The sequence below is a fragment of the Prionailurus viverrinus genome, chromosome B2, assembly GCF_022837055.1.
Source record: "Prionailurus viverrinus isolate Anna chromosome B2, UM_Priviv_1.0, whole genome shotgun sequence".
Lineage (NCBI taxonomy): Eukaryota > Metazoa > Chordata > Mammalia > Carnivora > Felidae > Prionailurus > Prionailurus viverrinus.
Window position 1 is genome coordinate 14539365 of NC_062565.1, and position 71150 is coordinate 14610514.

The 71150-nt window shown below is 48.1% G+C and overlaps 1 protein-coding gene and 1 long non-coding RNA gene across 4 annotated transcripts; both read right to left on the bottom strand.

Annotated features, from left to right (window-relative positions):
* Window positions 1-14188: 14188 nt before the first annotated feature.
* LOC125166220 (uncharacterized) lies at window positions 14189-25677 on the bottom strand. The gene is made up of 3 exons (XR_007152399.1): window positions 25144-25677; window positions 18544-18623; window positions 14189-14545 (listed from the first exon to the last, which is right to left on the bottom strand). It is a non-coding gene; the product is annotated as an uncharacterized LOC125166220 (long non-coding RNA).
* A 7569-nt stretch (window positions 25678-33246) lies between these two features.
* On the bottom strand, window positions 33247-55904 carry CD83 (CD83 molecule). 3 transcript variants are annotated; one of them, XM_047860036.1, is made up of 5 exons: window positions 55775-55904; window positions 53996-54111; window positions 40310-40523; window positions 37545-37651; window positions 33247-35985 (listed from the first exon to the last, which is right to left on the bottom strand). In XM_047860036.1, exons 3-5 carry the CDS (start codon window positions 40491-40493, stop codon window positions 35857-35859), a joined length of 420 nt encoding a protein of 139 aa, XP_047715992.1. In that variant the 5' UTR covers window positions 40494-40523; window positions 53996-54111; window positions 55775-55904; the 3' UTR covers window positions 33247-35856. The 3 variants fall into 3 exon arrangements, with proteins under 3 accessions (XP_047715992.1, XP_047715991.1, XP_047715990.1); XM_047860035.1 differs by lacking the exon at window positions 55775-55904 and adding an exon at window positions 54218-54350 and having other exon boundaries at window positions 33247-35982; XM_047860034.1 differs by lacking the exon at window positions 55775-55904 and adding an exon at window positions 54218-54350.
* Window positions 55905-71150: the final 15246 nt, after the last annotated feature.

Consider the following 71150-nt stretch of genomic DNA (forward strand, 5'->3'; position numbering starts at 1 on the left):
ACCACGAGATCATAATCTGAGCCGAAGTCGGACGCTTAACTGACATAGCTCCCCAGGTGCCCTATATGAGTTTTTTAAATAGGAACAAAAGACATCAGATACTCTCTAATGCATAAAATGCTCTATATTATCAGATGCAATTGAAGAAACAAAGGTTTTAATAAAGCCTGAACTGCAGATGCGGTCAAAAAATATTTAAGATGTTTCCAGGGTCACCATCAAATGCATATCATCTTGGGGAGCCTGGGTGGCTCAGTCGGTTGGGCGTCCGACTTCGGCTCAGGTCACGATCTCACAGTTTGTGAGTTTGAACCCCGCGTCGGGCTCTGTGCTGACGGCTCAGAGCCTGGAGCCTGCTTCCGATTCTGTGTCTCCCTCTCTCTCTGTCCCTGCCCTGCTCATGCTCTCTCTCTCTCCTTCAAAAATAAAAAATAAACATTAAAAAAATTAAAACTAGGGGCGCCTGGGTGGCGCAGTCGGTTAAGCGTCCGACTTCAGCCAGGTCACGATCTCGCGGTCCGTGAGTTCGAGCCCCGCGTCGGGCTCTGGGCAGATGGCTCAGAGCCTGGAGCCTGTTTCGGAATCTGTGTCTCCCTCTCTCTCTGCCCCTCGCCCGTTCATGCTCTGTCTCTCTCTGTCCCAAAAATAAATAAACGTTGAAAAAAAAAAAGTTTAAAAAAAAAGAAATAAATAAATTAATTAATTAAAAATAAAACAAATGCATATAATCTTCTTTTTTAACACTTCAGTTGTAAGTTCTTCTTGGAGAGCTTCTGAGAGACATTCACTTCCTTCTGACTTGATCATTTAGTACATTTGGCGGCTTAAGTTTTGGTGTCTCACGTGTTTCCGGTGGAGATGTGCGTTAGCATGGCTTGTTTAATATAATTTGTTGTTCGGGCTCCAGCATTCATGGCATTATCTGCCTCAAGGTGCAAAGAGGGGCTGAGTGAATAGCTGTTTTTGTTGTTCTCTTCTTTCTTTTTTTAATTTTTAAATCAACAAGGGTTTTCTGCATCTTGCGAAATGTAATCAGTGCTGATAGAGTTTACACACTGCAACACAAGAATGGTGCTTCTTCGAATCTCTCCAAACAGTCCCCAGGCCTCCCATTACTATCATAAAAGTGAGAGAGGAAAAATCCCAGCGTAATAAATGCCATTTCCAAAGAAGCTTCTATTTGGTAAAGCAATGCTCTCGTCCCAGTTGCGGAGACCAAAGGAATGAAACGTAGTGAGTCTGACCACAGCACGTCTATCTGTATTCTGCATGTCCCACGGACACCTGCGATTAAAGTGCCCAAAGCCGAGCTCATCGCCGTCCCCCCACCGGTGCCTTCCTCTCCCACTGTCTCCCATCTCAGCAATTGCCACCACCCAGCTGTGTGGTCCCCACATCCAACCATGGAGCCAATCAGCAACCCCATCAATTTTTATCTTCGGAGTCGCTCTCCCCTCTGCTCTCACGGCCAGCGTCACATTTTGCCTCCAGTGGGCCCTGGGGACTTTTGTCTTCCTGCACTCCTGCCACAAACTACATACTAAAAATTATGCCTTATCACTTGGTTGACGTAAAGATAGATATAATCCAAGTTGAATTTACTGTGCATTCATCATGAGTGTATTCATTTTTAAATTCTGAGCTTAAGGTAAACAAAGTAAACATCCTCACAGGCCGCTAACGCGTGCTGTGGGCCCCAGGCACTGCGCCCGCTGCGGCCACCGGCTGCACCTGCTCATGGCCTTGGCCTTCACCTGCGCAACTCCGATTGTCGGTCGCCTGGTCCTCTGCCCACCTACTCTCGGCAGTCCGTTCTCCAGCTGCAGCCAGAGGACCTCGATAGTCAAACTTACGTGCGATTCCTCAAGGCTCTGCATTGCTTTAAAATTTTTTTCAATGTTTTTCATTTCACTTAGTGAGATATAATTGTCATATAATGTAGTATGAGATATTCGCTGCAGCGACCGGACACGTGCTATCAAAAGGTGGCCATAATAAGGGTAGTTGACACACCCATCACCTCCCATAGTTACAGGTGTGTGTGTGTGTATGTGTGCGCGCGCGCGCGCGCACGCGCGCGCACGCAGGCACGTGCGGGCGGCGAAAACTTTCCAGACTTGCCCTCTCGGCAACTTTCGAGTATACGATTCACTGTTGTCAACTATAGTCACCACCCCGTATGTACATTACGTCCCTTATTCGGCTTCAAACTCATAAGCTTGTTCCCTTTGACCACCTTCACCCACTTCCCTCCCCCAAGTGCCACCCACGTCCGCCCCTGCCCCCGGTAACCACCCGTCTGTCCTCTGTGTCCGTGAGCTTGGTTTGTTTAGAGTCCGCATAGAAATGGAGTCATACAACATTGATTTTCTCTGTCTGACTTACTTCCCTTAACCTAACGTCCTCAAGGCTCATCCACGTTGCAAAAGGCAAGACTTCCTTCTCTTTTAAGGCTAAATAACAGTCACGCCTTTTTTTATGATTCGAGTACGGTGGACGCACAGGTTACATTTGTTTCAAGTGTACAACTTAGTGATTCGACGACTCTAGATATGCTTTGCTCGTCGCAAGGGGCTACGATCTGTCACCATGCAATGTCACCATTGACTATATTCCCTATGCTGTAGCTTTTACTGCCGTGATTTGTTCATTCCGTGGCTGGAAGCTGATGTCTCCCACTCCCCGTCACCCATTTGCCTATGGCACCTGGCAGTTCTCTGTATTTATAGGTCTGATTCGGCTTTTGGTTTGTTTGCTTGTTAATTTGTTTGATTTTTAGATTCTTTCTGGAGGTGAAGTCATACGGTATTTATCTTTCTCAGTCTGACTTGTTTCACTTTGCACAATGCCCTCTAGTTCCATTCACATTGTCACAAATGGGAAGATCTCATCATTTTTAATGGCTGAATAATATTCAATCATGTATATATACCACATCTTCTTTATCCATTCATCTATCACTGGACACATGGGTTGCTTCCATACCTTGGGCTTCTGTAAATAATGCTGCAGTAAACATACGGATGTATATATATTTTCAAATTAGTGTTTTGATTCCTTTGGGTAAGTACCCAGTATTGGAATTATTGGAGCATACAGTATTTCCATTTTTAAGTTTACCAATTTTTTTTAATGTTTATTTATTTTTGAGAGAAAGAGACAGAGACAGAGAGAGTGAGGCACAGAATCCGAAGCAGGCTCCAGGATCTGAGCTGTCAGCACAGAACTCGACACGGGGATCGAACCCACAAACCGTGAGATCATGACCTGAGCAGAAGCTGGAGGCTTAACCGACTGAGCCACCCAGGCACCCCCTCTATTTTTAAGTTTTTGTTGAGCTGTATTAGCTCTTTGTATATTTTTGATATTAACACCTTATCACATGTATCATTTGCAAAAGTCTTCTCCCATTCAGTAGGTTTTTTTGTTTTGTTAATAGTTTCCTTTGCTGTGCGAAAGCCACTTCGGATTAATACTGATTTTATTTCAGTAGTATACTAAAACTTTGCTCCTACCCTGGTAGAAGCCGATTCTGTCGTCTTTGGTTTATTTGGGGATGTCTTAATTTCTCTGTTATTTCTGAAGGATAATGTTGCCCGATGTAGATTTCCTGGCTGACAATTTTTGTTTCTCACCGTTTTGAACATGGCATCTCATTGCCTTCCGGCTTCCGTGGTTTCCGATGAGAAGTAAGCTTTGCATCTTCCCGAGGACCCCTTTCACACCGTGATCTCTCGCTGCTTCCAAGGCTCCCTCTTCGTCTATGTCTTTCACCCAATGACAGTGATGTAGCAATGACAGTGCAGTAGGGTGGAAAAGTCAGTGCCTTTGGCATAAGGCGAACCTGGGTTTCAATCCCACATGCATCAATCTCTAGCTGGTTTTCTCATGTCTGATAGGAATATAATAATATCTAACATTAGGACTATTGCAAAAATAAAGTTAAATAATGTAAACCAGTCATGGAAAGCAAGGGATACATCGTTGCTCAATTTTTACAGACTCTGGACATGGTTCTGCCCAGAGTAGGCTTCTATCTTATTGCCAAGTGACTGGCCGCCATTGTTGCTATCATTTTATTGGTCCTGTGCCATTTCCCCTCCCCAAGGGCTTACGTCTACAGTCGGGAAACACCATTCGTCTATATCCCAGGTTTTTTTCGGTGGTCCACCCCAACCAGTGTTATTTCCCTGAAAATATCATCGAGGAAAACTTAACAGAAGAACATAATGTTGTCATCTCGAGGCCCTCTCTGAGATGCAACTGGTGCCCACAGCTTCCCTTAAATAATGCATGATGGTAATAAACTGGCTTCATCGTTGGTTCGTTTTGGTTCTGTGGTCATATTTTTGTGTCGTGCATCAGCCGAGCCTCCTCAGGGATCTGTTGGCTTCATTCGCTGCCGTACTTAGACTGGTAGACAGGAGGCGCTCAAGTATCCGTTGATGAGTGAAGGGCGGAATGAATACACTTCCTTTAAGTGGCTTTTTCCATTTTTTTCTAACTCATTCGTATTTTCGGTGGCGATTCCCTTTCCAATTTTGAGTAGCCACTTAATGGATTCGTTCGCTCTTGTGCACGTTTCCTTGTTTTCTCTTTCCCACCTGAATGCCGTCCATCATCCGGCTTTGATCGCAGTGACTCGGGGTTCCAACAAAGACAGATGTTTTCAGCACCTGTTCTTTTTTTTTTTTTTTTTTTAATTTTTTTTTTCAACGTTTATTTATTTTTGGGACAGAGAGAGACAGAGCATGAACGGGGGAGGGGCAGAGAGAGAGGGAGACACAGAATCGGAAACAGGCTCCAGGCTCCGAGCCATCAGCCCAGAGCCTGACGCGGGGCTCGAACTCACGGACCGCAAGATCGTGACCTGGCTGAAGTCGGACGCTTAACCGACTGCGCCACCCAGGCGCCCCAACAGCACCTGTTCTTTTAAAAGCACGTTTAAATTATTTCCCTCCTCTTGGGTCTAAAATCGATCCCGCTCTAGGAAGCCGAGGAGAACACATCCTGTGTCACCTGACAGTTTTTGCAGGATGAGTGTCAGCATAGTGTGACCAAAGGCCCAGACTGAATGATACCCACAGTTTGTTTGGTCTACAGATCCGGGCTGGTCCATGAGCTAACTGTCACCGCCTTCAACAAGCACAGAAAGCGAGAACAAGCACTTAGAGACTTTTATGTGAAATTCGACATTGCCACAACATCCAAGTGTCTGATTTTATGTTTTATAAAAGTAGCAGTCCCTGACATATTGGAAATAAAAAGCCCCGGCCCTTCACCATAAACAGTGTGAGAAGCCCCAGCCTGAGTTCTCAGCTGGATCACACGTAGAGGTGGTTCAATCTGTCTGTACAACAGGCTGTGAGCTTGAGGCCTGTCCACATCACATGACTTTCTGGAAAGACTGGAAACCTGGGGTAACGATTCCTGACGGGTGGGAGTCATAAGCCCTTGTATATGTTTCCGTAGGAAAAAAAAATCTGTTTATGGACTAAAGGGACATTATCCTGAACTTCTGCACTATAATGAAGTTTCAAAATCGGTTTATGTCCTTTTTTTTTAAATTTTTTAATATTTATTTATTATTGAGAGAGAGAGAGAGTGCGCGAACAGGCAAGGCGCAGAGAGAGAGGGAGACACAGAACCCAAAGCAGGCTCCAGGCTCTGAGCTGTCAGCGCGGAGCCCGACGCGGGGCTCGAACCCACGAACTGTGAGATCATGACCTGAGCTGAAGACGGAGGCTCAACCGACGGAGCCACCCAGGCGCCCCTGATTTATCTTCTGCCTTTGCAACACACAAATGTGGCTGCTTGGCAAGAGAAACCCCATTCACTGGTAGAAAGAGGCATCTGTGCCAAAGGAGGGGATAATGAGGGGGAGGCTGTATCAAGTCAGAATATACCTCATTGACACTAAAGCTGATTGATGATCGGGGAGCTTTCTGCATCCAGAGGAGAACAAAAGAGAAACGAGATAGACAAATGGCACCAGGACGTGCGAGAAACTGTAGGTGTGACACAGATGTGTGTTCTCCTGCAAAGGGAAGATTAGGGTCTTTAAAGACTGACAGCTGTTGTCAGTGCAGTTGACATAAATTTTGCTAATGTTAATGGAAATGTACGAGCACGATTCACCAAAGCCATTTACAGCTGTTGAGCTGGAGTGAGACAGAAAGCGATCGCAGGAAGAACCCGAGAGGGTTGGTACTCTTGAGTGGGAGCAAACGCGAATTTTCAGACTGTTCTACACGCAGAGTTGTCCCCCTAGTGTGTCCATTTTTATCTTTCTTCAGAGCTAGTCCTTCAGATCTTAAAAAGCCTACAGCAAATTCTGTGGTTCCGGAAAGCCTCTCGAACTCTCCGCTGTCTCCACGTTGAGACTGTGCGTCTCATGTTCACAGGCTCTCGTTTCTAGCAATTTCGTGTTTTAGGAAATGATGTTCCTTCGTGCTTCCTCATGGTGCTGGGATTAGACACTCTCATCCGGGTTGAGTCACACCGGTGAGAAAATATTCTGGAATGCCAAGACATTGCTGTCAGCTGTGGAGTGACAAGGCCAAGGGCACGTGAAGTCTCTACAGATAATGGATCGAATATGAAAACCACCAGGGCCAACCTTGAAGGGCGTGGGGTGAGACTTGTGACATCTCTGTGCTCCCACGGCCAGCGTTTGCAAACAAGCCTAAGAGTTGATAGTGGGAGGGAGGTGCCTCCAGAGCTGGGATACCTCCCGGTGTGGAGGGGACACCTGGATGGCCTTCCACCCGGGGAATTTCCTCAAGTAACTAAGCAACACGGACTGGTCCTGAAGGCTGCATGAGGCAGTAGGGACAGTCAGAAATAATGGTCGGGGCCCTTAGAAGCATTCTGAAAAGGCAACAGAGGGCTTTTGAACAAGGATGGAAGGTAGGAAGGCAGCAATGGAGAGAACTCTGGAAGAACAAAGATAAATCAGGGAGGTCCGGGGGGCTCGGTCGGTTGGGCATCCAACTTCGGCTCAGGTCATGATCTTACCATTCCTGAGTTCGAGCCCCACGTCGGGCTCTGTACTGATGGCTCGGAGTCTAGAGCCTGCTTCGGATTCTGTGTCTCCCTCTCTCTCTGCCCCATCCCCACTCACGCTCTGTCTCTCTCTGTCTCAAAAGTAAGTAAACTTTTTTTTTTCAAAAGACAAATTATATGTTATGGAAGAGATGAAGGGAGAAATCCTGGGCTGCCATCTTGCATGGAAGGACTTCGGGTGAGGCAGGGAAAGAGTAAGAAAAGAGGAAAGCCTCTCCCTAGCTAGGATGCTAATTTCTGTTTGCCTGCTGGGCTCTGGGAGCGGAATGGCCGTGATGCCGTAGAATAGTGTTTTCACCAGGGTTTTGTCCACTCTGGATTATCCAAGCTCCGTGTTTCACTTCCTGTTTGGGGCTGGCCCTCTCGCTGTGTGTCAACATCGCTGCCCAAGATGATCATGAAAAATAGGAGACCGTGGCAGCTCACAGAAGAGCAGCTTTTAGTAGGGTCTTGCTTGGACAAGGCTGAAGCTTCCGTGCTGGCTCAGCGGCGTGTGACCCTTGCTTCGTCAGGCCCGCACTCCACGTCCCCCCGCCCGACTTCAAATCTGTCGTTTCACAGTGACAATGATTTTTGACTCCAGAGTCCCATATAGACAAGCCACTGGGATCCTTTGGCTCTAAGCCCACTCCTTGGGCCCTAACTAGCTCAGCCACTCATGGCAAAAGAAAAAAAAAAAAAAAAAAAAAACCTCTGAAGTTTTCTGCCAACTTTTGTCACTACATCTGAGACACCTCTGCTCCTCCCTCAGGGGACTTGTCCCTGCTCCAGACACTTCTTCACTGGAGCCTCTTCGATATTGCTCTCCATGGCCCTTTCCCAGCGGGACCCTCTGAATCTCCCCCTTATTCTTTGTGTCAAGTATGCCGTGACTTCTTCAAAAGTTCCAGAGTCACTTTTTTTTAAGTTTACTTATTTATTTTGAGAGAGACAGAGAGAGAGAGAGAAAGAGAGAGAGAGAGAATCCCAAGCAGGCTGCTCGCCGTCAGCACAGAGCCCGACACGGGGCTTGAACTCACGAACCATGACGTCATGACCTGAGCCAAAACCAAGCATCGGACCCTTAAACGACAGAGCCACCCAGGTGCCCCAGAAGTTCCAGAGTCACTTTTTATGACAAGTCCTTCCTACGGGCTTCTCCATTTGCTCCATAAGCATTGATTCAGCACCTACAGTATGTCAGAGCTTTAGCCGGGGGTCAAGCTCTGGTTTCTCTCCTGTGCCATATTTTTTAGTATGCTAATATGCCAAAGCTCTGACGCCACAGCCTAAGCTGGAGCCCGAGCCCCCAGGGCTTCGATGGAACCAAGAAAACCACAGAAGGAAGGTTAAGGGTTGTGTAAGCTGCAAGGGCTACCATGACAAAATACCACGGACTCTGTGGTTTAAACAACCACAAACAGAGACTTATTTCCTTGCAGATCCAGAGGTGACAAGTTCAAGGTCAAGGTGTCAGCAAAGTTTCTTTCTCCTGGGACCTCTCTCCTTGGCTCATAGATGTCCGCCTCTGTCTGTGTCCTCACATGGTCTTTTCTCTGTGCACAAGCGCCCCTGGTCGTCACCTCTCTTCTTATAAGGACATGGACCTATTGGATCATGCTACCACCCCTGTGACCTCGATTAGCCTTAATGATCTCCCTAGTTTGTGTCTCCAAATACAGCCACATTGGGTGCTAAGGCTTCAACCTAGGAGCTTGCTGCGGAACAGGGGGAGGGGAGCACACAGTTCCGTCCATATAACACATTTTCTGCAAGCAGTAGAAACTCAACTCTCATGTTGGGTTGTCCGGAGGAAGGGCGTCTCCCCTGTTCGTTCAGGAGCTCAACAGTGACCCAGGCTCAACGGCAACCATAGAAGGTATGTTCAGTTATGTGCACAGATTCAAAGACAATGACTCTCAAGTCCAAACACTGGTTGAAGATTCCGTGGGTCTGTTCTGCCCAAGTTAATTACTCTCTGTAAGAAGCCCCGAGAGCACCTACTCAACCACGCTGCGTTGTTGCAGGGGTGTGCGAGGGTGCTCACAGGGTCCGCATCATCGGAAATGACGTGGACGTTGCTTCCCTCATTTATTTATTCAGAGCACCGGTAACAAATAGCTGCGTAGCATTGCCCAGACCTTGAGTTAGAAGTTTTCAAGGCCACCAAGATGAATCAGGAACCAGAATGCCTCCACCTTGTTTTACGAATCTCAGGGCAAGGGTAGCCACTTCTACACATGCCAAGGAGAGAACTGTGAAAATCCAGATGGTCCCGAAGACATAAGTCAACAAGAAACAAATAAACATTGCCACTCTTTAGAATCAGCTTGTACCCATCAACTGCACAATTACTTCAAGATTCACACTTGAGGGGGCATCGGAAAAGGGATTTCTGCTCCTTGTCACTGTTCCATGTTGGGTTCGGTTTGCCTCCTGCTTTTCTTAACGTATCACAGCTGCCACCAAGCAGCTCTCTGTCCTCTCCTCACTAAGGTTTATCCACTTTCTTTTCTTTTCTTTTTTTTTTTTAAATATTATTAGGCTACTTTGATAAGGAAGTTTTAGGCCCATTCTGGCCACTAAAGAAATGCGGTAACCCTAGAGTCAGAAGCCTCGAGAAGGGACAGAATTAGTCCTCACAAAAGCTCAGTGAATTGAAGGGAACACTTAGTGACCCCGCCGTCACCAGCGTGGGGGACTTTTTTATTTTTTTGGTTTTTAATTTGTTTAAAGTTTATTTTTGAGACAGAGAGACAGAGTTTGAGAGGGAGAGGGACAGAGAGAGATGGAGACACAGAATCCGAAGCAGGTTCCAGGCTCCGAGCTGTCAGCACAGAGCCCGACGCGGGGCTCCAACCCACAAACTGTGAGATCATGACCTGAGCCCAAGTCGGATGCTTAACCGACCGAGCCACCCAGGTGCCCTGGGAATTTTTTAAATAAATAACAACGATTTGTGCAATTTGCTTAGCAAGCAAACACACAATCACCAAGCCGAGGCACTGTAGGTGTGCGGCAGGTATCCTGCTGCCTCTGAGTAGAAGTTTCCAGTAATTCCTCAAGACCAGAAGTGGCAATAGGACAAACAGTGTCGATACCACAGGAGTTTACAGGGAAGGGTCCAGAACGATGTCTTGAGGACTGAGCTGTTTGGGAGAGCTGCAGGGCACACATACGCTTGTCCTTCGGTGGATTGGGTATGATATAAACACAAACTTTGTTTTGCTCGAAAGGGGTGTGGGAGATCACCTCCTAAATTCTGGTTGACCAGAAAGAATAAGTAGCTCCTCGATGCAATGGCCAAAATGACTGCCAAAAGCCTCACAAGGAAAAACAACTCTTAGAAGCAAAAAAGAAGGTCAAGAAGCTAGAGAATGGAGAACACGTGACACGGGGAAGAAAGGCACGCAGCCCTTGGCACCACATCCGGCCCGAGAAACTTACTCCGCCCATGTTCTGGAAGAAGCCAACGTCTAAATGAATAGGTAGAAAAGGTTTAATCCATCGTGTCAGGACCAGCCTCTTGCCACGGAAGGCGAACCTGGAGCTTCAAAAGGAGGCAGCATAAGCATTTTACAATTCACGGGCAAATAACACTTCGTGCTGTCCTTGGGACAAAGAGACTCATCATGGTGGCTGATTATCTCCCCACTGAGGGTCCGGGGGCAGCAGCTATGGGTATGCCTGGAACAGCCAATGGGAAGTAAAGGAAACATAACGGGCACCTTTTCAGCATTCCCCAGGTGTCCTGAGAGTTACCCAGTGTATCTGACTCAGGTGTGAACAGACAGCATCCACATGAGAGAGACAAGCTGAGTTTGGGCCAAAGGTAGTGTTTTTAAGCTCTTCTTCCATTGAACCCATGACTGGAAGTAAAGGAGCCTTTAGGAAGTAGGCAGTGGAAGGCTACTGTCCAGGATATCCCCAGTTTTTCATCTGGGAGTGAGCACCGTTTTCGCGTTGGGCGGGACACTATTTCGCTTCGTAGGCCAACATGGCAGCCCAGTTTGCTGCCCATCAAACACCAGTTCACACCCTGCGGTCACACTGGCAACCAACACATGTTGCAACATAATTCCAACTGCCCTCCCGGGGGGCATTATCTGGTTGAGTAGTACTCGATTCTCCCAAGGGACTTAATTTAGTCTTCTGGATCATAGCCTGTTATACTAAAATCGTGGGTCTTGGAAATGATAACGTTTATCCCGTAAATGTTGGACTCACATACTTAGCAAGATGTGATGATGTGTTCGAGGTAACTTTGAAGGATATTCAAGTGTGGAAAAGAGAAGAACTCAAGCATGCACTACGTCATTATTGCCTTGTCCAGCTTGCTCCCTTCAAGTGTTCACTCCATGACAAAACATCCATTGGGTGTTTTGGGTTTCCAGACTTAGGTCCTAAGACCTATCCATTTCACACGCTTATGCCCTACTTCTGGCCTTGAATGACTCATTTTCATTCTTGTCCTGCTTTTCATCTTACTCTCTGGCTGGCTCTTTTACTTCCATCCACACAGCAGCCAATGGCCAGCTCCCAACCATAGCTTGGCTTCCTGGCTGCTGTTTTTGTACTATTCCTTCAACATGGCAACCTGGACAGATCATCTTGGAAGGACCACTGTGCCTAGTTGAGCCCCGGGAACACCCACACTTGAGCAGGGTTCTTCCAGGCCAGCCTCTCTCAATCTTGACTCAGTTTTGGTGGTGCGGCAAAAAACAGACCTGACGTAGAATGGACAAACAGTAGTAAAGTGGGTACCCAGTTGCTCCCGGGAAAGAACAATGGAGAAAAACGTTTAAAACAATGCTTATAGCTTCACAGGTCACATGCAAGGACACACAGTGTGCATCATAAAGCAAAATTCTAAGAATAGGAAATAAGTAGGATCTCATGGGTTCAGCTGACAATCGGTGGTTCATGGAACTAAAAAAGTCTAAGCGTAGATCTAGGTTTGAGACGAGGTGGATCAAGGAGTTCAGTCTGTAAAATAGACGTGAAATGTCTTGGTCTTGCTCTCTTCTGTGTTGTCTTCGTTCTTTAAAAACTTTCCACACTTGAAGGACGATTGAGACAGCCACAGAAAGTACAGCTTGCCTTCTGTGAGCTTTACACCCAGTGTAAAGAATGCCTGTTCTTCAATGATTCCAGAAAAAGTCCTGGGCTCTCATTCTTCTGGTTTCATATGTTACATATGCCCGAACGAGTCACAAATCTCAAGGGTGTGAAGTACTCTTGTAGGCTCCGGGAGAGCCAGAGGTGGGAGGGGCGGTTCCCCAAAGGAGAGCCAGAGTACCGGGGTCAAAATAAGAGGCAAGGAAGTCTGACGAGCCAAGAACGATGGGTGTCTGGGACGTGGGTCAGGGGCTCTTGACCTGGATTTGGTAATGGAAGGGTACAGTTTTCTTTTATGTGTGTGTGTGTTTCTGTGACCATCAGCCCTCTAGAAAGTAAATTCCACCATCCAGATGGGCGGCCATTCTTTCCGTCTCTTTCGCACACTACTGCGTTGCCGTTTTCTAGAACACTGCCTAGCAACATGGTGGGTTCCCCCAAAATAGCTGATGAGTAAATGAGTATGGAAATCCATGTCTAGGCAGGGAAAGATCAGTGGAGAGTGTGTGGGTAGAGACTGCAATGTGCTACAGACTTCCATGCCAGAGAGAGGACATCGCTAACACGTTCCTGAGATCCGCCCCCATCAGTAGTGATGGATTTAAACTCTGCAGACATGCGCCAAAGACCGAGCACACCAAATGCATGGTTTCTTTGCCTTATCTTGCTAATACTTCCATTTTCAGAGAATAGAGGAAGTTGTGTCCCTTAAAATTGCCTCTGGCCAAATGGTAAGAACCACTTAATATTGAGAGTGAAAGAGATAAGCACTTTGAGACAAGGTGGCCATATCAGCAAAGTGTTAAGGATATTGGTCTAAAAATGCTGATATCGTGATTCAGAACTTCATATGAACAAATAAATAAGATTTATCTGAATACAAAGGGCACGAATGGGGAATATTATACCAGATATGAAAACATGTTCTAAGACAGTAACAACTAAAAACTATGAAACTACTTCAGAGCAGACAGACAAATCAATGGAACAAAACAGAGAATGTGGAAATAAGCCAAAATACATACATAGGTGACATTTCAAACGAGTGAGGAGAAAGTGTATTATTTGATCAGTGGTGCTGAAGCAGCATAGAAGATGTCTTGAAAAAATAAATTTGGATTACACCCTATACCTGGATAAATTCCAAATGTAAAAACTTAAAACCCCAAAGTAGAAGAAAAAAGCAGAAGAAAATTATCTAGTGATTTTAGAATAAGGAAGACTTTTCCAACTGTGACGTAAGATTGAGGAGCCACAAGAGAAAAGATAATACATTCTCCTATGGAAAAATAAAATAAAACTTTTCCATACAATAAGTGTTACGAATAAAGTCAGAAAGACAACAAATCGGGGGGAAATTTCTACTTCTCCCATCATAGACAACGTCTCAATTTCCCCAATAGGTTGAGTCCAAACTCATTTTTTTTAAAGACGATCAAGCCATTCAAAAGTCAGCCAAGGATATAAACAGCTCACAGAAAAGTAAATATGAAAAGGCTCTTGACCATATGAAATATGGTCAACATCACTTGTTAACAACGTACAAATTAAAACTGCCCTGAGAGACATTTTTGGTCACTCAGACTGGCAAAGATCCAAAAGTCCAATAAGGTCCTGGGTTGGTGAGGCCTGAAGTATGGGGAACTCATTTATCACTGGAGAGGAAATAAATTGGAAGGCTACAAAGGTCAGTTTGGCAATATCTATTAGAATTACAAATGTGCCTCCCCTCTGACCCAGCAATTCCATTTCAAGACCTTTGTCCTACAGTGATACTCACATATATGCAAAGCGATGTATATGCCAGATTATTCGTCACAACATTGTAGGAGCAAAAGATCAGACTATCTAAATGTCCATTACAAAGGGACTTGGACAAAGCAATATTGTTCAACTGTGAAAAAGAATGAAAGATCTCCAAAATGTACTGATGGCTGAAAAAAAAAAAAAATCAAAGTATCTAACGATGTGTAAAAAAGAGGGGGGAAGTACATACGTATATTTTTTTCAAGTGCTTAAAAATCTCTGGAAGGACCTTCAAGAAACTGGGTCACTAAGGCCTGTTTATATTCAAGGGGAGAGGAATCCGACTCTCTCTCTTGATAGAAGGAATGGCAAATGGCAAAGAATTTACAGACGTATTTAAAACCCACACTACATTTTTATTCTCCTAGAATTCTGAACCATGTCGTGGGCTTCCTAGTCAAATATTAAATCATTCACTTCTCGAGAGTGAATACCTTTGGGTTCCGGGGTTGCACTGGTTTGCACTCATTAAAAGGAAAGAAAATTTCAACTTTCTTCAGAATTGGTTGCAAGTTAGGCTTGATTTCGGCCTTCTAAGTGGTCTTGGAAAGATTCATCGTGGTTTCTGGTGGGGATCCTGGCCAAACCAAAGACAGAGAAAGAGAGAGAAATATGTTACATCTGTGGTAGTTAGCGATGAGGTAACTGTTGTGCTCCTCTTTATATTCCTTTGTGATTTCTAATATTTCCTCAATGAGCAGAAGTTCCTGTTATAACCAGAAAAAATGAGTTATTTAAAAATTTATGTGATATTTCAAATTCACATATCTGTTAAAATCCATATGTTTCAGATTCACCCTAGTTTCCAAAGGTCAGTCCCTAGAAGAATGTTGCTTCTGCTGATGGAGTGATGAATAGAAGGATGCTAGTTGGAAAATCTAAATGAGAATCATACTTGTCTCTAGGAAGGAAGGAAAGAAGGAAGAAAGGAAGGAAGGAAGAGGGAAAGAAGGAGAAAGAAAGAAAGAAAGAAAGAAAGACAAGAAAAGGAAAAGAAGAAAAAAGGGAGAGAAAAAAGAAGGAAGAGGGAAGGAAGGAGAAAGAAAGAAAGAAGAAAGAGACAAGAAAAGGAAAAGAAGAAAGGGAGAGAAAGAAAGAAGAGGGAAGAAAGGAGAGAAAGAAAGAAAGAAAGAAAGAAGAAAGGGAGAGAAAGAAAAAGACAAGGAAAGGAAAAGAAGAAAGGAAGGGAGAGAAAGAAAGAAAGAAAGAGACAAGGAAAGGAAAATAAGAAAGGGAGAGAAAGAAAGAAAAAGACAAGAAAAGGAAAAGAAGAAAGAAAGAAAAAGACAAGCAAAGGAAAAGAAGAAAGAAAAAGAAAGAAAGAGAGAAAGAAAGAAAGAAGGAAGGAAGGGGGGAAGGAGGAAGGGAGGGGGGAGGGAGGAAGGGAGGAAAGGAGGGAGGGAGAAAACTAGGATGGATGGGTAGAAATAGAAGCGAAATAAAAGGCTGAAGCGAGGATGGCTGGAGAGGTCGCAGGGTAAATGTCACTGGCGCCGGAAAGGAGCCACCAAGAGATCACCAAAAGAAGGACGCTGGGGACCTTAAGTAGTAGACATTAGATAGGCTTAACATGTTATATATCTTTAAATGAAACCTTATGATGTTTGGCTATGTGGCGAGGGCTGTGCAATTCTTCTCAATTCCTTTATGGAAAGGTCAGTAATTTTGTGTATTTGTATTTCAGACCCCCAAAAGGAATTTAGCTGGAGAGGAGCCTGTAAGAAACCTTCAGCTGGGGAAGGGCTTCCCCAGCACAGTCACGGGAAGGGTAGGCGGGTCAGCTGGCTGGAGCATGAAGTGACGTGCCGGGGGGGGGGGGGGCAAGAGATGTACTAGACGGACAATAAGCAGGAGACACTGTGGAGGCCACCCCCCACCCCCTGCCGCCCTGTAGGACGTGCGCCCCTGGTCTCGTAGATTCCATACAAGCGCCAAGGAGTTTCACGCGGGGGTCTCTCAGATTTGTCACTTAGACCACGCGGCTACCACTGAAGGACAGATCAGAGTGGTCAAGGTTGGCGACAGGGAGACAGATTAGACTTTTATTTTACAACAAAACTCATCCAGGTGATGGATGAGGAAGGCAGAACAGGATCGTGGCGGGGGGGGGGGGTGAAAGAAACGCACGGGTGTGGGAACTTTGCAGAGGACAGAAGCAGCGAGCTGTCATGATTGGCTGGATTGACGTCAGATGAGAGAAGCGCGTCAGGGACGCTTCTTAGGCTTCATAGAATGGCTACTGTTGACACATTAAAAAAAGAAAAAAGAAAAGACAAAGCACATTTAGAGAAAAGCAATTGGGGATGCCTTGCTTCCGTTTTTGCTTTCTGTTTCTTTTTTTGTGAAAAGCTATGGGCTCTTTTTGGAAGTTTTATTTGCAACATTTAGGGGGCAAAAATTTATAGAGCTGTTTAGCAAGGGGCTGGATATCTGGTCTATGGTTTGGGAAGGAAGCAAAGAAATCATTAGGATAGAGGCAAATAAGTGAGAGGGAAGAAATGGGTTTGCCCCTGGGAAAGAAGAATGGAGGGTCAAGAATGACGCCCTCGGAGGGGTGCCCGGGTGGCTCAGTCAGTTAAGCGTCCGACTTCGGCTCAGGTCGTGATCTCGTGGTTTGCAACTTCGAGCCTCGAGTCGGGCTGTGGGCTGACCGCTCAGAGCCTGGAGCCTGCTTTGGATTCTGTGCCTCCCTCCCCTGCTCACACTCTGTCTCTCTTTCTCAAAAATAAACATTAGGGGCGCCTGGGTGGCGCAGTCGGTTAAGCGTCCGACTTCAGCCAGGTCACGATCTTGTCGTCCGTGAGTTCGAGCCCCGCGTCGGGCTCTGGGCTGATGGCTCAGAGCCTGGAGCCTGTTTCCGATTCTGTGTCTCCCTCCCTCTCTGCCCCTTCCCCATTCATGCTCTGTCTCTCTCTGTCCCAAAAATAAATAAACGTTGAAAAAAAAAATAAACATTAAAAAAAATTTTTTTTTAAATGATGCCCTTGGAAAGTGATGTTTGGAGATACAGATGTGACTCTAGGGTGTGTGGCTTGTGTTACTGGTTCATGACGACCTGACTAAGTCGGCACCTCCAGCTGCAAAAACAGAGACTCATTCAATTTATCTCAGGAAAAGTGGGATGGTTCAGTCAGTTGAGCGTCCGACTTTGGCTCAGGTCATGATCTCACAGCTCGTGAGTTCGAGCCCCGCGTCAGGCTCCGTGCTGACAGCTCAGAGCCTGGACCCGGCTTCGGATTCTGTGTCTCCCTCTCTCTCTGCCCCTAACCCACTTGCATTCTGTCTCTGTCTCTCTCAAAAATAAATAAACATTAAAAAACATTTTTTAAAAAAAGTGGGGTTTATTGGAAAGGTCAGGTAGACCAGAACCCAGCGTGTAGAGCTCAGCAGATGAGGCAGGTCTAGGGGTGCCTGTCTCTCTCCAACCCCATTTCTCTCTGTGAATCCTCTATACTATCTCAGTACCAACCAGATTTATTAGCTCTTTTTTTAGGACTAACTACCCCAAGACTTAGAAGATGTATAAATGTCTTGGAACCGTAAGCAAAAAGTCATATATGTGTTCGTTTGTACATTTCCCTGGGGGAGAGAGTCCACACTTTTATGCGCTTCTCAGAGCGATCCCAGATACAAAGGAAGCCTTCAGACCTCCTCGTCTCTCTCTCTCTCTCTCTCTCTCTCTCTCTCTCTCCCTAGGCAGAGGCAAGCTCCGGGGTGCCTCAGCCCCAACTCAGCCCGATCATATCCTTTCACTACCAGATCTATCTATTGCAAATTACAAAATTCTTTTCATTTTTGTTAGTTCGGATGGGTCGAGCTTTTTCTGCCTCAGGCCAAAGGCGATTGGAGAAGCCAGCACGGCGGACTAGTGACAAACGTGAAGCAAGTTTTCCTAAGTAGGAGGTTAGGCAAGGCAGTTTCCTTTCGAAGAGAGACAGTAGAGCCAGGATCACAGGAAAGGGTTGGCCTTTCCTGAAGCACGGCCACTAGCCCTTCAGGGCAAATAGGTTCCGTATCAGGCACCCTGGCTGGAATGATCACCCCCTGGCCGACTGAAACGGGCCCATAGTAAGCTGGAAAGAAATCGCTGATGGAATTCTACAGAAACTGTTCCTCGCCTTATCTTTTCTACCCTTTCGGTCGGTAAAAGCATATCAAACATGAATATCAAATCTGCATTTATCAGAAAGCTGGGGACACCCTCTAGCATGCTGGAGGACAGATCTCAGTCTCCAAAAGAGCTTGGCAGCCTGGAGTCATGATTTGAATCAGAGACCATGCGATTTGGTGCAAGTGAATGTGAAATACTGTATTTAGAATTTTTTTAATGTTTATTTATTTTTGAGAGAGAGAGAGAGAGAGACAGAGCATGGGGGGTGGGGAGGGGCAGAGAGAGGGAGACACAGAATCCGAAGCAGGCTCCGGGCTCCGAGCTGTCAGCACGGAGTCCAACGTGGGGCTCTAACTCACGAACTGTGAGATCGTGACCTGAGCCGAAGGCGGAGGCTCAACCACCTGAGCCACCCAGGAGCCCCTAAAATACCGTATTTAGAAGGATTAAAATCAAACACGTACCTGCAACATCAGGAAGAGGAGGCCGAACTATAGTGTCAAATAATCTCTCGCCAACTTGAGCCACTAGCATAAAATGATTGCTGAGAAGAAAAAAAAAAAAACAACCACTTTGTATTAATAAAGGTTTCAATGCCCAGACCCAAGTGAAATGGTCCATTCGTCATTGACTAGACATTATTTATCTACATGTAATACTTGCTTCCTGGGGCCATATTAAAAAAAAAAAAGTGTTGGAAGACTTTTCTTCTTTAGAGCAGTTTTAGGTTTGCAGCAAAATTGAGGGGTGGTGCAGAGATTCCCCTTACCCCCCCCCCTTGCTCCCACACATGAAGAGCCTCCCCCATTACCAACGTCCCCCACCAGAGTGGGAAAACAGCTGAAATCAATGAACCTACATCGATCGTCACGTCAATATCACTCAAGGTCCACAGTTTACGTTACAGTTCACCCTTGGTGCTGCGCTTTCCAGGGGTTTCTGGGACCACGCAGGCCCTTAGGCTGGCCTGCCCCGGCTTTGATTTGGATTTCTTCCTAAGGTATTTTCTCTCCTCTTTGCTGGCCCACACTCTATCCCTTCTGGTCCCTGAGCAAATGATGCCTTTCCTTCTGCACCCGGCCGGGTCCTACCGCCTGACCTCCAGTTACATTGGAGAGCCCTGGACACAGCCCTGGACACAGCCCTGGCCTTTGTCACCTTGCAATCCCGCCTCCCTCCACCCTCCGAAACAGACTCCTACAAGTTGCAAGGAGCAATCACGAGGGCTGGCTCTTTAGTCTTCACGGCGCCCACCACACAAGAAACTGGGGCACGGGGTCGAGTCTCAAAGTAAGTGACTGGCAGAGTCAAGGTTCAGACTCCACGTATTTGACCCTCGAGGCATGTCGAGCCCCGGTCCACTTTTTCAGTCCCTCTGTGAGCTCTGCCAGGACGAAGTCCCAGAAACCAGTCTTAGAATGGCCCGTTCTGTCTCTTTGGAAGTCTCTATGTTGCCACTTAAGTTGTCAGCCCCCGTTTCCTCGGTCCACAGCACCTGGTTGTCTCTCTCTCTCTCTCTCTCTGTCTCTGCCCTTCTCTGCTCCCACTCACCCTCCCTCACATACAGAGTCAGCTCATGACAAAACGAGTTGTTTTTACTTTGGCACCTCATCTGCGTCTGTGACCTTCACTCGAAGAACACCATGAGAGACCGATAAGTGTTGGCTACAGGTCGGAAAGGACGGACGTTTGCCGCCCTGGTGGCGTGGCTTATCAGACAAGCTCGTCACATAAATCTGCACAACTCCTACATCATCACTGATACCAACTTGCTTTCAAACCCAGCTGTGACTGTCCAAAGATTCGTACATTTCTTTGCCCAGGGGATGCAATTTAGCCACATCAGAAATTGGGTAAACTGGGGCGCCTGGGTGGCTCAGTCGGTTAAGCCTCCGACTTCGGCTCAGGTCGTGATCTCACGGTTCGTGGGATCGAGCCCCGCGTCCGGCTCTGTGCTGACAGCTCAGAGCCTGGAGCCTGCCTCGGATTCTGTGTCTCCCTCTCTCTCTGCCCCCTCCCCCACTCACATCAGTCTCTGTCTCTCTCTCTCTCTCTCTTTCAAAAAATAAATCAACATTACAAAAATTTTTTTAAGAAATTGGGTAAATGGCATATGTGGGAACCATGTAACTGAAAAAAAAAATTAGACAAAGTCCTCCACGGGCACAGGCTGGTCAAGAAGATACTCAGACATTAGAAGAAATCACAGGAATATCATTTTGAACTTGCCGGTGGTGTAGACCATGTATGGGGGAACAGGAGGCAGAGACCGATCGTGGCAGGGTAAAGGGGGCCGTCAGATGAAGTTGGCATGGCTGTGGGAAGCAGTGAGATTTGAAAAGACCAAGTCGGGGCGCCTGGGTGGTTCAGTCGGTTGAGCGTCCGACTTCGGCTCAGGTCACGGTCTCGCGGTCTGTGAGTTCGAGCCCCGCGTCGGGCTCTGGGCTGATGGCTCAGAGCCTGGAGCCTGCTTCCGATTCTGTGTCTCCCTCTCTCTCTGCCCCTCCCCAGTTCATGCTCTGTCTCTCTCTGTCCCAAAAATAAATAAACGTTAAAAAAAAAAATTTTTTTTAAAAAAAGAAAGAAAAGACCAAGTGTGATACCCAACAGAGCCAAATGCTCCTGCCGAGTAAATGAGAGTCTGCGGTGGACCCATCCTTCCCCTGACAGCAAAGAGACAGGGTAGGAGCGCCGGTCTGAGGCAGGACTTCAGCCAAACCCGGGGCTCTAGGAGTCCCCAGGGACAGGAGGCTGGCCTCGGATGGCAGAGCGTATCAACACCGAATCGTCGCCATTCCCTTCCTCAAACCCACAGGCAAGGCCAAGTGTATGCTTTCAGGCTAATGAGCTCTCAGAATGCCAAACTAAACTTCATTTGCTGTTTGAAAGATTTTTCCATTTCTGGCCCTGGTGAAAGACCTGGCGGTTTCACCCAGACCTTCCTACAGTAAGAACAATTAACCCAAAGCAAACTACGTGCCCTAGGGCATCAGAGCCCCCATAGAATGGGCACACGAGTCCCCAGGGCAGGCCGAGAGTCAGGCCAGGGGCACATCTGCTCGTTTTCCCTTCCAAAATAATCGTGGCACTAAGATCCTGTCCGCCGCCTGCCAGGAAAGCACTGCCCAGTAACTGGCCGTGGCCAGCGGTGACCACACAGAGCGACCCAAGTAGCAATTCAGGGTGATGTCCCCAGACAACGGTAACATATACTAAGTCGTAACACATTTCAGACTTCTGTGGCCGGCGTGTACGTAAATAAAAATTACCCTTGGAGAGCGTAACGAGAACTTGGTCTCTTTTAAGGGCTACGATCTACTTAATTGATCCAATAACATCTCTCCCTTACGCGACTACCCACCCGGTCACAGAGGGGACCCTGATGATGCGGGCTAACTCCCCTAGCCAGAGGGTGACGTCACTCACACCTCCCTTCCCCAGCATGAGCACCTGCTGGTTTCCTTTCACACACTCTCTTACCCGACACACTGTCTCCATTATCCATGCCAGGCAATTAATCTATTTTTAAAAGGCCACTAAAATGAGAAATTATTAAAAAAAAAAAAACTAAACTAAAAAACGAGACTGATACGCACAATCAATGACCCTTTTACTTTAATCTAAAAACAAATGTACATTAATTGGCTGGTTTTTCCTTGAGCCAACAGTGCCTGATTTCCCTCGGACCGCAGTCAACCAGGAAAGAAAGAGAAATGTCACAACATCTCCACGATTAGTTCCCTGACTAATTGTAAGAGACTCCCGGCTGAGAAGTCACCTGGGGCTTAGCTCTTTCAACTCCTTCAACGGAATTGAAAATAATGTATGATTTTTGTGATTCTACAGACAAGTAAAATGAAGTCCAACCAACGATGTCAGCAAACCCTCGAGAAAGCTCTGTCTTAAGTGCCTCCAAAAAGGGAGATCAAGGGTGAACAGTGATCTGCTCTCTAGAACCCTAGAAAGATTCAGAAGTTAGAGTATGGTTGAAGGCAGGAGGGAGGCAGGAGACTGGTTCCCATCCCCACCTATCAAGGGGTGCAGGGGTCTTATTTGGGGGGTGAAATGAACATGAAAGGCTCCAAACAAAACCACCAGGTATGGTGGAGGGCAGGGGAGTGGCACTCTACTGACATCAAGGCAATGGGTAAAAGTCCACATGCTATGGGGCGCCTGGGTGGCTCAGTATGTTAAGCATCCAACTTCCAGACAGTTCATGAGTTCGAGCCCTGCAACGGGCTCTCTGCTCTCAGCACAGAGCCTGCTTCAGATCCTCTGTTCCCCTGTTTCTCTCTCTCTCTCTCTGCCCCTTCCCTGCTTGTGCTCTCTGTCTCTTTCTCTCTCAAAAATAAATAAACATTTTTTTAAAAATCCACATGCTGAGCCCTGAGACCCCACTGCCACCTTGTCGGCTGCTCAGCTCTGAGAAGGCTGGCAGCCATGCAGTTACCCTAAGACAAGAAACTGGAGTATGACGGGAGGGCAGGGTATGTGCAAAGGCCCAGGGGTTGAGACAGAGCTGCAAAGTGGATGGATGGGGTGAAGAGTGAGCCGTGAGCACAGTGACTTGGGCAGAGCCAAAATAGGGAACCTGATCCTCATCTTCTAGCCTAGAAGGAGTTGCAGAGGGTTCTAGAAAGTAAAGCGACACAATCACATCAGCATTAAAAAATGCTGTTTCTTTATTTTGGGGAGGGACAGAGGGTGAGGGGGGGGGGGGAGCAGAGAGAGAGGGAGACATAGAATCCGAAGCAGGCTCCAGCCTCTGAGCTGTCGACCCAGAGCCTGATGTGGGGCTCGAACTCTCGGACCGCGAGGTCATGACCTGAGCCGAAGTCAGACACTTGACCTACTGAGCCACCCAGGCGACCCTCACGTCAGCATTTTAAAAAGATTCCGTCTTTCTCCCTCTGTCCCTCCTGTGCCTTCTCTCTCAAAATAAAGAAATAAACATTTAAAAAGAATAAAAAGATCATTCTGGCAGCAGAATGGGATCTAAATGGCTCAAGAGGGAAAATTGGGAATGTTTGGTTGGGTACGAGCGATGATATCAACTCCTCAAAGAAGGCCTAGGAGAGGGGGAGGGTTGAGATGGGACAGAATACCCTGGGCAAGTTAAAACTAAAAACCAGAGTCAGCCTCCCGATGGTCTCTTATTCCAAATGGCAGGACTCCGCACTCACAACGTCGCCCCTCCACCTTCCCGGTTAATAGACCCAGGAATGAACTGAGCTATTGATTGTGGAGAAGAGCTACCCTGTGGAGGCCAGCAGCTCCTGTGGTATTTTCGACCGCTTGCCCATCTCTTGCCAGGAAACGTCATTTAATTTTGGATTAGATGGATTTGCCAGGAAACACGCCCGTGGGTCGCAGCGCCGAGGAGTAGAGGTCGGTTTTACAATTATGAAACAGCTTTTCCAGAAGCCATCAGGCCATCTCCTTAAAGGGCAGCTATTGAAATGATACCCACACAGCCTCTCGCTGGTGGGCACACCAGTGACAATGACGTGTGCGGGGGAGGAACTCTGGGCACAGGCCGTGAGCTAGGTGGCTTGGGAGAAGAGGTTGGGGTTCCTCTGCAAACGTCAGCAGCAAGGACTGGACATCAAACTTCAAGCTGAGCCCCTGCCAAGACCCTCACTGTATCTTCCCATGGCCTGGAGAGTTCCTGGACCGTGCACGGGGTATCCAGAATCAACACTACCCCCAAGAGAACCAATTCCGATTTACTTCTCAAGATGACTTTAGCTATGACCAGGCAAATGACAAAACCTGAGTGCCATTCTGGGCTCCAATAGTTTCCAGCTAGAGGAATAGTTCAACAACTCGTTTCCGGTTTGGGAACTGAAAATAAATGCCAGCTAGGATCTTCAGCCAGTCTCGGAAACAGCCCTGCCTCTGATTCGGGCCACGCCTTCATGAAGGGGGCAGGGACCTCGAAGAGGTAATTCAACCAGCGTGGGAAACTTCCAGAGATGCCACAAAACTCAGTCAGCAAGATAAATAATATCTTCATTCAAGATTTTAAAAATCAAAATTAAGGTGAAAAAAAACAATGATGAAGGACAGAGCAAAAGTTCACGAAAAAGTGCTGTGCTGAGTCATACTGGAGTCTGAGGCTAAAAGGAAGATCAGTGACGTCAATTGTTTACATATCTTCAACGTTTATTTATTTTGGGGACAGAGAGAGACAGAGCATGAACGGGCGAGGGGCAGAGAGAGAGGGAGACACAGAATCGGAAGCAGGCTCCAGGCTCCGAGCCATCAGCCCAGAGCCCAACGCGGGGCTCGAACTCACGGACCGTGAGATCGTGACCTGGCTGAAGTCGGACGCTTAACCGACTGCGCCACCCAGGCGCCCCAACATATCTTAAATGCTGATATGTTGTTCGTTATGGATAGTTTTGCATTAATTCTTATTATTAAAGATATGTTACGGCGGCGCCTGGGTGGCTCAGTCGGTTGAGCATCCGACTTTGGCTCAGGTCATGATCTCGAGGTTCATGAGTTTGAGCCCTGTGTTGGGCTCTGTGCTGACAGCTCAGAGCCTGGAGCCTGCTTTGGATTCTCTCTCTCCCTCTCTCTCTGCCCCTCCCCCACTCATATTCTTTCTTTCTCTCTCTCTCTCTCTCTCTCTTTCTCTCAAAAATAAATAAACATTTGAAAAATTAAAAAAAAAACAAATAAAAATATATTACATTAAAACAGTGTCGCTTGAGTGCTGATTTTTTGGACACCTCCTTAAATCTTACACCAGAAGCAAGCACCTTGCTTGCCTGGCTCTCAGTCCGGCCATGTGGGCAGGAATTTGGAGTTTTATACACCTTCTCTCCTAACATCATCCACCCTACCCATGCCTACATACACACACACACACACACACACACACGCACGCATGCACACACGCACACGCACACACTGGCATGGACAAATTAAAAACTACTCTTTGGAAACATAAGCCCACAGCCCGTTCGTTCATTTGTGGAGGTTAGAGAGGGCATTCTTAAAACAACTTTTCTCGTTTATCTTTGCAAGAGTGTTGCCGTTCGCCTTTAAATACACACCTGAGATCAGCTTTCTGAACGGAGCTGTACCCTCGGGTTGTGCTCACACACAGAGAGGAGGAAAATCAATTTCAATCCCCGAAAGACGGAATTACTGGTGCAGAAGGTCACTACACGCTAGCACTGCTCAATGGGCTTGGAACAAGATCCTTGTCCGCGTTGCTTCGCTGCCCGCCCAGCGGAGGGAGGAGGGGAGACCGGAGACGCTCATGCTCACCAGGGAAGAGAAAGATGTCGCTTGTACAAGCCACAGGGTAAATACTTTAAACAGCGAAGGGGAAGAGGCAGACGCGCGCGCGCGTGCAACGTGGAGTCGCGGACCTGTTTGCACCTAACGCTCTAGAGAAATTGGCCACGACTGGCTCAACCAGCTGAAAATACGACTGCTGTAATTCTGTCAAGGTCACTTGTCAGGCTGGCTTATCTACTCCCCAAGGGCTGCTGCACAGATCGGCCCTACCGAAGGGACATAACTCACGGCCGGCCGTATCTCCGGGGAAACCTTCCGGGCCTGGTTGCCATTTTGCTCACGCCCTTCCCTGCTCAGGTATCAGATTCAGGACAGCTGCCGTCTACAGTGGATACAGGCGGGGCTTGGAGCCCGGACCAGTGGTCACGGCCGTCCTGAGCCCTTCCAGATGTCCGTGGACCGGTGCCACTTCTGTCACCTCAGAGATTATTGCGAATATCTGATTGGCAAGCTCACGAACCGTAATAAGACCTGTGGCACAGAGGGGCGGCAGAGGGAGGCGGCCAGGCTGCCCCGGGAGGCAATGTGTCAGAGCCACGTACCTGTTCCCAGGAGCACACACATTTTTCTCCCCGGTGGGAGGGGTAGGGTTTCGTGGAGAGAGCCGGGGCATGGAAGTCAAAGAGATCTGCAGACCCAAGTCTGAATCCTGGCTCCACTCATGAGCTATGGGACCTGGGGACGTGATTTAACCTCTCTGAGGTTCGGTTACCTAATCTATAAAGTGGGGGGAAGCTAATGGATGTGAAGTGCCTGGAGCAAAGCCACCCGCGGAGCCCAGCCCCTGTTTGCAGCAAAGACTTGCCCCAGGGGTTCTGTTGTCTCACTGCCTCGTAACTGATCCCTTCAATGCCCTGAATCTGGGGGGCTACTTTTGCTTCCTGCCGTCACATTCGAGGCTTGGCCTGGCCCTCTCTGTACCAACCATTTGGGAATCAGGGACGATGGGATTGGATTGTCATAAAGGAAAAAAATACCCAGATTAGCACATCACGTTCCCAGCCAGCATGAGGTTGGGCAGGGAGGCAGCAGCAAGAACAAAGGCATATCTCTTAACTCTCCCTTCTCCTCCTGTCCCCGTACATAGTCCCCAGGACCTGGGAAACCAAGCAAGCCGCCATTCCAGCCGCATCCCAGCCAGTCAGCTGTCGTTCCGAACTGAGTCGTGGGGAGGCTCATGAAGGAGATGTGGTTCTGAGTCTCAGGGAGAAGGCCGGATGCTCGTCCTTAAATCCTCTCACCAAAGAGGCGGTGTAGGAGCCCCGGAAAATGTCAACCGTACCCCTAGCATGACCGGGAGCCCTGGTATGCCTGAGCAGAAAATGTGGGACCTTTTTAAAAATATTTTTTAAGCTTATTCATTTATTTTAGGAGAGAGAGAGAGAGAGAGCACAAGTGGGGGAGGAACAGAGAAAGAGGGAGAGAGAGAATCCCAAGCAGGCTCCATGCTATTAGCACAGAGCCTAATGCGGGGCTCGAACACACGAACCGTGAGATCATGACCTGAGCCAAAATCAAGAGTTGGTTCCTCAACCGACTGAGCCACCCAGGTGCCCCGAGACCTTTTTTTAAACAAAAAATTCAGACTCATTTGCTGTGAGAAAGATGGTTTGGAATAACAAACACCCATCTAAATCTAGGATATAGGACAGCCAACCTCAGTAGTCCTCCTGGGGGGGTTATTGGGAGACCTTGAATCTGACCAGTCAGGTCCTTCCTGGGATCAAGAGTCTGAAAGATGAGAGAGAAAGTCTGCCCCAACCTGGATGCCCCATGTGGGCAGGGCAGGCCTCCTGCGGTGGCAGTGGGAGTATGTTCTAGAAAAAATTATGCATGCCACCTGTTGAAGATGGTAAGGCAGCCCCTTGTTCAACCGGGGCCACTACAGGAGGGGAGAGACACGGGGCTCAACTCCACCTCCAACAAGGACAAGTGGGAATTTGCAGCGAAGGAGTGGAGTGGGGGGCAGCGGTTGGAAAATTCTAAGAGAAGGCATCAGCAATGAGGCGGATTCTTGGTAGGCCAACGCCACAGAAACGCTGCTGAAGACAGCAGCTAATACCAGCATGCTCTCTCAAGAGGGGTCAGACAGCAAGGGTTGGGGAACTTCACTAAGCTGAATTTATAGGATGCTTGCTCAAACGGGATGCTGCAAGAATAGAGAGGGAAGCCAAGGCCCGGCCTGGACCAGCAGAAGGTTCCGAGAAGCCTAGCTAAGGTTTGGTCGAAGGAGAGCATCTTTGTCAAGTGCCTGGGCCCTAATGTGGGTTTTAGCTCATCGCAGGGAGACAAGATGCCTCTGAGCATAGCACTGCAGTGGTGCCCCCGTTCTAGGAAGAGAGGAAAGGTGTTTCAAGAAGTTAACTTATTTAGGGAGCTTTTATGGGCAAGAGGGGCCTCTCCAGCTTTCCTGGGCTCAACAGCAGCAAGAACAGCCACAAAGAGCCTCCGTCGACCTCTGAAAGGTAAGCCGCCCCAATGGGAGATGCAGTTGCTGAGCGAGTCCACTAGGTGGCAGAGCAAGAGTCGCATCGCCACGCAAGGGGAAAACATGGTGGTGGCCAAGGGCAATGGTGAGCCACTCAGGACCCACCAGGAATTGGGTCTATGTTTGGAATACCAGCCATTTTGGGTGGGGGACACTCGACATTAAAGATACTTTTATTGTTTTTAAGGCTGACACTGATGGCTTCGGAAGTATAGAGCCAGGGGGAGAAGAAGAAGTTATACTCAAAACTTGTTAGCATTTGTAATGAATGAATGAATGAATGAATGAATAATCTAATGAGCCACTTGGCAGAGATTGTTTCGGTTTAGGTGAATTAGAGCTGACGACACATTTAATCGGGTCCCGGAGATCACCATCCAAGGAGGTAAGATTATTGGTTTCTCCCTTGGTCCCGTCTGATGGAAGCAACTTCTACTTTTTTTCTTTGCACCCCTTGGCTCCCAGCCCGTGAAGAGGATTCCACTGACCGTTGGACCTGCCTCCAGTGGCCCACCATCTCCAGCTTCTCGGACATGGGCCCCGCCTCAGAGGGCAAAGGCAGACAAGGAAGCAGCCCCATTGCCCACGGCTGGCCCCGTATGGGTAGGGTCCTGCTGTCACTGCCGGCAGCTCTGGGGGACCCTAGACGAGGAGGAAAGAAGAATCCTGGGAACAGGGTTAACCCGAGCCCTAGTGGACAAGGAAGCAACTTCTCAAACCACCTTCCCATGGCAGACTCAGATATGCGGGAGCGGTCAACAGGGCCCTCTTCCCCCAGCGTTCCCCTCTGCTTCTCCCCAGCCTGCCCTCCCCCTTCATCCATTCTCCATGGGAAGGAGAGCCAATTCTCGAGCGGTAGCAAACATTGCTATGAGTATAGTAACACTCACACTATACAGCAGGTTTTGGAACAAATATCAACTCATTTAATTCGTTACACTCACTTAGCAGATAAGCAATTCGAGGCACCAAGAGGCTGCCTGACTTGCCTAATACCACAGAGCTAGTAAATGACAGAGCCTGGGTTCCAAATCACATCTGACTCCAAAGACGGTTTTCTTTCCAGAAGAGTGTGTAGGCTGGCATTATTGTATTGCTTTCCGTGTTGCCCCTCCCAGGACTGTTGGCATTTAAAAAAAATTTTTAAAGGAGGAGCCCACAAGGGGCAACACTGAAGCTGAATATAGCCGATGACCTCTTGCCCCACACGTCAACAACCTCACCCAAGCCGCACTGGGTTTCCCAGTTTGGATCTTAATTCCTATAGATTATTTTTCCTTCTTGCTACACTCGATCTGGCTTCTAGATGCATTCCTTGGCTTTCTTTCTATTTCATTATAGGGATTAAGAAATGGGATGCGTTAAATATAGTTGCACAATTGCAATTCAACAAATTGCAAGAGGACTTACCTGCCAAGACACCTAAGTGTCCGAGAACCATCGGCGTGTGCCATGTCAGAGGACACGGAGGTGTCACTGTCACTGACATTACAGTGTGCCCACCCTATCCTCGCCTCCACTGTCAGGGCCCCATCTCTCCGGGAAACCTTCCTTCCCTTATTACAATGGTGAATGAGTTTTCAAATGAACAACCTAAGTAAATGACCATTTTATGATCCTACATTTGGAACTTCCAATGTTTAGCCTCTTTTTATTTTTTAAGGTTTATTTATTTTTGAGAGAGAGAGACACAGAGTGCGAGCAGGCAAGGGGCAGAGAGAGGGGAAGACACAGAATCTGAAGCAGGCTCCAAGCTGTCAGCACAGAGCACACGGGGCTCAAACCCACCAACCGTGAGATCATGACCTGAGCTGAAGTCGGCCGCTTAACCAACTGAGCCACCCTGGCGCCCCAATGTTTAGACTCTTGTGTTAATTTCTAAGGGCTGCTGTCACAAAGCACCACGAACTGGGTTGCTTAAAAACGATAGAAATTGATTCTCTCACAGCTCTGGAGGCTGATAGCCTGAAACCAAAGGGTTGCAGGACCACACTCCCTCCGAAGGCTCGAGAGGAGAACCCTTCCTTGCCTCTTCTAGCCCTGGTGGTTTCCAGCAATCCTGGTCATTCCTGGGCTCATAGACTCATCACCCCAACCTCAGCCTCCGCCCTCCGGCCTTCTCCTCTGTGTCTGGGTCCAAATTTCCTTTCTCTCGTGGACCCCTTCATTGGATTTAGGGCCCACTCCAATCCAATATGACCGCATCCTAACTCGATTACATCTACAAAGGCTCTCTTTCCAAATGAGGTCACATGCACAGGTACTGGGGGTTAGGAATTCAATATATCTTTGGGATGGTGGCGGGGGGTGGGGGGGGGGACAACTCCACCCACAACTACCTTTTCCCCCATGCAGGGCAGGTAGCAATCACCGATCATGGGATTTTCTGCTGGGCAGAGGAGACATCACCATCCTGCGTCACACAACTGTTCTGGCTGAAACACAAGGGGATCGCAGCCAGCACCTCTGGTGACCCCGACTTGCCATCATGCGTGCCACTCAAGGTATGACTCGTGGTGACGAGCGCGTACTGGCAGCACCTTCCGAGCCCAGGGCAGGTGGGTCACCTATCCACTTTCTGCATACGGTGCTCCGCGAGGCCGGCCCAGCAGGTACCACGGCCCGTGACCCTAGCCTTGGCTGCACAGGGGACGAGGTCCTGTTGTTATTTCTGAGCCCACGGTCCACGTGCATCATAGCATGGCTTGGTTCCAACCTCACTCAGGCGCACATCTCTCCTCCCTCCGCCCCCAGCAAATTGGCAATAGTGATACGCGACCGTCTCACGGGGCTGCGGGGCAATTTAATTAATGTCTCCCAAGCACTCTGAGGTCTTCGGATGAAAACCGCTGTGTAAGAGCAAAATTATTATTAGTTCTCAGCCTCCTGTCCCTTGACTTCTGACACGGGCTTTTGTTGCTCCTGAGTAGGAGCCGTTTATGGGCTGCCCAGCCGGCTCTTTTCGGGTACGTAGGCAAATAGGTACGCGTTTACAGATTTTTTTCCCCCTTTAAAAAAAGCATTCCAGCCCTGTGGGATGTCTTGAAGCTTTTCAGTGCCTGAATTTCTCTCTCCTTGTCTCTCCTAAGTACCAGACTCTGCAAGAGTAGCTCTTAAACAGGCTACTTCGGAAAAGAGTGTGGGGGGAAAACGGTCAATTTGAAGAAATAGCCCCTCTTGCAATGAAGAATGAAACAATATCTTCTTCCCATGCAGAATCTAAATGAACCACTAAGTGAGGTCTGTCTGTCTCCCTTGCCCAGAGGGATTCTGTACGTGTTTATGCATCGAAAGGAGAAAGGAACAGAAGACTTGCTTGCAGGGGCCAAGTTTTGCCTCCTCCCTTCACCCTAACTTCTCAGGAACCATGGAAACAAATACACCCCTCCTAGATGATGTTTCCCTGATAGTCCTTTGTTACCTAACCGTGCGCCCGCCTGGGATCCCATGGGGAGAATGAAAGGAAGAAGTGGAAAAGAAAAAGTATGTCTGCAATGAAATGCCTGGTCTCTGAAAACAGAATGGGGCTCGTGTGTAACTTACCAAGCTCTGGGGCAACAATGTTCCGGGCACCATTTTCCTTTTCCCTGAGACAGGGTCACTCCTTCCCATCCCACGCTAGCCACACACAACCTGTGAGGCTCCCTCAAAGGTATCCTTTGGTTCATCATAACGCTTTGTTGGCAGGGTCTGTTAAGTCACCCAACGGCCGGAAGACTGTATTTTTAAAATTTGCCTAGGAGCAATTACGTCACCTGTAATCAGCCGGACCAAAGTCTAAGGGCTCAGAACCAATGAAAGAAGCAAATGTTCGTTGTGTGGCTGTAAACGCAGGAAAACATAAACACAGAGAGCTCGGATGATGCCCTCCATGTTTCCTGAATCAACCAACCGTGGACCAAATGTTGTACCAGATTCTACAAGGGAAAAACCCAGGAATATTCGGCTGGGACAGGGAAACTGAGGCAGGAGTCAGAACAGAGATGCATGAAACCAGCTTTCCCCGTGCAGCATCTAGTACTGAGGCAGAACCAGAGTCCTCTTAGCTACCTCAACGGCTGGGACACATGAGGGCCTTTTCTGCGCTCTAAGATGACTAAAGTTCAAGCTGTTACAGAGCGATCAAAGGGATATCTTCTTTTTTCCCATTCTGCTATTTTAAAACAAGGAAAGCAGATCTAATTCCAAAAGAAATATGTACAGGGGCACCTGGCTGGCTCAGTCAGTTGAGCGATCAACTTCAGCCCAGGTCATGACCTCGTGGTCTGTGAGTTCGAGCCCCGCATCAGGCTCCGTGCTGACAGCTCAGAGCCCAGAGCCTGCTTCGGGTTCTGTGTCTCCCTCTCTCTCTGCCCCTTCCCCGCTCATTCTCTCTCTCTCTCTCCCCAAAAAATAAACATTAAAAAAATAAAAAAATTTTAAAAAGGCTCCAACCAAAGAACTGATGGATATTTTACCAATCAAGCAGATCACATCTGGCTCTGCAAACGCTCAGTTGTAAAACTATGAGGGATAATTGCTGTTGAATTAAGCAAACAGTTCCTGTTCTAGGAGTTTTAGGGTGTGGGCTATTTTACAAAGGAAAGATGGAGTATCAAACAATCAGCCGTTTAATCCAGCCAAAGAAAGTTGCCAATGAGGAAAGGGCAGGGGAACCATACGGAATGATTCTGAGACTCCCACTGTCTTTCAGCTGTGGGGTCAAACACATAAGACTCACATACTCAATGTCCACAGGCTGTTACTGGATCCCTCCTCCTGCAACTCTAGCAAATAATCAGACTTTGTTGGGTTCTGTGAGCACAACTTTTTTTATGTTTTCTATGATGAAACCCGCTAAGAATTTTTATGAAAACAAAAACCATCGGCCTTCTTTTGGAAAGATGTGGAGCTGATATTCATGTCTGTATTTGTGTCTTGGGGTATCCCAAGGTAAAATTTTTTTAAGTTTATTTATTTATTTTGAGAGAGAGAGACGGAGGGAGGGAGAGAGAGAGAGAGCGCGCATAACTGGGGGAGGGGCAGAGAGAGAGGGAGAGGGAGAATCCCAAGTAGGCTTCTCACTGTTAGCACGGAGCCCAACAGGGGGCTCAAACTCACCAACCGTGAGATCAGGACCTGAGCTGAAATCCAGAGTCGGCCACTTAACCAATTAAGCCACCCAGGCGCTCCTGAAGATGAAATTGCTTTAACTGCGGAGCTAACTCCATAGACAAAGGAGGGCCCTGAGAATAAAGCTTTCCACGGCAGTGGTGAAAAAGAACAAATATGGTCCATGATCATCTACTTTCTTCAACGAAGGCAGTTCACTCTCCTTGATGAATTCTGCCCTACCCACCTTACCCTTCTCTCTCTTTTTCACACACACACACACACACACACACACACATACACACCCCTTTTCTCATGCCAAAGACTAGGTGCGAAATGTCAAGTTGGATTTCAAATCTGCATTATGTTTTTAACTTGTCAGTTCAAGCTAATGAAAGGCGGCCCCCTCCCTGGTCTTTCCTGAACTATAACCTTAATGGCCATGAAAAATTTGGTTTCATTGGGTATTAATCCTTTGAAAGCAACATAACTCCCCCACCCATTCAATTCCTTCCTGTTAACAAAACCACTTTGTCTGTTCAAGATTCACGGTCACTGGCACCTTCTGTGTTGCCTCTTTGCTCTTTCTTGTTCCAAGATTATTCAACGGCTTACTATTTGCCAGATATCAGGCTCAGCCTTTAGATACATTATCTCATTTAATCTTCACAACAAACCTATTAGGCAGATACTGTCCTTATTCTTATTCTAAACATCTGCCAACTGAGGCTTAGAGAGGTCTGTCTCCTGCCCAGAGTGGCAAAAACTTGAGTGATGAATCTAGGCTTCAAACCTGGCTGAGTATGAACTCTGAGCTCTTAATGGCCATGCCAATGGTCTCCCCAGCACTTCTGGTAAAGCATTTGAGAACGGACTTAATTCCACTGAAGGGGAATCTACAGCTTTTACAGAAATTTTATAAGCATTCATCTTCATAAAGAGCCATTTTCCAAAGAGGATTCATCTATGATGAAAAAAAGGATCTATAATACTTTTATAACTATTATAACCACTTGTCCTGGATTGTTCTTATCATTTTGAGGCTAATGGACCTATTTGAGAATCTTGAGTGAAACCCCACGAATCCCAGGTACAGGGACCCTGATTGTACACATCCTTCTGAAATCACAACCCTCCCTCTTTCCACCCCCTTCTCCACCCCCGTGACCGGCAGTCATACATGTGGCCAAGCTAATCATGCACTACCCAGTGGCAAGATGCAGGGGCATCCTTGGGCAGAAGGGGGCGCTGTTTCATAGAGGTCTACCTGCCATAAATCCTCTCCCTCTCAGAGGAAGGACTCAGCCAATGTTACACCTCTAGAACTTCACCTTGGGTTCTGGTTCTCAAATTACTTTACAGACATCCTAGCGCTTATCCCAAAGTTCTATGAGTAGTTTTAAATATAAAAAAGAAAAACACCGCTACTCGCATCCAGCCCCTTAATGGCATGAAGGCTATGACAAAAAAGCAAGAACACTGAAGCATCTTGCCCTTTCTTTCCCTCTCTAGTATCAGTGTGGACCATGCACACACTACCAACGGGATAAAATCGCTTTAGAAAACAAGTAGGGAACGGGCCCAGTGTGAGAAGAGTTACCCACCAACTGTCAAAATGTCAATGGAACATCCTGTGGACTCTCTTCTCCCCAGGGCCCCGTGATTCCTGTGTGTCCATATCTTGGAGTACTTTTGGCTTGGTGCTTCGCTGACCTGGTCTCCTCACTCCCCCAAAAGAACTCCTAGAAGACTACGGAAAGGTCTTATGTCTGGCCTTCTTTGTTTGGAATAATGGTAGACATGAGAATGAATGAAAAGCATTCTCTCATGCCCAGAACACCTCTGTAAGAATAAGGATAGTGACCCAATGGAGCTTCAAATTTTTAGGGTGCTTTATGCTTTTTCAAAGCATTTTCACATACACTGTCACAATCAATTCATACAACCACCTTCTGGTTTACGACTGAGAAAAGAGAAATCACAAAGACCCTGCTCAAGATCATACAGCTTGGCAGTGGGACACCTGGGGTCGGAACCCAGACGGCATGATTTGTCCGGCATTTTCGTCAGGGCATCAAATAGCTCACGATCCTGGGGTCATCCTCTCTGACTTCGTTCTCTCCATACTGAGGTTACTTGTGCTGTGAGCCTTGATATCTAACCGTAGACACAGATTTCAAAAGGAGAGAAAAAAAACCAGTGCTTCTTTGGCAGGAATCTACGGATACCAAAACAAATGTGGCGTCTTCTTTATTGCTTCTTTATGTGGGTCTTTCCGTATGAAAAGGCTCCAGTGGGGAACAGCTCATCAACTTGTTACTTCTAGGTACACACAATACTCCTTAGTAATAGCAGGGCCTTCACACCGGGACACGATTCGCTAAATATCCCCCGCTGTCTCACAGTTTGGCCCGTCAACTTCTCCCAGACATAAAACATCTGGGCTAGCACAAGACAACGCGGCAAACTCAAAGAGAGATGTTTCCCAGATGTGAAGAAGACCACGGTCCTCAAGAGTCTGTCACAGGGCCGGCTCTGGGCGTCCGTATTTCCCAAGACCCTCTTCCAGCTGCGTCTCGCCATAGCTCGTGTGGGACTGAAAAGAGCTCTGGGGGGTTGACCAGATAGCTGAATAAAATGCTAAGAAGTTAGCTGTGAAGAAGCAGAGAGCTTCCCTGCAGGCGGCCCCATGCTTCGTGGTCCTGTGCCGGTTCCCAAAGTCCTGCTCACAAAGAGCGGGCTGTGACCTGCAGTTTCTGGAAGGACCTCCCGGGAAGGACGCCCTCTTCGGTGTGGGGCTTACTCCGCTTTTGTCCAGCGTGACATCCGGGCACACCGCTGAGCTTTCTTCGACTGTAGAGAAAACGACCTGCAGAAATCCTGCTCATACCAGTTCCGTCTTGTGAAGAGTCGCTGTCTCCAAATGCTTATTTGGGGAGACGACTGGGAGGAAAGCTCGCTGCGTGCCCGGTTTAGAAAAATCTGGAAAAATACTCTGTTGTTGTGCAAACTTCTGAAAAATAAAAGAAGTGGAGACATGAACAATCGGCAAAATGCAACAGTGGACACCTCGATTTAAGCTCCACTCGCTAACAGCGGGCTGCACACAGCTCGTTCGGGAAGCCCTTGTTAGCCTAGTAGCTTCGCTCGCTCGACAAGTGGGCTTGTACTATTTCACCGGCAGCCGCAAACTGTGACCAGGAGACGCACGGACTACAGACTGGGGCCATTTCCAGCCCCTACTGTTAGCTACCTGCATGGAAAATCAGTGCCCCCTGAAACAGGCATTTGCCAGCAAGAAACTCAAGTCATTCATTTTTTAAATTTACCCTCCAGTAACTCTAATCATCTTGTGTGCAAATGACCCTAATGACCCCAAATCGTAAGCGGATGGCTTATGTCCTCCACCGTGCCTAGCTTAATGCCTGTACCTAGTAGGTGCTCACGGGAGTCTTTTTGACTGGCGTCCAAAACAGCCACTAGAGAGATGAGTCCATGGCCAGAGAGGCAAGGAAGTGAATACAGGGGGCCAGTGAGTGACAAGGCCCCTGGATAGCTCTTGGGTGAGATCTGTCCTGGCCCCTAAGTAGCCAGTCCTTCCTGATAGTATTGAGACATATGGGACAGATCACTTCCTAGGGGGTCAGGCCCAAAGCTGGCCTCGCTCCCTATAACTTTGGTCTACCCAGGGATGCCTGGGTGGCGCAGTCGGTTAAGCGTCTGACTTCAGCCAGGTCACGATCTCGCGGTCCGGGAGTTCGAGCCCCGCATCAGGCTCTGGGCTGATGGCTCGGAGCCTGGAGCCTGCTTCGGATTCTGTGTCTCCCTCTCTCTCTGCCCCTCCCCCGTTCATGCTCTGTCTCTCTCTGTCCCAAAAATAAATAAACGTTGAAAAAAAATTAAAAAAAAAAAACAACAAAAAACTTTGGTCTACCCAGGTAAGCAGCCATGCACAAAGAGGCTCAGGGTCTGTAAGCTGCAGCCTGCTACTAACAGTTCAAGGGCTACGGTCAAGGCCACTTCAGCACCGGCCGGCCATCTTCCACCCTACGACGCTGCCTGTGTACCCCACTCCTCTGGCTTCTCAGGGCTAATTCCCAGGGAGTGGAGGCAAGCGCCAAAACTCTTAGAGGAGACCCCCCAGGAGGAAAGGGTTCAAGGTCAAGAGAAGGAGACTGATCCACCACCGTGTGGTGGGGCTGCGTCACTCGCCTACAGGCAGAGTCGTGCCTCTGCCCCAGGATGATGGCAAGTCAGAGCCACACTTGCCACCACTGTCACCACCAGGGCCTCTGGCGCCCCGGAGGGATCCCGTGGCAGGTCTCGAACTTCCTTCACACACCCTACTTCGTCTTCTCTCGGCAGCTCTCTGTGCAGGGCAACCGGATTCAAAACAAGCCGGGCGCTTCCCGCACCGATCCTCACAGCGCGGACGCCTCAGCAGGCGCCCGGTTCACAGAAGAACATCTCTCGCCAGCATTACGGATTCACGCTATCGACCAAGTACATTCGGATTGGCGCCCCCGGGCGGTCTCTTAATCATAATACGTGTTTTTTTACGGAGATACTTACACAAGTGAAAATAATGAGTGTTAAGTAGAAAACGACCAGAGCCAACAGCAGTACAATCTCGGCTCTGTATTTCTGAAAAGTGTCTTCTTTGCGTTCCTTGGGGCATCCTTAAAAAAAAGAGAGAGAGAGAGAGAGAGTAAAAATATGAAGCTGTTTAACAGAACTTTCCTACCGTGATAAAAAGCTAAGAATGCTTTGCTCTGGCTTTTCTTTTTTTTTTCCCCAAGTCCTTCTGGTCTCCCATGCCTAACCGCACACGTCTGTGCATTCGGGAAGAACAACGCTAGGGACAGCGGTGACGGCGGTGGCCGGTGCTCACTCGCACCTGAGCCTGGCTGTGTGCGATGGGCCCGGCATACGGCATCTCGCTCAGGCTCTATTTCCTGGCTTTTCTGGTGCCTTTGCATCAGATGACACGCCATTTGTTGAAGCGTGAGCCTGCTTCATCCGTGCTGTGTAGAATGCTAGGTGTTCTCACCTCGGGAGGACTGGGGGGACGAAGGAACCTGGCAGGTGAGCCGCCCGGCTATTACTGAATGAGTCAACACGTTTTTGTAGAATCGTGAAATCTCCACCAAGGCTGGCGGCAAAGGTGGGCTAAGGAGCTCCCCGAGGGGCCGTCGAAGGCTGTGGCTGCAGCCCTCGGGGATGCAAAGGCAGGAAGAGACACGGAAGGGGACGGCCTCTTCTCACTCAGACATGACATCCGACGTGCATTGTCTGGGATAGCCAGATTGCCAAGCCTGCTTGAAGGCCCAGGCAGGGGCGGGTGGAGTGCAGGTGACTGGGGTGGGGGGGGACGATCCCCTGGGGCCACGAATGGTCCTTGAGAGAGCTGGCAACCTCTAAAGCTCGATTCAACATTTCACAAGTAGTATAGGGATGGGTTCTCAGTAGGGTCTGTGACTCGAGAAAGGGAAGGTTGAGGGCCTAACATTGATCCAGCACTCCGTGTACCTCAGGCACCGAACTAGGCATTTCAGTGCAATATCCCATTTAGCCTTCACGCGAGCCCATGCTGCAGAGGTTATCGCCCCCATTTTAGAGATGAGAGAACTGAGGTTTAGAGGCTGTGAGAGATGTGCCCAAGGGCACACACGAAAGAGCCGCAGAGCTCTTAAGTGAACCAGATCCAGGGGACTCTGGAGGAGTCTAACCACTGAACTTGTAGGCAACCTTGTCCTCAGCAGAGGAAAGGAAACCAGCCATTCTCTGTTCCTCTCCTCTCTGCTCTTCCCTGCAAGGTTGCTCTCATTTGTCAATCACCTCGATGCGGATGCTGACTGACAGCCTGCTGTGTGCCAGACAGAGCGGAGAATAAAACAGATGCCAGGTCTGGGAGGTGCATGCAGACAGACAAAGCAGCATTAGGGGCTAGAGACTGAGTGGGGTGTAAGGTGTGTGTGTGTGTGTGTGTGTGTGTGTGTGTGTGTGTGTAACAGTGAACCAAATCCAAACACTGAGCTCTAAACAGTGATCGTGTTCTTGTGAAAAAAGGAATATTATCCTAAGTCAGATTCCCTTCAGATTCCCAATAAAAGGAGAAAATATTCCTGGTATAAACATCAGGAACTGTGTGACAACAACACGTTTGTCATTTCAAGCCCCGGCCACTAATGAACGCTGGGCAAAAGTCAAGTGCAAGGCATATTTTAAGCTACATAAAGAAGAATTCTGGGGAAAAACCCGAAGAGATAATCCTCCCCTTGGAGCTCACTTCTTGCAATTACTGCATAGAGCAAAAATGTGTATTCTGTCACTGGAACATTATTTTCTTGCTGTGCCCTTTTTCTTCGTCCTGAGTTGAGGCATCGGGCAATGGAGCCATCGCAAATGGGAGGGAAATGCTGCGGCTCATCAGTTAAAAAGGTGGAAACATGATGCGGCCCCTCTTGGGCCAGATTAGAAAGATCCAAGGAGCAGAATATCATAGTCACCTGACGTATTCAGGACTACACAGTTTCTCTGTCCTCCGAAAATTCATCTCGGACACTTCCTATTCTTTGTAAATTTTTTAAAAAATCTTTATTTATTTTTGATAAAGAGACAAGTGTGCACAGGGGAAGAGCAGACAAAGAGGGAGACGCAGAATCCGAAGCAGGCTCCAGGCCCTGAGCTGTCAGCACAGAGCCCCACGCGGGGCTCAAACCCACGAACCATGAGATGATAACCTGAGCCAAAGTCGGATGCTCAACCGACTGAGCCACCCAGGCACCCCTTGGATACTTCCTATTTGCTTCAAAGGACTCTTGTACAAATAAACAACACCCAGATTGGTGGTTTGGCTACATTTGGCATCTACACAACTAGGGTGGATCTGTCTTTATTGGGAGGGAAGGAAGGAAGGAAGGAAGGAAGGAAGGAAGGAAGGGGGAGGGAGGAAGAGAAGAAGGAAGGAAGGAAGGAAGGAAGGAAGGGGAGGGAGGAAGAGAAGAAGGAAGGAAGGAAGGAAGGAAGGAAGGAAGGAAGGAAGAAGGAAGGGAGGAAGGGAGGAAGGGAGGAAGGAAGGGAGGAAGGGAGGAAGGGAGGAAGGAAGGAAGGAAGGAAGAGGGAGGGAGGGAGAGAGGAAGGAAGGAAGGAAGGAAGGAAGAAAGGAAGGAAGGAAGGAAGCAGAAAAAGTTATGACATTCTTATAGGAGAATTTAGCTTTTAGCCACACGATCCTAAGCTTCCAGTTGGACTCCAATCGAGAGGACGGAGCTTAGAGCCTATGCAAGTGCACACGCATCTTGCAAGAAGGAAACAGGTGCAGCAGATCACCTCACCTGTCACTTTCAAGGTCACAGTGCCGCTTTGGTTTCTCCGCCCTTCTGGCTCCTCCAGGATGCACCTGTATGTCCCTGAGTCGACACTGGTAGTGTTTTCAATCTTCAGGGAGTACAGCCTTTCACCGGAGGCTTCTAAGGAGCCAACCTTCTGCTGGTGGTACCACAGACCCTCCAGGGGCATCTCTATCCTTTCCTCGCCGTCGTCTGTAAGCTGTTGAAAAAGCATCACGCTGCATCAGGTTCCACTAACAGGACTTGGAAACACCGTCCTCACCCGCATCAAGGTTCTGCCTCTTGTTTTCATAACATCCGTCCTCAACTATTTTTTTTTTTTAAACAAAACAGTATGTGTATGTGTGACCTTCAGGGGAGGAGGAGAAAATGTATGAAAATTCTGTAAGGCTGTATCTTTTCTGGCATAAGATCAGGCCTGCACTTTACGATTCGGCGTATCCCAGCTTCCACCCCCTAATAAAGGACAGAGTGTTGTTGCTGCTGACAATAATGATGCGTCGATGAGGATTTGCGCGAATCACTTTGAGTCACATGTTGCTGCTGGTTGTTCTGTATTCAATGTCCTCTTGTTTTCTTCAGATACCCACTCAGCCCCTGAATGATTCTTAGTTTTGTGTCTCAGCCTCCCAACTCGAAGACCACTGCCAGACGGCTCGGCGAAAAGCACAGACACGCATGAGCAAATGCCTCCTGTAAACGGTCACCTTGTTCTTAAAAAACTGGGTGTCTGTGGGGTCACCCATGATGTCACAGGTTGCACCACACTGACGCCCTAGCAGGGCAAGAAGACAGCCGACGGTGGTGCCCCGGGGAGACTTTTCGTGCCACATCACGCGGCAGTCACACCAAGATGCACACAGAAGGACCTCGACCGCTTAAATCTTTGGACCCGGGACAGACCAGCCCGACTGGGGCAGATGCCCAATTCAGCCAACCGCACCGGGCGGGGGTTCTCTGCCTGAACTATCTTCTTCTTTGTTACGTCGGTGGGGTCTCTCCCTCACCTCTTACTTGACAGATTAGGCCACAACCACATTCCCCATCAGTTTTTTTTTCCCCCAGATATATTTTTAATCTGCCTAATGAGCTCGCCCGTGCATCCTCCACCGAAATGTTTTCAAGCGTCCAAACCGGATTGACACAAAAGGAAGGCAAATCACCGTTCGTTCTTGTTCTCGCGCTCAGCCCTCGCCCTTTGCTGGATGGCCGGGACCACCAGGGAGCCTGGGACCCGGCGGCATCCCTCACCTGCCCCTAGAATGTGAGGGCACCAAGAAGCCACCTCAGGGAATGACCCAGCGATCAGCAGGATTCCCTGTCGCTGCAGAATGTCATCTCCTGTCCTGGGAGCGGCCAGCTCCTCTCCCACTTTCCAGGCGAATCAGGGCAGGGGACGCCCAGGGAGGCCGAGGCAGCTCAGGCAGGGGCGTGCACACACGCACACACACCGCACGTGTATTGTGCACGCGCACACACACTGCACACAAGCGCTATACACACACAACACGCTACACGCACACTCCGTGGCTTCCCCTTCATTTACTACGCGAGGGAAGCGCGGAGCCCACAGCAGGCCGGCTGGGCCCCGGGCGCTCGCGGACTCGGCGGAAGGACGGACGGACGGGCTGCAGAGACACCTGGCGGCGGAGCCACCACCGCTCCCGCACGAGCCCCGCTCGGTCCCCGCCGCCACACGGCGCCCCGGCGAGCGGCTTTTCTCCCGCACCGCCTGGAAGAGTGGAGCCCATTGCTGGACGGTTCTTCTGGTGTCGAAAGGTCCTTTCCTAAATAATCAAGGATCTACAGCCTCGGGGCTTCAGGGCTTCAAAAATGGAGCAGAGAAACGAGGAGCGGCCGCCGAGGAGGCCGAGAAAGAGCTAGAGGCATCCAATGGGCGCCAGAACGCATCTCCTTTAGCCCGGGGTTCCCCCCTCAGGCTTAATTACACCGCGAACTGCAGCCTCCCGGCGCGCTCCCGCCCCTCCCCTCCCCTCCCCTCCCCTGGCCGGGGCGGTTGGGCTCCCCCTACCGGGGCTGGTGGGGGGCGGGCGGCCGGGACCCTCGGGGCGCCCGCTGGGCCCTCACCCCGCCACGAGGCCACTCCTCCAGCCTTTCTTTTCAGAATTAACCTCTAAATATGTCAATTGCAGAGTTATTTCTAACACAGTTCACCGGACTCTGTCTTGGTAGAACTCCTGCGTCCGAAAGGGCAGAAACTTGGTGGCCGCAATCATTCTGAGATTACCTATCTCCGGTTTTCTCCTTGGGGGCCTCTGGTCCCGTTCAGCGATCCCTCCCTCAACTCGGAAAGATCCCATCTTGAAAGTCAAGATCAAAACCGCAGACCCTTCCGGAGGGGGTGGGAACAGAACCTGTGGTCCCCTTAGCCTGCTGGCTGCCAAGCTGGCCGAAGCCAGCGTGCAGGTGATCAGAACCGGCGGGCGGTGGCCACCTGTCTTTTTGCGTAAAGAATTTCACTTTAACATTCAGTGGTAAGGAGCGCCTAGGTGGCTCAGGCCGTGATCTCACAGTTCGTGAGTTCGAGCCCCGCACTGATAGCTCCAAGCCTGCTCATGATTCTGTCTCCCTCTCTCTTTCTGAAAAATAAATAAACATTTTTTTAAAAAAATCAATAGTAACAGCGAGAAGTAGTTTATTTGGTGGTCAGATTTCCGTGGGCCTCTGGCAAAACCTCCAGTGGGTCTCCAGTTACTTTTCAAATAGAAAAACAAAGGCAGAGCGAGGTCATGAGAAAGACAGAAGACAGAACTAGGGGAAGGAAAGGCAAAACAAAGGACCCCAAAGCAACCTGCAGAATTGTGATTTACTGACCCATCACAGCCATCAGAGGGATCATGGCAAAATACCTCAAATGTCGTGGGGCCATCTCCCAATGGCCTCTTCCTGGGTCTTCCTGAAAGACCCAGAACACTGGGAGAACTACTCGCTGAACTTGGGAACTCTTGCCTAAGGAATGAGCCCGGCCTTTGCCGATGACTGACTACAGCAAAAGGAACCTTCTGTGAATTCACACAATGCACCCGGAAATATTTCAGAACGCTCCCTCCTGGCTTCAGGTTGTAGTTGCAGACACAATGCCTATTCCCCCTTCTCTATGCCATTCATTTCAAGATAGATCTTGTCATGTGACTCCATCCGGGCAGTGTGGGATTTGCCTACAGCTGCAAAAATAGTTGTAGTTTTTATGTTAATGTAGCATGCTCAAAATGCAAGAAGGCATTAGCAGTACCAGGAGACTTTTTATGCAAAAGTTCAAATCATTAACTTCAGTTCCGGGGCCCGGGCAGCTAGCACACCGCGGGATCAAGGGGAGTCCCTTGTGGCCAAAGCAGCACCGTGCAAGAACCAAAGGAGAATTCCAGAAAGAGGTAAACTGACCAGCCAGCAAATGGGCCATCCTCAACTGTGTTTCATGAGTTCTTGTAAGCATTTGAGCTGGCTCGAAATCAACCACTGGCAAAGAACAGCTCTTTAAACATTCCAAAGCTGAAAGTGTTTCATTGCCTCTCTGCGAAGGCATTTTAGGAAATAGTAATTTATAACAAAAGGAACCCTCGGAGTCATTCACAGCCAAGCATAATTGATGGGAACTATTTAATGCGCACTTTCCAAAGCTAATATTGTAGTGTGCTAAACCACAACACGATTTGCGCAAATTAATTCCTCAAAAGAGTCATCCCAATTATGTTTTAAAAATCCACGCTCCGTGCATTAACTCTGATGCGGACAATTCTATAGTTTTGATTGGATTAGAGAAGGGTAAAATATAGGACATCTCATTTTCAGCAAACCTAGGGACTTTTGATTTGCCTCAAGGCCTTCAATGTGACTAAACAATTTAAGTAACCTATTCTTTCTCTAAAATGGAGATTTGACCTTAAGGAAACCACAAGCCCCAAATTAAATAAACTCTTTAATTTGCTGAATACTAAAGCAAGCAAATACAAGTATGTACTAATTTTAAGGGCATGTGAATTAAAGTTTGTTGTTGTTGTTTTTTAAATGACGGACAAATTGGAACTAGAACAAAAGAAATGAAATAATTAATATGTTTCAAATTGAACTGATATTTCTGTCAAAAACCCTACTGTGGAAAATGATGTTTTTTAATTTAAATAATTTGATCCAAATATATGCTCACCTTCTAGATTGCCAAATTTGAATATAAGAGAGCAACAGTTCCGGGGGTGCCTGGGTGGCTCAGTTGGTCAAGCATCCGACTCTTGATGTCGGCTCAGGTCACGATCTCATAGTTTGTGAGTTCGAGCCCCGTATCGGGCTCTATGCTGACAGTGTGGAGCCTGCTTGAGATTCTCTCTCTCTCTCTCTCTCTCTCTCTCTCTCTCTCTCTCCTCCCTCTCTCCCTCTCCCCCTCTCCCCAGCTCATACGCATGCACTCTCTCTAAAATAAAATTTAAAAAAAAAGTTTTTAAAAAGGAAGAGATTTTCTCGAGGGGCAAAATGTGTGTGTATATATACACACACATATATATATTTAATCCAACAGTTTGATTAAACATATTTAAAGGTATGGACCTTATGTATTTAAAGGTGGTATGAAAGTAATCTGATATATTCCAATCACATTGAACAGCTTTTGCTTTATTGCATTTCTCATGCACTAACTTTCATGTACCTTGGTTTCTAACTCAATTAAAGTGCCAATATAATCCCCATTCATCATAAAAACAGCTCTTTATAACGTGCAAAATAGTTTGGCTCGGAGGTTGATGTCATAATGAGGGTAGAATGTATGCGCATTAACATCGTTTTTTTCTAAGTGTAGTTTTATTGGAAAAATGATTTTCCACTTTGAAATTTACTGGGTCTAACAGACAGAGTTGAATTTATGGCTGCTAAGAGAGTTATGAGTATGGCAGAGGCAACATAATTAAGAGCACAGCCTTTGGAGTCGATCAGACCTGGAAGCAAACCCCAGCCTCACCACGGCTAAGGTCTGCTCTTGGCCAACTGACCGAACAGCTCTTGGGCTTCCGTCTGCTCCACAGGCACGGGCTGGGGGTGGGAGTGGGGGGAACCACATCCCCCAAGGGGGGTGAGAAGACACGCATGATGAGGGGCGTGGATAGTACAAAACAGTGTCTGTCGATCGCACAGAGAGCCCTAAATGTCTTACTCTTCTCTCTCATGTTCCCAGCCCAGGTTTCACTCAGCTTCTAAAGAGTTCCCAGCACACTGGGATTATTCAAAAAGCATTTGCTGAGTGAATGAGTGAATTAAAAAAAAAAACAAAATTGCGAGTTATAAGGGCACTGGCTTTGGAATCAAAGGCGTAAAGTCCTTCAATTTGTGGTCCATTAGCCGGGTCACCCGTGGTAAGCCACCCGCTCTCTGGGTCTTGTTTCCACACCTGTAACTTTCTCACTTGCTCCGTGGAGCGATTTAAAGTGCCAAAGGAGAGGGGCGCCTGGGTGGCGCAGTCGGTTAAGCGTCCGACTTCAGCCAGGTCACGATCTCGCGGTCCGTGAGTTCGAGCCCCGCGTCAGGCTCTGGGCTGACGGCTCAGAGCCTGGAGCCTGTTTCCGACTCTGTGTCTCCCTCTCTCTCTCTGCCCCTCCCCCGTACATGCTCTGTCTCTCTCTGCCCCAAAAATAAATAAACGTTGAAAAAAAATTTTTTTTTTAAATAAATAAATAAAGTGCCAAAGGAGAGAATACATGAAAGGGCTTTACAAATGGTAGTGTGGGTAACGGAAGTTGTTATTATACCTGAGAGCTTTCCACTCGTCCATGCTCTCATTCTTTACCGCTGATTCGTCCCGTCTCCTCCCTGGCAAAGTTGTTCTAGGAGTCCCAACATCTGCTCTAGAGAGGCATTATTTTTCTAGCCCCCGTGTGTCCACAAAATATCCACAACACTCCGAACTGTCTCCAGCACTGTGACAATCAATGCGGCAACACCCTTCGGCGCTGGGATTTGACCAGTGTCCGTGCCGAGCGTCCTTCATCCACGTGCGTCCTGTGGGTCCCGCTGGACCTGGAAGAGGCCCTCTTAGGAGCTCTGGCTCACATCGTACACAGGGATGGCATCTGGTTCTACAGGAGGCACGCGTGACTCAGGCGTGACGCCCGTGACCACAGAGACTGGTTCTGACGACCACATGACCCCACCAAAGCCACTTAAATATAACCAGACATTCGTTGAGCTATTAGAAGAGAGGCACAATCTTGTCCTTCGCCCATGACCCTGCGAGGGTACACAGGACTGCCGTTACTGGCTACTATCTCACTGCCGTGGGGAGGCTGACGAGAAACCCGGTATGAAGAGAGGAAGAGTTGAGGGACAGAAAGACACCAGGTCCCGGGGATATTTAAGGACCCCTAAATCCAGCTGTCTTTGCTTCTTATGCTGCCGAAACAAAGCACCCCAAACCGAGGGACTTAAGGTAACAGGACCTTTTCGGAACCCTCCTGCACTGCTGGTGGGAATGCAAACTGGTGCGGCCACTGTGGAAAACAGTGTGGCGGTGCCTCAAAAAGTTAAAAATAGAAAGATCACATGCTCCAGTTATTCTACTGCTGGGTATTTACGCGGAGAATACCACAATGCCAATTGGAAGAGATTGATGCGCCCCCGTGTTTACTGCACCATTATTTACAGCAGCCAAATGACAGAAGCAGCCCGAGTATCCCTCGATAGATGCATGGATAAAGCAGATAGGATATAGATACACCATGGAATATTATCGGCCATAAAGAAGAAGGAGATCTTGCCACTTGCAGCCACACGATGGATCTGGAGGGTATAATGCCAAGTGAAATAAGTCAGAAAGACAAAATACCATGTGATTTCACTCCTATGTGGAGTTCAGGAAACAACATGAACGAACAAAGAAAAAAAGAGACAGACAAAAGAGCCGACTCTTAACCATAGAGAACAAACGGATGGTTACCGGGGGGGGGGGGGTTAAAATAGGGGTAAACTGGGTAACATAGGGGAAGGGGATTAAGGGTACCCTCATCATGAGGAGCACTAAGTCATGTATAGAACTGTTGAGTCACTCTATTACACACCTGAAATTGATATGACACTGTAGGATAACTAGACGGGACTTGGAAATTTTTTAATAAAATTATAAAAATAAACAACTGTATTCTCTCACAGTTCTAGAGGCCAAAAGCCGACAAGCAAGGATGCTGACAGGGCTGTGCTCCCTCTGAAGGCTCTAGGGAGGAATCCGTTTCATGCCTCGTTCCTGAAGCTTCTGGGATTGCTGGCCATCCTTGTCATTCCTTGGCTTGTGGACACGTGCACTTGTTTCTGCCTGCACCCTCACATGGTGTCCTCCCTGGGTGTCTCTATCTGTCCATCCGTTTTCTCTTCTTCTAAGGACACCAGTCACTGGATTAGTGACACCAGTCACTTATCCAGTGTGACCTCACTTTAAATTGCTTGCATCTGCAAAGACCCTAGTTCCATATAAGGTCACCTTCACAAATACCAGGGATAATCTTTCTGTGGGACGCAGTTCTACCCACAGTACCAGACGTAACTGGAGTGTGAATTATCATTTTAAAGCTTTTTTCCATTTCAATTATATAAACCAATATATTCCCTTTATATGAAGCTAGATTTTTTTAATATCGTTTATTTTTATTTGTTTATTTTGAGAGAGTGACTCAGACAGCATGAGTCAGGGAGGAACAGAGAGAAAGGAAGAGAGAGAATTCCAAGCAGACTCCTTGGGGTCAGCAAGGAGCCCGGCGCGGGGCTCGAACTCACGAACCGTGAGATCGTGACCTGACTCGACATCCAGAGTCAGGTGCTCAACCAACTGAGCCACCCAGGTGGCTACTTGAAGCTACCTTTGACGGGATTCCAATGCTTTGCAAGTAAAGAGTCCTACCTGGTAGGGGCACTGTGAACCACCCCATAAATAAATGTGGCAGGGAGGGCACTGCGTCCACACGGCTCCAGGCTGTAGACCAGTCCTGCTTGCCTCTTGGGCTCAGATGTTCCCCACGCCCCCGGGAATGAGACATCCAGGACTAATCTGATTCAGAGCCTTTGTGCCCCAGAACTGACCCAGCGTGATCCAACATGATTACGAATTGTTTATGGCAACTGGCCTCCCTCTTTCCCCGTAGGTGTTCCCCACCTGGACCTATAATCCTAAACAACTACCCGCTCTTCTGGAATCTCTCATCTCTTAGAGAATTGGGACCAGAACAGACTGGGTGATGCTCCACAAAAACATGAAGCTTATTAAAAGCCTTGGGCTCCCAATCCTGTACCACTCCTACAGGACCCCACAGGAACGTTAGCCAACGGCATCCCAGCGCCAGAACAAAAACCCAAGGTAGGTTTGTGGGTGTTCTTTCCATCTCAGGGAAGTCCTCATGTCTAGCTCTGGTTTGAGCTAGGGCTTTTGGTAGAAAATCTGCGGTTATCACTGGAGTAGCCAGGAAAAGATTATGCAAACAATTTTAGACGGAGAAACCCTTTTTTAGGTAGAATCTCTTTTTAGCTCTGCCTCCCCTTTTCGCTAAGACCTTCCCTTACATCACTGCGACCTTCTCCTCACTTCCTCTTTTTTGCGTAGTGACATAACCAAATACAGAACTAAGATAACGCGGTTCTCACATGACCTAAATCCCCCTTTTATTCATGGAAAACAAGTGTTTGATTTCATTCCATTCCACTCCCAGCTGCCTTCTTCCTCTCTACTCTCCCGCACCCTGAAAGATTTGAGCAACTTCTCTCTGATTCATGATTGTCCCAAAGTCTCGATGAGGAACCAATCCCAGTGGGCTGAGGTTTCTATGGCCCCTATGAGGTCGCCGCGTGCTGGGCCGCCCAGTCCTCTGTAGAACCACGGGGACACGACTGGTGACCACGGATGAAGGGAAGGGACATCTCAGAAATGTGTTGAAGTCTCGGCTGAGTTACCCTGATTGTCTTTTGCAATCGAGCGAGAAAACGGCTCCCTCGGAGACCCATCTTCGAGGATGAATCACAGCCTGTGTTTCCCCACAAGAAATCATCTTTTCTCTACAAATGCGTGCCATTACATCACCCTCTTTGCTTAAAAACTTTCAGTGACGCCTTGCTGCTGAAAGGAGTTCAAGGCATTGTAACTGGGCATTCGAGGTCCTTCACCATCAGTTCCAAGCCTTCTCTGTAACATCTGCCAGCCCTCTTCTATATAACTCTCCCTTCCAGATCACTGGTCACCCCACTGGCTCCCCCAAAATGCTTGTGGATTCCTTTTCCATGCCTTTGCTCAAGACGGTCCTTTGGCCAAAGTCCCGTGTTGATTAGGATGGGCCAGCATGAGGCCCAGGACTTGGAACGCACTTGGGACCCAGAAATCTTTACTAATGAAACTGTAAATGTAAGGGCCACCTGAAAACTAACTTTAGGTCTTTCACGGTTTGGCCGAGGGTAAAGGCCATCGAAGTGAGTCAGCCAGGTCAAGCGGTGTAGGTGTCCATGTGGACAGCGTGATTTTTCTGTGACCCTGACACACTGCTTTCACGTTTCAATGTTTCAGTGCTTCTGTGTTTACTACAGGAATGTTTCCTTCTCCTCCCAAAGACACGCTCTTAAATATCATCTTACAGCAGATAAAATTCTAGAATCCAGGAACTGTAGCGAGCGGCACACCCTGGCTCCCTCGCGGGTCCATCCGCACTTGTTGGCTGCACGCGTTACATCCGCCCAGACCACTCATCCGCTCCAGCCCCCACCAAGAGACCCCGGTTTCCTCAGCGCCTCCTGGCTTTGTGGTTCACTATCACACAAGCCGGCAGAGACACAAAATACAAATGCACTGAATGGGAAGTCAGCAACCTACGCGGACGGCAGCTTCATCACAAAACCAGGACAAGCAAGATGTGCGTGGTGACCAGCCTGGAACTTTGGAAGTAGCCTCACACAAGCCATTCAGCTGCTCTCTGACAGCTCCCTTGGTTCAGGGGATAACCCATGGTCCCTTCTCACTCTTACAAACCCAAGACTGACTTCTGAAATCCATCTTACTTCCCCTTTCTCCCTTCCTTTGGAAATCATCTGAAAAGGGCATGTGTCTTGTGACACATCGCTTGTCTTCACCCCCGCAGTGTCACCCAAGGTTGACACTATATATCCTCTTTCGTTATGCATCAGCGTAGGTCGTCAGGGCTCCCGGCATGACTCCAGATGGTACTACATCTCCCTGATAAATAACCGCTCGCTATTATCGGTTGCGAACATCACCAAGCCCAAACACTGCGTCCAGGGGCATCCCCTCCCTGCAAACCTAGTGCAGCCTCATTAAAGAGAGTGTGAATCCACTTGTGCTTGGCGTGAAGCACAGAGGTAGCCCTTTCACGGATGCTCTTACTCCTGGAAGACATGGGATGGTGCCACGCCCTCTTACACAAGACACTCAACAGCCAGCGGGAGAGAGTGCTGGACCAAGTCTGTCTGCATATTTTCTCAAAATCCCTCCCCAAACAAACACAGTCAGTTCACGACTTTCAAAGCTAAATTCAGCTACTAGCTTGATGGGTATGCGTGTTCATGTTTCTATTTCTTCCTAACCATCTACTTTGCCTTAACAGGTGGACAAGAGGAGGGCCCACTGTTGGATCCCAGTTAGAAGGGCACTGGTCCCTGGGAAACAAAAGCTGGGTTCACAGGAAGTGGGCTATCTCAGCCCACTCTTTGCTCCACCTACAGCCCCCTGTGTTATATTAAGCCTCCTCACCCCCGCCCCTCACTGTACCTCCCTTTATCCAGAGAGGATAAAATGCACACTGTTTCTTCCTCACTCGCCCTAATGTTACAAACGCTAATTGGACGCCCTCTGCGTTGCGTCTTTTGGTAAAAGGCACATGATAAGAAACACACGGTTTCCATGGGTCCTCTGGTAATCACAAGTAATCGCTGCCGGTTGGACAGTGGCAGGATGCCCTATGGTTGTGGGAGAACCAAGTGGCACATGGAATTTTTCACTGTGACTCATTATAACCGCAATTGTGATAGGCAGAAGTCCTGAGAGAATGTGATTCAATCTGGTGGATGATAAAAACAAAAACAAAAACAACGCGCTAAGGGACTCTGCTTCACTCGCCCAGCGCATAGCCCACAACTGGGCAAAGCGGTTTGACGAACCACACCAGTGATGGTTAGACAGGTGACATGAGCAAGGCGGGTTACGGTCACCGGGCTTAAATTTCTCCTTTTACAGCCACCTCCGCGCTGAAACATTTTACAAAAAACAAGTTGTGTGGGGGAAAAAGAAAAACAATAACCAGATGCTTAATCTTCTGGAGAACCAAGTACTTCAGTCTCCCCCCACTGACCTTCTTTCCAGAATACTCTATCCATTTGTGTTGTACAAACACAATCGATGCGAAAGCGTAATTACTGGGCTGGAAAATAATAAATATCTACAGAACATGCTGAGGCCTGTTAAAAAGTACTTGAAGGAACAATGCATTTCATTTTCAAGGTAGCTGAATAGTTTATGGGCAGAACACAGCTTTCCTATTCCCCCTGCGACTCGATCACTGTTTCCCTCTTTAAAAAAAAAAAAATAACTATGGCATGATCTTTCAATGACCCTATTCCGTGAACCGAAAGAAAAAAGAAAATGCCAAGAGACTGTTGTCATTTTAAAAAAAAAAATCAGTTTTGAGAGACCTTCAGGGTAAATCATGCAAGAACCGTGTTCAATAAACAAGCTCATGCATTCTAGAGTTACATCATCAGCTGACATCCAAGGAGGAGCCAAAGGTTAATGGCTACGGTTTACTGCATCATTCCAAATGACCTTGTGCAAGATTTACCTTGACAACTATTTGAACTTTACAGTCTGAAATTCCATCTACTTGTTTCACGAGTACTTTTTAATTACTCCCCTGGGGATAGTCTTTTTCTTTTCCTTTTTTTTTTTTTTTTTTTTATTCCTCTCTGGAAGGGATCATGGTTTCATGTTTTGCCCCTTCTTTAAGGTAGCTAAGTCCCTGCCTGGCTAGACCAAGGAGACTTTTCTATTCTTGACCCTAAGTAACGGAGGTGGAAACCAGAGAACTCAGGCTAAGGAATCAGACTACTTGGTTCGAATCCCCCTTTCTCATTTAGCCAAGCTGTATAACAGTGAGTGGCTTCCTTCACTCCCTAAGGCTCAGTTTCCTCATCTGTAAGATGGGAACAACAGTAGCAGTAGAGATCTCTTAAGTCCATTGGAAGGACTGACACAGATAATGGATGTAAATATTTACCCCGGAGGCTGGCACACAGTGAGCACTCAAATAATAATGTCTTCACGATATTTTTGCTTCAATGCTGTTGTTTTTACCAGAACAATCTTGCAAGCGTTATGTTCTCTGATCCCACAGTGAACGAAGTGGAAGCCAGGTAGGAATAATAACAGACGTGCTTCCCTACACGATACAGTGCTCCAAGGCAGCAAAAGTATATCCAGGGCACATACCTCACCAAGTGCCAGCCTGAATTCACGGAGCACCTTCCCAACTGGCCGGGCAAACACTGGGTGCTGCGTGGAATTCACAAAAACAGGGGTGCAGCACCGTCCCAGGGAAAGAGGCCATCTGGTCCGGAGAGGAGACACACACACACACACACGCACGCACACACACACACACACACACACACACACACAAACCTGTCCTATACTGCCTTGCTAAATGACCAGATACACGTGCAGGTTCGTAAAGCATCTTTCTTTTGGAGGGCAGAACAAAGGCCTGCATTCTGCAGAAAGCAACGAACACAGAGATTTCTTCTCGGATGCTAAATCAGAGCCGCGGAGTAAGGCTAGGATATCACGCGCCCTCGGCTGAACCTGGAGGTGCTGTGGTGGCAGAACCTCATTAGGGGAGGTGGACAAAAGACCAGGGACTGCGGGGCTGTGCGAAGCCGCTGGAACCGCGGTCCTAGCCTCCGAAAATGTTCCAGTTGAGGAACTCTTTAAAGAAGCCGCGGTGCAACTCAATTCTCCTACGGGGGAAGGGGGGGGGGGGCACAGTGACGCTGGTTCTTACTTGCGTGGGTGCTGCTCACGCCCCCTCCCAGACGCCCACACCCCCAGGCTGGGCCCCTCAGGACTGTCGGAGCGCCAAGCAGCATGGACAAGCTAGGGGACAGGGTAACCCAGAAAGCGGATGCCAGACAACTCCCATCTGGGACACAAGCCTAGAGCACATTGGACTATCTCTTAGTGGCCTTCCTCTCAACGTGCCTATTCCTCCCCTCCCCGCCCCCGAATTAGGGACACCACAGCCCCCCAAACCTCAGAAATCAGAAATCTGGGGGGGTCATTCCTACTGTCCGATATCCAAATCTGCCCTGGCTGCTTTCTCGTGGCCACAACCACAGGTGGCGTCCAGAATTCATCCAAATCAGCGAGTCTCTGCGCTTCCAAAGCGTCTTACTTGGATCATTCATCTCAGGCCACCTCTAGGGGCAGGGAGGGAATTAGGTCCTTGGAGAACATAATCTAAGTCGCCTTGTCGCTAGATGCGGGTGGCGCGGGGTGGGGGTGAGGAAGGCGTGTGGGAAGGCGCGGTATTCGGAGGCTAGCCGCGGTTACAGAGGGTCGCCAGCCCAAGGGAGGCGGTCCCCGCAGCCTCCAACGGGGCTGGCCGAGCCCTAGCCCGCGGGCATCGCCGCGCTTACCTTCGTCCAGAAGACCGTGTAGGTGACCTGCGGGTCCCAGTGGGCGGTGCACGGCAAGTCCACGTCCTCGGAACAAGCCACCTTCACCACCCGCGCCGCGGGCGCCAGGCTGCAGGCTGCAAGAGGGACAGAGAGAGCGGCGTGAGCCAGCGAGAGAAGGGGGGGGGGGGGGGGGAGGTCGCCGGGACCCGGTGGGGAGGCGACAGGCGTCTGGAGCCCTACCGCAGCTCAGGAGCAGGAGCCGGAGGCCGCGCGACATGGTTGGGGACGGCCGGCCTGTGGCGCGCTCCGCGGCGCCGCTCTCTTTGTACCCGCGCGCACCGGGACTTCCCCGGGCGCTGGGCTGGGGGAATCCCCGGCGGGGCGGCGGAAGCGGACAGCGCGGCTCCCCCCGCGCCCCACCCTCCGGCGCCGGCCACCCGCGGGCCGCCCCGCCCCGCCCCCACCCCCGCGCCCCGCCCCGCCCCGCCCCGCGCGCCCGGACCCCGCGTGGCTGCGGCAGCCGCGGGGCCGCGGCGATCGCAACCCGCGCGGAACGCGGCGCGCTGGGGCTTTGCAGACGGCGCGGGCGCGCGTGACACCGCGCCGCTGACCACCCCCCACCCCCCCCACCTCCGCCGGCTGGAGCCCAGCCCCGGGGTGTTCCGTTCTGTGCACGGACACGAAACCAGATCCGGAGAGGTGGCGCCGCTTCCCCAGGGCGCGCAGCGTGTGGGTGGTGACGCCAGAGGTGAACTCAGGACCTCGCTCTCCCCCAGATTCTGTTGTAATCAAAGACTCCTCGGGCCTCCCATGGAACTGCCGGAGTCTGGTACGCGGCTCCCTGCCTTAGGACATGGGTTATGGAGCCAGCCCATCGAAATTATTTCAGCCAAAGGAGAACCTCTCCTGTTAAAAATCACACACACACACACACACACACACACACACACACACGGAGTTTTGGGGCAAAGCACCCCCCCCCCAAAAAAAAGACAAGCCAGAAGAATATAGAAATCACCTATGATTCATCCAGAAGTAGCTTCTGTTAATGTTGAGGTGTCTTCGCGTCAATGCCTGCATAGGTATTTTTAGTGGGACACCTGCGATTTTGTAACCTATTCTCTTTTAGCTTAATATTTTGCGAGACTTCCCATAACATTAAAGAGCTCCAACAGCACTGTGTTGGTGGCTATGGAAGAGTCTATCACACAGTTCCGTCATAAATTAGAATCCATGAGATCGTGTTAGACATGATTAGTCTAACCACTTAGACTATCGCTGGTGATGGTACGTTGTTTCTTTATTATTATTACAAACGATGTTATGATTGCTGTGGTGAACTTCCGTGGAGGTAATTCTTTGCCCTAATACTGCTTCTTTTCTTTGAATGAATACCTGGAAGAAATTGGGCTAAGTCAGCATTTACAGTTTTGTTAAATAGTGCCAAAATTACCTCCACTGAGGTGTTCTCGGTCTACATTCTCACCCGCAGCGTATGAGAGTGCCTGTTTCCAACACTCTTGCCAGCATAAATGGTCATCAGACTCCCACCTTGGTCCATCCGAGGGTTTAAAAACAACAGCATCACCTGACGCCTTATTTTGCCCTTGAAAGTGGTTAAATCAATTGACAGTCACACCAAGCTGTTCCTAAGTGCCTTTTCTCCATAACCATCATCACACTATTTTTTTTAATTGAGACATTGTTAGGCAGACAAGTACAGAAAATAAAAGAATCGAGCACATCTGTATGCAATGTATTCTTAGTAAAACATCTATCCCTTGCTAGACCCCATACCTGGGCATTTAAGCTGTTTTCCAATTTTTCTCCGGTACAAACAATGTTGCGTGAAGCTGGGGATGGTCAAATCCTCTGGCCTAGCAATCCCATCGGGTCTTGTCCTCCAAAATACATGTGTCCATTTACACTCTCCTCAGCAGGACTTAGTAAATCATCAGATTTTTTTTTTTTTTTTTTTACATTTTCACCAATCTGATGAGTGTGAAATATCAGTTCCTCTTTAATTTACATGGCACTGATTAGAGGAGGGAGGAACAGCTTTTGTTACATTTTGAAGCCATTGTGTCGTCTTGGGGTTTGCTGGTCATACATCATTTGGCCTTTTCCATTTGAGCTGCTTATAAACTCTGGGCCAAATCCTTTCTTGGTTACGTGTATGCCAAATATTTTTTCCAAGCCAAAGGTTTGTATTTTTTTTTTTACTTTGTTTATGATGTCTTTAATGTACAAGAGGGATTTTAAAAAAAAATATTTCCATGTAGTCAAATTTATTGGGCTTTTCATTTACGCTTTGTGCTTCTGGTGCTGTGTTGAAGAAATCTCTTCCCACCCTGAGAACATAAACACATTCTCCTTCATTTTCTTTCAAAACTTTTCAAGTCGTGCTTTTTCGTAAGCAGGTCTTTAATCCACTTAAATATGGCTTGATGTAGAGATTTAACTTATTTTTTCCATATGGAGACCTGGTTGTTCAGTGCTGCTTCATAAAATTCCTTATTTGCCCGTTGATTTGAAATAGCATCTCTGTTATATACACATTTCCATATGTGCTTCTATATTCTGTCTCTTTCTGGACTACTGTCACTTTCTAATTACTTAAACTATAGTTAAGTCTCGCTATGGTGGTGGAGTAAGGAAGCCCTCCTACCTTAATCTTCCTCTTCGTAATTGCCCTGGAATTCTTGGTTCTTTGCTCTGCCTTCTACAAATTATAATCGACTTGTGAATCTCAATTCTCTTTTGAATTAAAAAAAATTTTTAATGTTTATTTATTTTTGACAGGGAGAGAGAGAGAGAGAGAGAGAGAGAGAGAGAGCGCGAGCATGAGTGGGGAAGGGGCAGAGGGAGAGGGAGACACAGAATCTGAAACAGGCTCCTGGCTCCAAGCGGTTAACACAGAGCTCAGTGCAGGGCTTGAACTCAAGGACAGTGAGATCATGACCTGAGCCAAAGTGGCTGATTGAGCCACCCAGACGCCCCCTCTTTTGAATTTCAAAAGGAACACATTCAAATTATGTACTGCAGAAAAATGACATCTTTAGAAAGCAATTCTACAAATCCATCCATATTGTTTATCTTTCTGTTTATTTAGGTCTTTAAGAATTTTTTAAATTTCATGCGTACAAGTCTTCTCCATTTTTGGTAGATTTATTCCTAGGTACCTTTATATTTTTGGTTGCTATTTTCTAAACTAAAACTTTTTTTTTTTAATTTTTTTTTTAACCTTTATTTATTTTTGAGACAGAGAGAGACAGAGCATGAATGGGGGAGGGGCAGAGAGAGGGAGACACAGAATCGGAAGCAGGCTCCAGGCCCTGAGCCATCAGCCCAGAGCCCCACGCAGGGCTCGAACCCACGGACCGCGAGATCGTGACCTGAGCTGAAGTCGGACGCTTAACCGACTGAGCCACCCAGGCGCCCCTAAACTAAAACTTTTTTTAATTGCTCATTACAAGTGAGTAAAAACTTACTTTTGTACAGCCAGCAATCTTGTTGAACTTTCTGGTTACTGTTTACAATCTGTTCTTAGATTCCGCATGAAGACACTTTTTCTGGTCGTGAATTATTTAGAGGTTTTTTTTTTTCCTCCCCAAATCCCAAATATGTAGTTTGGTTTTAATTGTTGCTACTGATGTCTAGCAGTCGAGTATGCTCAAGAATGTGGTCTGTATGATTCTTGGAAGCCTCTCAAGAAATTTTTGTGGCTTAATATGTGGGCTTTTGGTAAATGTGTCATATGTTCTTGGAAATAATGTGCATTCTCCCTGTGGGTCTCTTTAATCAAGCTTGCTCGTTGTGTGATGGGTCTATCTATATCCATCGTCATTTTTTGTGGTCTTATCAGTTATTGAAAGAGGTGTGTTAAAATCCCGCCTGTGATGATGAAATTGTTCATTTATTGTTCTTTTGCCTCATATGATAACTTGATGCTGTTTTAGGTGACGGCAAGTTGTAATTATTTCTTCTCAGTGGATGGTTCCTTTTTAGCTTTATTTAGTGACGTTTTTACCCCTAATATCCCTTTTTTGCTTCAAAGAATTTTGCCTCCTCTTATTAGAACCAAACCACTTTCTTTGGGCTGGTATCTTGCTGGTATTTTTTTAGACTTTTAAGTTCAATATTTCTTTGTCTTTACCTTCTTAATGTCTTTCTTAACGCATATAGTTAGATGTTTCTAATCTAGTACAACTGACAATCTGTCTTTCTATTTGAGAGTGTAATTTTAGTTTTTTCTGAATTCTGCTATATTTGAATTTAGTTCAGTCATCTTGTTTCATGCTTTAGACTTAACCTGCTTTCCATCTGATTCTTTTTTTCTTGGTTGCATATATTTAACATTGACCAAATTTCTTGTAAATGAAGTCTAAAGTTAACCAATACTGCCACACTTCTCCCCCAAATGCCTAAATGCCCGACCTCTGCCCGTTCACTGCCTGTGACCAGTACCTTCATTCCGTCCTGTTTTTCTACGCCCCAGTCTTTTTTATATATTAAATATTCGTTCAAATCTGATATCATACATCTCACTGCTGCTTTTTAGAGTCATTTTCTTCTGAAGTATATTCTTGAGCAATTCTTGCAGCAGAAACCTGTTATTGGTAAACGCTCTTCATTTTCATCTGTCTCAAAATACTTCTTTCGCCCATATTCCTAAGTGCTAATTTAGTTATAATGTAAGTGGACTGTTATTTTCTCTTGGGGCTTTGAATATATTATTCCATTGTCCTTTGTCCTCTGGCTTCTGTTGCAACTTTCTGGACAATCTGATATTCATTCCTTTGTAGGCAAGGGTTCTTTTACCTACAAATGCGTCTAAAATCTTCCCTTCCTATTTGGTGGTGTTTTCATTATACAATGTTGTATGTACTCGAGAATGTGGCATTATTCAACCTACTAGGTTTGCAGCTTTCATTAGTTCTGGAAAGTTCTCTGTTACTCTCTTGGAATATTGCCTGACTCCCATTTGCTCTATTTCCTTCTGGAACAGGTGGTAAGTGTGTACTAGCCCCTCCCATTACCCATCCACCCCACCCCCGAACCCCTCCCCCCACCCCCCACAGTAAGCTCCTCCCCCACATGCTGCCCGCCCACGTTTCTTCGTGCAGACCTCTGACTCTTCCTCAAATCGATCTTCCCACCTGCTAGTTATTTATTCAGTGATATGTAATTATCAGTTTAACATATTGAGTTTTAAATTATAATTTTTTTAAAACTTCTGAAGTTAGAGTTGATTTCTGGTTAACTCTAGTCTGGTCTTCTTTGATGGTGTCTTATCCTTTTTTGTGTGTTCTCTTACTTCTTTTGTGCCTCTCATGATTTTAGGCATGTTTATTTTATAATCTACCTGATAATTGTATTTTCCGAAGTTCTTTCATATTGGTATCTGTTTTGGAGAGCCGACTCTTGATTTTGTATGGATTTTTTTTCCCCTACGTTTTGTGATTTTTAGCGGTAAATCAGTCTCTATTCGAGACTTCACACAGGGGAATGCTAGAGGGTCTGGGAGGAAGGTGAGGACTCCTAGAGAGATTTTATGTTTGTTTTAACCAGGTGCCCTAAAGGTGCTACCAGCTCTGACAGCATTTTATGTTAATTTTTTTTAATTTTTTTGCTTTTTCACATGTACATCCAAATTAGTTAGCATATAGTGCAACAATGATTTCAAGTTTTACGTGAATTTTTTTAGGTTTATTTATTTTGAGAGAGAGCATGTTTGTGTGAGCAAGAAAGGGGCAGAGAGGGGGAGAGAGAGAATCCCAAGCAGGCTCCATGCTGTCAGCGCAGAGCCCGAGGTGGGACTCAATCCCAGGAACGGTGAGATCATGACCTGAGCCGAAACCAAGAGTCAGCTGCTTAACTGGCTGAGCCGCCCAGGCACCCCAGAATTTTAGATTAATTTTTTGGTGGCGTGTGTGCTAGACCACTCTACTAGTATGATAACTTTATTTTTTTTATTTTTATTTTTATTTTTTTTTTCAACGTTTTTTATTTTTATTTTTGGGACAGAGTGAGACAGAGCATGAACGGGGGAGGAGCAGAGAGAGAGGGAGACACAGAATCAGAAACAGGCTCCAGGCTCTGAGCCATCAGCCCAGAGCCTGACGCGGGGCTCGAACCCACGGACTGCGAGATCGTGACCTGGCTGAAGTCGGACGCCCAACCGACTGCGCCACCCAGGCGCCCCAGATAACTTTAAATATCATATTCCCGTGAGGACACCTCTATGACTATGAATTTTAAGGAGAGGCTTTTGTTTAAAAAACAAAAAACAAAACCTACAAGCTTCCTTGTCATTTTGCTGTATGAGTGTTATTTTCAGTTCATCCTTATTTTGGGGGTGGGGGGGGGTCTCAGGATTAACTTTCTTACTCTCCTAGGGCCCGGGGCCTCTTGTGTGCCTGGTGTTCGTTACAGCCTAAGCTCCTTGACTAGACAGCCAATTCCCAAGTCTGGACAACTGTTCTTCCCCACCTGCACCCCCTCCCTTGTCCTCCACCCCGCACCCCTGCCCCCGAGTCAGCTCATGGCAGTTCATAGCTTTCTTCGTTCTGACCCTCCAGCTCGCCTTTGCTCTCCCGCGGGTAGTTAGACGTCAGCGAGACTTTACTCCTAGGTTCTAGAAATTTGCAAAAGAAATGTTTAATTACACAGAAACCCATATTGCTGGAACCAGAAGTACCCGATCTATCATTTAATAGTCGGCAGATGCAACTGCCCAGCGACCACCTCTCAACCCCCTGGAGAACCCAAGTATACTTCCTCACTTCCTCTTCCTCCTCTTCTAAACAGCCCCCCTCACACTGAGGTACGAACACATTTCTGAGAAGGCCGTTCCTTATGCAACGTTCTCGGGCTAACTACCGGCCGCGTCGCGATTAAAACCTGGCGTGTCCCCCAGCGAGTCTCTGAAGTGACACGGATGTGGGAAAAGCAACCTCTCCAAGCGCTAGCTTGGGGTCTTCTCTGAACCAGCGGGAAAAGTTCACAAGCGGGTTGAGCTCCACTCTGACTCGAAGGAGAAACGAACAGTGAATGCAATGTGCTAACTGTCGCCCTGAAACCTCTGGCTGCCACCCGGACATCCTTCTGTTCTGTACTTTCAAAAAGAGAAAACCCCTAGATCACTAGAAAACGCTGTGGTTACACACGCTCGCTGCCCTTGGCAGACATCTGTTAACCTCGGGCGAAGACCCGGAAGACAACCAGTGCCCTTGTCACTCCTGCTGACCCTCAGGCCCTCCTTTCTTATTAGGGCTTACGTCAGGGGATTCCGTCCCAATTACACTGTTAGTTTACTTTTCTCAGAGAGCATGCCAGGAAAAGCACGTCACACCTCTGGGGCTCCGACATTTGACAACCTCTTCGGGGACTGGAGACTGGGAGGAGAAAGTTCTGGAAGGTTCCATCAGGTCTTCTCACCTACCGCTCCCAGGGCAGGGATCCCGGGAGTGGGGAAGGGCCCGGAGAGGAGGAAACTTGAGTTCCCTGCTGAACATTTACTAAGCAGGATGGAAGTTGTGCATATGCAAGATTGTTCTCGAGAGGCTCACGCGGGAGGACACTGCCTCTCCAGGTGGACCTTGCTTTGTCTCTCGATTCTACACGATTTCTCTCTGAAAGTCTGAGGCTGGCAGGGTGTGGCGTGAGGGGGTCGAGGGCAGCTCTACAGGGAGGGCAGGAGCCAGTGAGGAGTGCATCAGGAAACCAGAGATTGGATAAGGAGAAAAGGGACATGAGAGGAAGGCTTGCCCTTTAAGGAAAAGGCCTGTGGGAGGGGCCAGGGAACACATTTTGGGGATGGCCTTCAGGCACGTATCAAATGCTGAGCACATCACAAATTTGCAAAAGATGCCTGGAGACTGACCACCATTAGCTCTTCCGGTGCCTGCTGCTGGTTGATGGGGGGCAAAACCCCGGCTTCATACCCTGTGCACCCATCTGTCTCTCTAGTCTCTCACCCTCGGGTTGTCAGACCTGGTAGATGAGGAAGCCCTACAAAAAGGGAAGACGGGGTTCCCCGTTGCCCCAAGGGTGCCTTCCGAACCTCCTTTCCAGGGAAGGGTTGTTGAGAGAAAAGAATACACTGGAAAGAATTCTGCCAATAAACCTACCACAGCAGCTACCAATTGTTGAGCCCTATCAAGAGTCAGGGTTTGGGGTAAGCATCTTCTGAACCCGAGCCCCCAAGGCCGCCCCATGTGGAGAGCTCTTTGCCGCTGGCCCGAGGTCACTCCCACAGTCCTTCCCTCAAGCCGAAAGGACCTTCGCGCACACCCTCCATGACTCATGCTTCTCCCAACACGGGCACCTGTGCCCTTCTCCCCACTACTGGGTGGGGGGATTGGTTTGAGAACCGCAGAGAGGCTGAGAGGGAAGCCCGAAGTGTGGCTATGTAAATTATATCTCTTAATAAAATTCCCCCATTAGGTTTTTCCCTTTGGGCTACTTCTTAGTCACCCTGTACTTTCCAGCTGTGTGTTCATTTGTTCACTTCATGAACAAAACCAACAGAAGTAGCTCCTATTCCTGGACTTTCCTGGCTTTCTTTTTTATCCCCCTCTGGGAAACTAGAAGCATCTGGAAGACACTGCTGTTCCTGCTCCGTGAGGGAGGAAAGAGGCAGGTGACATGATCCCCGTGTCGACCAGGCGGAAGAAGCCATACCACCCAAGCCAAGTTGCAAACAAACAAAACCACAGAGACGCTGGCCTCAGGCTTGATTTGAGGCACTTCGGGGAGGAAAGCACACAACAGTCCTCCAAGGACACGTGAAGAAAATCTTCTGTAGGATGAGTTCCTTGTGTTACAGTATCACCTAGGCTGGAGTGCCCTGTTCACATGCTCCTACGTCCTAGGTCTTTGGGCCAGCTCATCCCTCCTTCTAGAACCTTCTTGCCCTGAACCGTAACCCAACTTTCTCCTTCATTTCGTCCAAGCCTATTCACATGTCACCTTTCCAGAAGAGTCCTTCTTGACCATCCTATACAAATAGAGCCACCTGCTGGACCCTACTTTGTTTTCCTCTAAGTATGTCTCACAATCTGACATTACCTCACATGTTCGTTTGCTTTTTTTTTTTTTTTAATTTTTTTTTCAACGTTTATTTATTTTTGGGACAGAGAGAGACAGAGCATGAACGGGGGAGGGGCAGAGAGAGAGGGAGACACAGAATCGGAAACAGGCTCCAGGCTCTGAGCCATCAGCCCAGAGCCTGATGCGGGGCTCGAACTCACAGACCGCAAGATCGTGACCTGGCTGAAGTCGGACCCTTAACCGACTGCGCCACCCAGGCGCCCCTGTTCATTTGCTTTTTAGATTTTGTCTCCTCCTCTGGAATTTAAGGCTCTGTGATACTCACTTCTTTTAGTCTCAGATGCTGGAATAGCATGAGACATGTATACCGTAGGTGCCCAAGAGGGATATTGTGGCAATTTGTATCATCAGCTTCAACCTTCATCCCTTCTTAAGAAGTTTCTGTGCTGTGGGAGTTCAGGTCAACTGCAGAGTTAGGGAACAGCTCACACAAGATGGCTGCCCTCACCTCTGACACCAATTCAACTTCAAGGGGGTTTCCCAAAACCACCCTCACTCAGTTCTGATAATTCACTAGAAGGACTTACAGAACTCACTGGTAACCTTTACACTCAGCGATGATTTATTCCAGGGAAAAGATGTAGATTAAAATCAGGAAGAGGTTCGGGGCAAAGTCTGGGTGGTGTCCAAACGTAGAGCTTGTAGGCATCCTCTCCCTGTGTGCTCATGGACAGCATCGCCCCCTCCCGGCCACGGTGTATGACCATATGGGTGGGATGTTACTATCCAGGGAAGCCCACCCAAGCCTCAGTGTCCAGAGGTTTTACTGGGTCCTATCACATGCTACCTGCATGGCTCTAGAGGCAGCACTGACACCACTACCCCACCACAAGTGACCATCATAAATCACACTGTTAAACTATCCAGTGGCCAAAGCCCCCAGGCTAACAGGGATAATCCTACCAAGCAGAGCCTTCCAAGGACCTAGTGACCACTTTCCAACAGCCAAAGGCAAAAGCCAGACCTCTTTAGGGGTGAGATTAACAGCTCACCATACAAATGCCTTGCAACTTTGCCTTACCCTTGAACGGTGGGCAGGAATACTCCTCCACCTCTTGATCTTGATTTTGGTTATATGACCTTGTTGGCCAGTAGAATGAGGCAGAAATCAGAGTGTGCCAATTTCACTCTCTCTCTCTCTCTCTCTCTCTCTCTCTCGTACCTCTGCTGTCACCATAAGAAGAACATGGCCAGGCTAACCCACTAGTCCCAGGAAGATGAGAAATGTGGAACAGAGCCACTCCCCCCTTCCCTTCCAGCTGAGCCCAGCCTGGAACAGCTGACCTTCATCCACTGAGCAGACCACTTGAACAAAGGAAATGCCATCTGTGATTGGTTTTTAAGCAATATTATCATGGACACAGTTAGCTGATAAAGTTATCAATCTATTGGGGACCATTAATACTGTTCTGGGGGGTTGCTGATCCAATTAGAGCTTTTTGTATTGTCACTGAAACAGGGTGGCTTGTGGAAATGGGCACAGGTTGACAAGGTTTGTAGGGAAACAGGTGAGGAGGTAGAACACTTAGAAGTCCAGACCAGATGGGGCACCTGGGTGGCTCAGTAGGTCAAGCATCCAACTCTTGATTGAGGCTCATGTTGTAATCTCACAGTCTGTGAGATCGAGCCCCACGTCAGGCTCTGTGCTGACAGCATGGAGTCTGCTTGGGATTCTCTCTTTCCCTCTCTTTCTGTCCCTCCCCCATGCATCCTATCTCTCCCCCCCCCCCAATAAATAAATAAATAAATAAACTTAAAAAAAATTAAAAGAAGACCCACAGCAGAGACTGCAAACACCTACAGGACCGGCAAGGTAAATGTCAGTGAATAAAAAGAGCCAGTTGCCTGACTATAAATTTGAACTACATGAGAATGGAGGCAATAGGGAATAGTGGGGACTGCAGTAAACTGAACAGCAGCAGCCCATCTAAAAGGAGCAGCCACTACTCAGTTCCAGTCAATTCCTGCTAATCCGAAGTTAACCCACGCTTGCCAAATCTTTCATTCTTTCAGATAGGGGGTGTGTGTGTGTGTGTGGCTAAGAATTTAGATATTTACGAAATCTCATAAATGCTGCAAATGACAGATTTTTGTCCAAACACCATGCAAGATGAACCGAATGCATCTGTCACTATGCCATGTCTCCTTTATGTCACGGAGTCCAACAGCTGGTGGCAGTGGGCTTGTCTGGGACCTTACAGAGAGGGTCCTTGAGAGCCTGGGATTTCAGTGGAGAGAGGAAAAAATCACGCTAAGAGGAGAGAGGACATAACAACTGGATATCAAAGACAAAGTTCCCCATGGCCACGTAGCCCAGGGCCGTTCCCATCACAGCTTGATTGGCGTTCCTCAAATGTTACAGAATGACTCATTAGCATTTTTCTTCTTTGGGGGTATATCACGTAAGCACCAGACAAGGCACAAAGCACGTGTCTTAGTTCTTTGCTTACATAACCCCCTATGATGCTGGACAACATTCAGTAGCTCCCAGCTACCCAGGCGGCAGCACGACAGGAATGTTCTCGGCCGGGGTGAGGGGGCAAGACGGGAGACGCTCACAGGGCCCACACGAGCTCACCCTCCACTGGGCATCGCTGCAAACACTGAGCGACTCTCATGCCTCTGTGTCTGCAGAATTCTGCTATTCCAAATAGAGAGCAAGAGGTGGGCTCCCCGCGTGGTGTGACTGACAACCATGAACGTCAGCACCTGCTCTTTCTCCTGGAACTTAGCTGTAGACCCAGCAGAGCGATCAGTAGGTCCTGTGACTGCCTTTCAGGTGTTTATCGTCTACTACCGGGTCCTGGCGTCGCCTTCCCTCTGCTCTACATGTGCAAGGATCATTATCCCACAGACAACTCATTTGTAAGATGATAGTATTTGTTCAGTGCCAGATGTTGCTTGCTTTCCCTCATTTCCTTGCTGTTCGGAGCCCTGGGGATGCTTGCACAAATGATGGTTCTGTGGAAGGCCAGGAAAAGTCTCCCCCACCGGAACAGACCTGGGAGCAGCCGCCCGAAGAAAAGCTGCAATGTCAGATTGTAACGGCAGCCAAGGTGTTCGTGCATAAAAGCATCTAAGGTTTCTTAAGGCTCTTACATTCAAGAACATATAACAACAGAGCCACAGGAAGCACACGTCACTAGGACTAGGAAGGGAAAAGAAAGTACCACTTCTACTAAGTGGTACTCACCACACGCACGCACACATCACACCATTTAATCCTTACAATGACTCCCAGAGGTTGTGTTACAACGTCTGCTTCCCTGCGGGAGAGAACTGATGCCCCGCTAAGCCTGACGCGAAAGACCACTGTTAGATACGGTAATCCTATGTCTGGAACGTTGCAAATTTTGAATACTCCTCCTGTTCCCCGGCTGGGACTCCAGAATCTGCGCAGACTCTGTTGTTTCGTCAGTAAGGAGCCCCCCCCATGGCCCATGTTTCTTTCGTGCCCTATAAAACTTATTCGATAACTGCCCTCTAGATAACTCAAGTGAGCAGCAAGCCGAAAGAAAAGCGATCAGGGACACCTGGGTGGCTCAGTGGCTTAAGTGTCCGACTTCCGCTCAGGTCATGATCTCGAGGTTCGTGGGTTGGAGCCCTGCATCAGGCTCTGTGCTGATGGCTCAGAGCCTGGGGCCTGCCGCAGATTCCACATCTCCCTTTCTCTCTGCCCCTCCCCCCCCCCCACATGCTCTGTCTCTCTCTCAAAAGTAAATTTAAAATAATTTAAAAGGAAAGAAAGAAAGAAAGAAAGAGAAAGAAAGAAAAAGGATCATTCACATTTGTCTGTGGTCACTGATGAAATAGAGATTCAGAGCAGCTACAGAGGGGACTCCTCTGGAGCACAAACAGGTAGCCCGCCTGAGTGCAGAGTACTGTGGCATCCCTAAATCACAGGCTATCTTTCTCGTATTTCAGTATCTCATATCTCGTATCTCGTATCACAGATGATGGGCATCCGGGGATGTGACAGTGTGCCCAGGGCCGAGACCAGTGTTTGGGACAGGAAAGTCAGGCTGGGAGCAAGGCCAGAGCTCTGACCCTGAGGACTCCGGGCCACCGGCCAAGGCAGGACCGAGAGCGTCCCAGCTGAGCAGAGCTTCCCACCCAGGACCCCCCAGCCTTGTTCCCAAGCCCAGAGCTGGGTGTTGTAGACACACCCATAACCCTCAAAAAGCCACGGACGCTGGAGGATGTGGGGAGTCTTTATTTATCAAGGGGCGTCTCCCCTGGTCTGATCATTTGAACAAACTTTGGTCCTGGGGTCCAAAACACGTTTTCTACAGGATGAGGCTCTTCTCCCTTCCCTAGGACCTCCGGTTACTGAGCAAAGAGAGGGTATGCAGTCGCTGCGTGTGTCTGTGTGGGGAAAATTACAACTCCGAGTCCGTGATTTGAGGACGTACCTAGGTAGGAGTGCGTGTGTGTGCGTGGCTACAAGAGGCATCCCTTTCGGATGGGGATCCAGGGCTAGGAATCCTGAGTCTTTTCTCCAAACAGAGCAACCTCCCCCTCATCCCTCCCTCTCTTCTCCCCAAATCCGGGTTCTGTCTGTCAACCTGAGAACCCGATCCCGTTGGCCGATCACAGCCTGAGAGTACCAGCCGATGGGACCTTGTCCCTCCCCCCGCCAGCACAAGGGCCTCCTGGGACATAGCGTGAGTGCAGAGAGGGGTTCTCACCTGTCCTCTCCAGTCGTGTGAGCATGAGCCCGTGGCCCCAAGACCGGTGTACACTTTTCTTCTACCTCTACACCGCCTTCCAAACTGCTGTCCCTAATGCAAAATAACATTGACTTGGACTTTCCTTCTAACATCTTAACTGGTCACAGACCGTAATCTTTCATTCTTGACAAAGACCCAGATCTCACATGCCCCTTCTCAGACAGGGACCCTATCCTCAGTCCTTGAACATGCCTGTTCCCGCAAAGGTTGATTGTCTGGACGTTACCTATTTCTCCCTCACGGACACCCGAGGCCCTTCCTGTCAACAGGCTTCACGTAGAGTGAGTGAGCCTCAGCTACACGAGCGAAGCTACACCGGGGCCACCTCTTCGGCCACGGATCATTACAGCTTGGGTCCTTTCGAAGGTGGCTGAGGCCCAGTGCACTGGGCCGGGATGTGTCGTCTTTCAGGAGTGACTTCGGATGCTTGGGCTTTCTCAGGAAGTCTGGATGGGAAAGGAAGCTTGGAGCGAGAGGGTGGTTTGGGCACTTAGGAACTCTCGAAGAATGAGCTAAGGAGCCCGGGTTGGCTGTCCTGAGGGTGTACAATGCCCCCTCATGTAGGCAGCACTCCCAGGGCCTATTTGACCCCTTGAGCGTTTAAGCTCACCCCCTTGAGTTCCTGGATGACAAGTAGCATCTCCATTCACCTGGTCTACACTGCAGAGGAACCCCAGGACCCATGATGAAACTCATGCCAACCCTTCAGAACATGGCCCACTTGGCTCTCCATGATCTCCCCCAAGGCTCCCTGGTTGCCTCTGAGTTTCAAGAAACAGCAGCCTCTACAAACTTGAAGATGAATCTCTCAGGCAAGCCTCTTTGACTTCACAGCTAAATCCAACCCTGGAAGGTGGCCAGGGGAGGGAGCAGACTGAAGAGGAGCCTGAGGAGATTCTCTAGGGGTGACGGGGACCAGAGCTTCCCCATGCTACGGTCCTGCGGGTCCCTGAGGAACGATTCATGGAAACACCACCTGCTACCCCTCTCCCTGCAGCCATCTCCAGCCTCCCAGCCACCGTCCCTTATTCACGAACATTTCAAGACCTGGCTCACTGTCCCTCTGTCACTATCACGACGGCAAAGACAACCTACCCCACGTTCTGGCCTTCCAGCCTCGTTATGTCCTGGTTGATCTCTTTTCTTCTATCCTGACTTATCCACCCACTCCCGAGATCATGGCGTAGATCATTACCTGGGCTCATGGCCTGCCCTTCCAAACACCCCAACATTTCCTAGACCACTTCCGTCTTCTCGTGTCCCTCTCCCACCCCCCGCTCTCCTCATTTTCCTCTTACCCCACTTGAATCCCTGGCCCGGCCTTTGGCTCACTCACATCCAGGCTCCCCCTCCTACTTAACCCCCTGTTTCCATTTGTCACATCTGGTTGGCTCAATCCCAACTTTGCTTAAACTCAACTCTTTGCCCACCCAGCCCCCAAACTCAAGCCATTGTATGAAGCTAGAGAACAACACGTAACTATGCTGTTGCGTTCTGCCTGGTATTCGTGACCACAAACTTCAGGTGGGTCCTCTGCATCGTCTGAGTAATTCCCTAGTCGCTCGGCAGCCTCCGTCTGCAAGACGACTCCTTCTCTTCTTCATCCCCTTCCCCAGTCCAGGCTGATGACTTTGGTCCTTGCTTCACCAGAAAACAAAATCAGAAGGGAATTCTTCTCCTCACCAACAGATACCAACTTCCAGAATCTGCATTGTCTGGCTCCTGTTCTCCACTCATGCCCATTCAAGGACATCAGAATTGTTCCCTCTCTCTCCTGACTCATCTGTCTACGTGGTCATTCCCATCAGCCTGCAAATATGCTGTAATAACTATTCCCTTAAGAAAAATCTTCTGTGAAAGAGGAGTGGTCCTATAAGATATTAATACACACCACGAAGCCTTTGTCATCGCAATAGTATAATACCAGAACCTAAAAAGACAGACATGACTGGAATCAAATAAGAAGTCCAGAAATCAGCTCAAATACTTGTAAAAGTCTAGGTTATGATAAAGGTGATATCCCCAAATCACTGGGGCTAACTGTATTGGGCTGACCGGATAGTCGTTTAAACAAATGATAAAATAGGGGAGCCCAGGTAGCTCAGTTGTTGAAGCTCCTGCTTCAGCCCAGATCCTGATCACACAGTTTGTGGGTTCGAGCCCCGCGTCGGGCTCTGTGCTGACAGCTCAGAGCCTGGAGCCTGCTTCTGACTCTGTGTCTCCTTCTCTCTCTTCTTCCCTCTCCTGCTTGTGCTCTGTCTCTCTCTGTCTCTCGAAAATAAATAAACGTTAAAAATTCTTTTAAATAATAATAATAAAATAAAATTCAATCTATCTCTCGCACTATCCACAAGAATAATTGCCAAAGGAAGCAGAAATCTAGATGCGAAATGTAATTGCACAGGAACCAGAAGCGAACAAGGATGAGCTTTTATGTAATCTGTGGAGGAAAAGATTTTTATATATGACTAACAATCTGGAGGAGAGATCAATAAGTCTGACTACAGAAAATGTTAACAAAAATTTTGTAAAGCTTCAGACTAGTCAAAACACAAACAAAAACTGACAGAAAAAATATTTGCATCACAGACCATTAAGAACCAACATCTCATATTGTAAAAACTTCTCAAAATTGAAGGGAAAAAATAAAAAATCCAATAGAAAAGTGGGCAAAAGACGGGAACAGACCATTGACTTGAGGGATGTGAAATTGGTCCCAAACATGTAAAACTATGACCAGTTGTACTCCAAATAAAGAACTGCAAATTGAATTCATATTGAGCAACTTTTTTTACCCTGATTAGCAAAAAAAAAAAAGAAAGAAAAAAGAAAAGAAAAGAAAAAAATCAAAGGTTAACAATACCCACTGTTGGTGAGGCTGAACAAGAAAGCCCTTGGGTCCATTGTTGGTAGGAATGTGATATGGTGCCACACCCGTGGAGGGGTGCTCGACAACATCTAACAAAACACATATGCATTTATCCTTCTACCCAGAAATCCCATTTCTTTTTTTTTAGGTTTTTTTATTTTGCAAGAGACAGAGACGTGCAAGTGGGGGAGGGGCAGAGAGCGAGGGAGACAGGGAGAGAAATCTCAAGCAGGCTCCGCACTGCCAGCACAGAGCCTGATGTGGGGCTCGAACTCACAAAACGGTGAGATCACGACCTGAGTGAAAATCAAGAGTCGGACGCTTAACCGGCTGAGCCACCCGGGCGCCCCCAGAAATCCCATTTCCAAGAATATACTCCAAATATATACCTCTCACAATATACGTGTAGATACCTGAGGTTATTCATTGTAGCATTATTTAAAATTGCACGACATTGGAA

Excerpts from the sequence above, each read along its gene's own strand:
- CD83 (XM_047860034.1), bottom strand. The coding sequence starts at position 54,254 with ATGTCGCGCGGCCTCCGGCTCCTGCTCCTGAGCTGCG. Across the intron at positions 54,112-54,217 it reads GCTCCTGCTCCTGAGCTGCG|CCTGCAGCCTGGCGCCCGCG; the intron begins GTAGGGCTCCAG and ends TCCCTCTTGCAG. Across the intron at positions 40,524-53,995 it reads ACACGGTCTTCTGGACGAAG|CTTACAGACGACGGCGAGGA; the intron begins GTAAGCGCGGCG and ends CTTTTTCAACAG.